Genomic DNA, 72,089 nt, shown 5'->3' with positions numbered 1-72,089 from the left:
CATATTTCTCATACCTGTTGGCCAGGTCCTGGGCTTTTTCTGGTTTGGATCACGTAGTAATGTGGTACCACACCGAAACAGTTGCTTAAACCTGGTTTCGATCAATATTTTAAATGATAACGCATGTTAGGTCTGGGTTAGGTCTAGGATTTTCCATCATCTGGCTCATACTTTCGCATTCTTCACATACTTGTTGGCCAGATCCTGGGTTATTTCTGGTTTGGATCAGGTAGTAATGTGATACCACACTGAAACAGTCGATTAAACCTGGTCACGATCAACATTTTAGAGGATAACCCCGAATAGGACTCGGTTGGGTGTGGGATGTGCCCTCATGAGGCTCATACTTTCGCATATTTCTCATACTTGTTGGCCAGATCCTGGGCTTCTTCTGGTCTGGATCACGTAGTAATGTGGTACCACACTGAAACAGTCGATTAAACCTGGTTTCGATGAATATTTTAGATGATAACGCATGTTAGGTCTGGGTTAGGTCTAGGATTTGCCATCATCTATCTCACACTTTCGCATTCTTCACATACTTGTTGAACAGATCCTGGGTTATTTCTGGCTTGAATCACGTGGTAATGTGGTATCACACTGAAACAGTCAATGAAACCTGGTTTCGATCAATATTTTAGAGGATAACGCATGTTAGGTTTAGGTTAGGCCTGGGATTTGCCCTCATCAGATTCAAACTTTCGCATATTTCTCATACTTGTTGGGCAGATCCTTGGATTTTACTGGATTGGATCACGTAGTAATGTGGTACCACACTGAAACGGTTAATTAAACCAGGACACGACTAATATTTTAGAGGATACACCAAGTTAGGCCTAGGTTAGGTCTGGGATTTGCCCTCATCAGACTCATACTTTCGCATTTTTCACATACTTGTTGTACAGATCCTGGGTTTTTTCTGGCTTGAATCACGTGGTAATGTGGTATCACACTGAAACAGTCCATGAAACCTGGTTTCGATCAATATTTTAGAGGATAACGCATGTTAGGTCTAGGTTAGGTCTGGGATTTGCCCTCATGAGACTCATACTTTCGCATATTTCCCAAACTTGTTGGCCAGATCCTGGCCTTTTTCTGGTTTGGGTCACGTAGTAATGTGGTACAACACTGAAACAGTCGATTAAACCTGGTTTCGATCAATATTTTAGATGATAACGCAGGTTAGGTTTACGTTAGGCCTGGGATTTGCCCTCATCAGACTCAAACTTTCGCATATTTCTCATACTCGTTGGGCAGAGCCTTGGATTTTTCTGGATTGGATCACGTAGTAATGTGGTACCACACGGAAGCAGTCAACTAAACCTGGATAGGACCAATATTTTAGACGTTACACCATGTTAGGTCTAGGTTAGGCCTGGGATTTGCCCTCATGAGACTCATACTTTCGCATATTTCCCAAACTTGTTGGCCAGATCCTGGCCTTTTTCTGGCTTGGACCACGTAGTAATCTGGTACCACACTGAAACAGTCAATTAAACCTGGTTCCCATTAATATTTTAGAGGATAACGCCGGTTATGTGTGGGTTAGTTCTGGTATTTGCAATCATCTGGCTCATACTTTCGCATTCTTCACATACTTGTTGAACAGATCCTGGGTTTTTTCTGGTTTGCATCACGTAGTAATGTGGTATCACACTGACACAGTCCATGAAACCTGGTTTCGATCAATATTTTAGATGATAACGCATGTTAGGTCTGGGTTAGGTCTAGGATTTTCCATCATCTGTCTCATACTTTCGCACTCTTCACATACTTGTTGAACAGATCCTGAGTTCTTTCCGGTTTGGATCACGTAGTGATGTGGTACCACACTGAATCAGTCAATTAAACCTGGTTTCGATCAATATTTTAGATGATAACGCAGGTTAGGTTTACGTTAGGCCTGGGATTTGCCCTCATCAGACTCATACTTTCGCATTCTTCACATATTTGTTGAATAGATCCTTGGTTTTTTTCCAGTTAGGATCACGTAGTAATGTGGTACCAATCTGAAACATTCGATTAAACCTAGTTTCGATCAATATTTTAGATGATAACGCATGTTAGGTCTAGGTAAGGCCTGGGATTTGCCCTCATCAGGTTCATACAATCGCATATTTCTCATACAAGTTGGCCAGATCCTGGGCTTTTTCTGGTTTGGACTACGTAGTAATGTGGTACCACACTGAAACAGTTAACTAAGCCTGGATACGACCAATATTTTAGATGTTACACCATGTTAGGTCTAGGTTAGGCCTGGGATTTGCCATCAGCAGAACCATACTTTCGCATTCTTCACATACTTGTTGAACAGATCCTGGGTGTTTTCTGGTTTGGATCACGTAGTAATGTGGTATCACACTGACACAGTCCATGAAACCTGGTTTCGATGTTAGGCCTAGTTTTGGCCTGTGATTTGCCCTCATCAGACTCATACTTTCGCATTCTTCACATACTTGTTGGCCAGATCCTGGGTTTTTTCTGGTTTCGGTCACGTAGTAATGTGGTACCTCACTGAAACAGTCGTTTAAACCTTGTTGCGATCAATATTCTAGATGATAACGCATGTTAGGTCTGGGTTAGGTCAAGGATTTGCCATGATCTGTCTCATACTTTTTTTTTTTTTTTTTTTTTTTTTTGTCGTGGGGAAAATCTTCGAAAGACTCCCTCCCACCTCCTTGGGGAGAGGTGGGAGGGGTGTGTGGGATTCCCCGCGCCCGTACAACGACAGGCGCGGGACCTACCCACTAAAAACCCCACGGTGACCCTTCGGCACGCTCTGGGAGGATACCGGGAATCGCTCGAAGCATTCTTCCGGAATCCTCCCCGTGCCCGCGCTTTCGCGCCCATCCCCCGGGGGGACAATCGGTCCCCCCAGTAGACACACTGCCTCATAGCGGCGGGACGGGGCCACTCCATCCCGCCGCTATCCGTCCCGGGGCCGCGTTTAGTGGCGGCTGCGAGCCCCAACTCGCAACCGCCCGCGACCCCGTTTCCACCCCTCGGCGGCCGGGCGTTCATGGCCGCACCAGACCGCCGAGGGTGCCTCCCCTTGCGTCGGTCCGGTAGAGGGAGGCACTCCTACCCCCAACCGGTCCGATCCGGCGCCGCCTGGCGGGAGGAGGGTCCCCTCAGGACCCCCCTCCCAGCCTAGGTCATCCGCCACGCCGAGGCGGCCGCCCGCGACGCCTCGCGACCGGGCGACGACCTCGGGCCACCGCACGAGCGCGAGCTTCAGCGCGCCGCTGAAGCTCGCGCTCCCTCCCCGCGGCCTCCTTCTGCAACATTACGTTCTCGCAGAAGGAGGCCACGGCCCTCCACTGCTCCTCGCTGCCGAGCATGGCGCGCACCACGCCCGGCAGCGAGACATCCCGCCCGACGACGCCGACCAGGACACGGCGCTCCCCCTCCCACGCGGGGCATACCTCCAGGGTATGATCCGCCGTGTCCTGCTCAGCGTCGCAGTGGCAGCAACGCGCCGTCGGCTCCTTCCCTATCCGGCACAGGTATCTTCCGAAGCTGCCATGCCCGGAGAATACCTGTGCCAGCCGGTAGGTGAGGCTGCCATGGCCTCTGTCCAGCCACTCCTTCAGGAGTGGCCGAACAGCCCCGACAGTCCGGTGCCCCGCGGTTGGCAGAGCCAGCCGCTCCTGCCACGCGAGCAACACGGACTGCCGGGCCTGGCGCTTCAAATCGCCCCAAGCAGGTTCCTGCCCGCCCGGGACCGCCCCCACCCCCGCGCGACGGTCGACGCGGTGCCGGTACATCACCGCATGCGACCGCGCGAGCAGGTCCATGGGCGGCATCCCCGCTAGAACCGTCGCCGCCTCATGTGACATGGTCCGATACCCGCGGACGACCCTGAGCGCCATGCGCCTCTGCACCCGACGCAGCATAGTCATGCTGCGCCGGGAGGCTGCCAGGTCGTCCGCCCAGACGGGGGCCCCGTATAGGGCCACCGACTGGACCATTGCCACATAGAGGCGACGAACTCGGCCCGCCGGGCCCCCCAGGTTGGGCAGGATCCGGCCCAGAGCCGCAACCATCCTTTCCAACCGGGGGACCAGGCAGCGGAAATGCTTCTCGAAACGCCAGTGGCTATCGAGGATCAGCCCTAGATACCTGATCTGGGGCTTCACCTCGATGTCAGCCCCACCCACCCGAATCAGAAGGGGTGGCGGATCCTGCCGAGGTGAATGAAACGCAATCACCTCGGTCTTATGGACCGCCACCGTCATCCCCATCCCCCTGATCCGGTCGACGACGCGTTGCGACCCCTCCTCCGCGCGACGCATGGCCCTCCCCCAGTGCGCCCCGACGGCCAGCACCAGTGTGTCATCCGCATAACACACCGTGCTGACGCCGTCGGGGAGGCCGGCCCGCAACACCGAGTCGTACGCGATGTTCCACAGGAGTGGCCCGAGGACCGACCCCTGCGGAACACCGCAGTACACCTCCCTCTGCATATCACCATCCCGGCCCGGATACTCGATCCACCTGCCGCGGAGATAATCCCCGACGACCGCCCTGAGACAAGAGGGGACTCGATGATATTCGAGCCCCCTCCTTATCCCTTCCCAGGGGAGGGTGTTAAAGGCATTGGCAATATCCAAGGATATTGCCAATGCCACCCCTCCCCGGGAGACGGCCGCCTCCGAGAGGGCCCTCACACGACCTATCGCGTCGATAGTCGATCGGCCCCCCCGGAAACCGAACTGGCAGTCGGCCAGACCGGGATCACCCCGCGACAGGTGCTCGACGAGGCGGGCAGCAATCACACGCTCGAAGAGCTTGCCCACCTCGTCGAGGAGACAAATGGGCCGGTATGCGGAGGGAGACTCCGCGGGCCGACCCTCCTTCCGGAGGAGGACCATCCTCGCCACCTTCCAACTGGGGGGGAATCGCCCGTCCCTCAGGCAGCGGTCGAACAACCGCCTGAGGTCGGCCCCAAGGACGCCCTGGGTCAAGACCCAAACCCGGCCGGGCACACCATCCGGACCCGGGGCCGTGTTACGAACCCCGAGCCGTCTGATGGCCGCTGCCAGCTCCTCCTGCGTGACCCCCAGCTCGGCCGTCCACTCCACTGGGACAGCCGCCGCCGCCGGAGGACGCGGTCCCCTCTCCCCAATTGGGAAGAGTGTATTGACCACGTCCTCCAGCAGCCGGGGGTCAAGACCCTCGGTGACGGGTGGCGCCCACGGGCGGAGCTTATTCAGCACCACCTTATATGGGCGCCCCCATGGATCGTCATCAAGGGTCTGGAGGAGCTCCTTCCATGCCTGGGTCTTGGCCCGTTTGATGGCGACCTGCAGAGCAACCCGCGCCACGCGGTATGCTCCATACAGGTCATCAGCTGCCCTCGCTCGCGCCACGCCGTCGCCTGTACGTTGACGACGGCGCGCGCGGGTGTACTGGCGTCGGGCGCGGACAGTCGCGATCTCAACTCCGCGATCGCGTCCGACCACCAGTACACCGCCCGGCGAGGAGAAGCCCGCCCGACCCGAGGCATCGCCGCGTCGCAAATACCCGCGACCAATGCTCCGAGCCGGGCGACCTCCTCCTCTATGCTCGGCAACTCGGCCGCTCCCTGCGGCCAAGTTGCAGCGAGGGCAGCTGCCATCAGGGCGTCCTTGTCCAGGCGCCGAAGCGCCCAGCGGCGTGGTGGGGTGCCACGCAGGCGGCCGTGTCGGGATGCACTCGCGGCGGCAGAGACCTCCATCCGGATGTACCGGTGATCGGAGAGTGTCTCTGCCCCTGCGACCACGTGCCAACCCGACACCATGCGCACGGCGTTGGGGGTCGCGAATCCAACATCCACGATGGACCCCCCATATCGCCGCACGCATGTGTGCTCCGACCCCCGGTTCAATACCCGGAGGTCGAGCCCCGCCGCCCAATCGCCCAGGATCCCGCCGCGAACGGAGGTCCTGGGGGATCCCCAAGCCACCGACTTGGCATTAAAATCCCCCAGGACCAGCACCGGCCGGGCCGCGTAGCGCTGCACGCATGCCGCGACCTCGGCCAGGTACAGCTCGAACGCAGCGTGACCGCTACGGGGCGAAATGTAGCACCCCACCACAGCGACTCCCCCCCAGTCCACGGCGACGAATCCCCGACCGCGCTCCAACAAGGAGAACGGTGGGGACCCGTCGCCCCCTCCCCATACCGTCGCCCACCTAATGAGGGTGATCAGGGACGCGGTACGGCTCGGCGGCGACCGCCAGGCCAACCCCCCACTCCGCGAGGACTTGGTACATCAAGTCCTGTGCCGCGCGGCAGTGGTTGAGGTTGGCCTGGAGGAGGAGGCGGGGCGGCATTAATTAATGGCCGCGCCAGCCTCCTCCCGGCCGTCCGTCCCCGTAGCACCGTCCACCTCCATGGAGGACGATGCCACCGCCCTCGGCACCGGAGCCGGTGCAGCCCGCCTCTTCCTCTCCTTCCGGGAGGGGGGGGGGGAGCACTTCTTGCTCCCCACCCTGTGATCGGCTGGCCTCCCCATGTCCGCACACAGCGGGCAGTGGGGGGCCGCCGAGCACTGGCTCGCACGGTGCTCTTTGGCACCGCAGCGGTAACACTGACCGCTGCGGTCCACCGGCGAGGTGCACCACTGCCTCACGTGCCCCAATTCGAGGCAGCGGTGACACTGGAGCGGGCGCGGCGCGAGGATTTCCACTCGCGCCGAAACCCACCCCACCAACACCCTCCCGGATTCCGCCACCTTACGGGCGGCGGAGAGGGGGCACCGGGCCCACACCGACCCGAGGCCGGAGGGCGACCTGCGGATCTCTCCGATCCGCAGGTCCTCCACAGGACAGTCCCCCGCCCTCGCAAGGGCACGGGACACATCCTGTGCGCTGACCGAGTCGTCCAGCCCACAAACGCGCATCTCCGTGCGCTTCGTGGGCCGGGCGACCCGGACACCTCGCTCGCCCAGCTGCTCCCGGAGCCTCTGGGCAAGACGATCCGCCTTCGCGCCGCCTTCTGCACCGGGGATCTCCAGCAAGAGACCCCCGGTCACGGCCCTCTTCGCCCTCACGGAGGCGATGCCCAGCTCTTCCAGGGAGATATTCTCCCTGGCGAGCCGCATCGCCTCCGCGAGGGTCAGGTCGCCCCCCTGCGCAACGGTCAGCGTCACCGCTGCCGTTTTTGGGGGACGACCTGGTCGTGCCTTCCCGACCTTCGCGGCCTTTACCTTGGGCGCCGGCGGCGGAGGCGGAGGCTGCGGTTGCGAGGCCTTCCTCGCCGCCCGCTTCGCCTTCCGCCCCACCACCTCACTCCACGCCACCCCGCCTTGGGAGGGTGCTGTGGAGGACGCGACCACCGCGACCACGGGTACACCACCCCCCTTGGGGGTCGCGACCCGGGGCCCTGGTGCCGCTACGCTGGGCGGAGCCTTCACTCCGCCCTTCTTTGCCTTCCCCGACTGTACCGGAACAGGTCGGGGAGGCACCGCCTTCCTGCTGACCGCTCTTCCGGCGAGGAGCTCCTCCCGGAAGGCGGCCAGCTTGCCATCAATCATGTCCCCAATCCTCCTCAGAAGATCGTCTTCTGAGGAGGACGGGGACTTCTTCACGGGCGGAGTGCGGGTGGAGGGGCCCGCGGTGCCCCGCACCACTGCCGCTGCACTCCGCTTATTTACCTCCGCCGAGGGACGCGGCGGTGGAGGAGGAGGGAGGATGGGAGGGAGGGCCGCGCTGTTCCACAGCGCCTCTGCCCTCCTCCTCCCCTGTCGCTCCTCCTCCAACAGGAGCTGCAGACGGGCGTTCCGCCCTCTGAGCTCCCGCGCCGCCTCCCTCATTTCCTCCGCCGCGGCCTTCAGGGCCTCCGCGCCACCGCTTTTCTGCCCCTTAAAGGCGCAGGCAGCGGCGACTTTCTCCACCCGCCTCAGGGACGAGGAGATCCTCTCCGATATCTCCTCGGTCACCTCGTCCCTGAGGCAACTCAGCCTCACCGACGGGCTCATCGCCCCGCCCACCTCGACGACGGCCTGCCCCGTCCTCTTCCTCTTAGAGACTATGTGGCTCGTGCTGGAGGAGAAGGACGAGACCGACGCCGTCTCGTCGTCCTCCTCCACCCTCCACGAAGCTGGACCTGGCGCTGAGTGGGGCGCGAGCGCCGCCACCCTAACCCCAACCCCGTCTCCGTCCTCCCCAACCGACAAAACCCGCCCCATCCCCATTTTATATTCTGTGTCCATAAAAATCCCACGAGATGGTCGGAAATAAAGGTCCACCCGGGCAGAGCCGCCTTACCCGGGTAAGCCTAATACTCCGAGGGTTCGGCAGGTTCCCCGGAGGTGGTCGCTTGGGATTGGGCCTTCTCCCCCAACCATGCATCCCATCGCCGCGCACCATAGCTTAGGATTGGAGGGCGATTTTATAGAGTCGCCATACTCGTGGCCCAGGCGGTTAAGCCAAGACCCCCGTTCCTCCTGCCGCCACGTACCATTCACAAAACCAATAGGGAATTGTGAATGGGTCGTTGTGACGACCAACAGGAGGCTTACGGTGTGTGTATGACTCGGGTACCCCGGGTTCGTTAAGCCCGTACTGCAGCTGAAAGGCTGGCAGCCCCTGAGGGAATCTGGCCCATACTTTCGCATTTTTCGCATACTCGTTGGCCAGATCCTTGGTTTTTTCCGGTTTGGATCACGTAGTGATGTGGTACCACACTGAATCAGTCAATTGAACCTGGTTTCGATCAATATTTTAGATGATAACGCAGGTTAGGTTTACGCTAGGCCTGGGATTTGCCCTCATCAGACTCATACTTTCGCATTCTTCACATATTTGTTGAACAGATCCTTGGTTTTTTTCCAGTTAGGATCAGGTAGTAATGTGGTACCAATCTGAAACATTCGATTAAACCTGGTTTCGATCAATATTTTTGATGATAACGCATGTTAGGTCTAGGTAAGGCCTGGGATTTGCCCTCATCAGGCTCATACTATCGCATTCTTCGCATACTTGTAGAGCAGATCCTGAGTTATTTCTGGTTTGGATCACGTAGTAAAGTGGTACCACACTGACACAGTCAATTAAACCTGGTTTCGATCAATATTTTAGAGGATAACGCATGTTAGGTCTAGGTTAGGTCTGGGGATTTGCTCTCATCAGGCTCGTACTTCCCCATATTTATCACACTTGATGGCCAGATTCTGGGCATTTTCTGGTTTAGATCACGTAGTAATGTGGTGCCACACGGAAACAGTCCATGAAACCTAGTCTCGGTCAATATTTTAAAGGATATCGCATGTTAGGTCTGGGTTAGGTCCAGGATTTTCCCGCATCAGGCTCATACTTCCGCATATTTATCACACTTGATGGCCAGATCCTGGGGTTTTTCCGGTTTGGATCACGTAGTAATGTGGTATCATACTGAAACAGTCCATGAAACCTGGTTTCGATCAATACTTTAGAGGATAACGCATGTTAGGTCTAGGTTAGGCCTGGGACTTGCCATCAGCAGAACCATACTTTCGCATTCTTCACATACTTGTTGAACAGATCCTGGGTTTTTTCTGGTTTGGATCACGTAGTAATGTGGTATCACACTGACACAGTCCATGAAACCTGGTTTCGATGTTAGGCCTAGTTTTGGCCTGTGATTTGCCCTCATCAGACTCATACTTTCGCATTCTTCACATACTTGTTGGCCAGATCCTGGGTTTTTTCTGGTTTCGGTCACGTAGTAATGTGGTACCTCACTGAAACAGTCGTTTAAACCTTGTTGCGATCAATATTCTAGATGATAACGCATGTTAGGTCTGGGTTAGGTCAAGGATTTGCCATGATCTGTCTCATACTTTTTTTTTTTTTTTTTTTTTTTTTTGTCGTGGGGAAAATCTTCGAAAGACTCCCTCCCACCTCCTTGGGGAGAGGTGGGAGGGGTGTGTGGGATTCCCCGCGCCCGTACAACGACAGGCGCGGGACCTACCCACTAAAAACCCCACGGTGACCCTTCGGCACGCTCTGGGAGGATACCGGGAATCGCTCGAAGCATTCTTCCGGAATCCTCCCCGTGCCCGCGCTTTCGCGCCCATCCCCCGGGGGGACAATCGGTCCCCCCAGTAGACACACTGCCTCATAGCGGCGGGACGGGGCCACTCCATCCCGCCGCTATCCGTCCCGGGGCCGCGTTTAGTGGCGGCTGCGAGCCCCAACTCGCAACCGCCCGCGACCCCGTTTCCACCCCTCGGCGGCCGGGCGTTCATGGCCGCACCAGACCGCCGAGGGTGCCTCCCCTTGCGTCGGTCCGGTAGAGGGAGGCACTCCTACCCCCAACCGGTCCGATCCGGCGCCGCCTGGCGGGAGGAGGGTCCCCTCAGGACCCCCCTCCCAGCCTAGGTCATCCGCCACGCCGAGGCGGCCGCCCGCGACGCCTCGCGACCGGGCGACGACCTCGGGCCACCGCACGAGCGCGAGCTTCAGCGCGCCGCTGAAGCTCGCGCTCCCTCCCCGCGGCCTCCTTCTGCAACATTACGTTCTCGCAGAAGGAGGCCACGGCCCTCCACTGCTCCTCGCTGCCGAGCATGGCGCGCACCACGCCCGGCAGCGAGACATCCCGCCCGACGACGCCGACCAGGACACGGCGCTCCCCCTCCCACGCGGGGCATACCTCCAGGGTATGATCCGCCGTGTCCTGCTCAGCGTCGCAGTGGCAGCAACGCGCCGTCGGCTCCTTCCCTATCCGGCACAGGTATCTTCCGAAGCTGCCATGCCCGGAGAATACCTGTGCCAGCCGGTAGGTGAGGCTGCCATGGCCTCTGTCCAGCCACTCCTTCAGGAGTGGCCGAACAGCCCCGACAGTCCGGTGCCCCGCGGTTGGCAGAGCCAGCCGCTCCTGCCACGCGAGCAACACGGACTGCCGGGCCTGGCGCTTCAAATCGCCCCAAGCAGGTTCCTGCCCGCCCGGGACCGCCCCCACCCCCGCGCGACGGTCGACGCGGTGCCGGTACATCACCGCATGCGACCGCGCGAGCAGGTCCATGGGCGGCATCCCCGCTAGAACCGTCGCCGCCTCATGTGACATGGTCCGATACCCGCGGACGACCCTGAGCGCCATGCGCCTCTGCACCCGACGCAGCATAGTCATGCTGCGCCGGGAGGCTGCCAGGTCGTCCGCCCAGACGGGGGCCCCGTATAGGGCCACCGACTGGACCATTGCCACATAGAGGCGACGAACTCGGCCCGCCGGGCCCCCCAGGTTGGGCAGGATCCGGCCCAGAGCCGCAACCATCCTTTCCAACCGGGGGACCAAGCAGCGGAAATGCTTCTCGAAACGCCAGTGGCTATCGAGGATCAGCCCTAGATACCTGATCTGGGGCTTCACCTCGATGTCAGCCCCACCCACCCGAATCAGAAGGGGTGGCGGATCCTGCCGAGGTGAATGAAACGCAATCACCTCGGTCTTATGGACCGCCACCGTCATCCCCATCCCCCTGATCCGGTCGACGACGCGTTGCGACCCCTCCTCCGCGCGACGCATGGCCCTCCCCCAGTGCGCCCCGACGGCCAGCACCAGTGTGTCATCCGCATAACACACCGTGCTGACGCCGTCGGGGAGGCCGGCCCGCAACACCGAGTCGTACGCGATGTTCCACAGGAGTGGCCCGAGGACCGACCCCTGCGGAACACCGCAGTACACCTCCCTCTGCATATCACCATCCCGGCCCGGATACTCGATCCACCTGCCGCGGAGATAATCCCCGACGACCGCCCTGAGACAAGAGGGGACTCGATGATATTCGAGCCCCCTCCTTATCCCTTCCCAGGGGAGGGTGTTAAAGGCATTGGCAATATCCAAGGATATTGCCAATGCCACCCCTCCCCGGGAGACGGCCGCCTCCGAGAGGGCCCTCACACGACCTATCGCGTCGATAGTCGATCGGCCCCCCCGGAAACCGAACTGGCAGTCGGCCAGACCGGGATCACCCCGCGACAGGTGCTCGACGAGGCGGGCAGCAATCACACGCTCGAAGAGCTTGCCCACCTCGTCGAGGAGACAAATGGGCCGGTATGCGGAGGGAGACTCCGCGGGCCGACCCTCCTTCCGGAGGAGGACCATCCTCGCCACCTTCCAACTGGGGGGGAATCGCCCGTCCCTCAGGCAGCGGTCGAACAACCGCCTGAGGTCGGCCCCAAGGACGCCCTGGGTCAAGACCCAAACCCGGCCGGGCACACCATCCGGACCCGGGGCCGTGTTACGAACCCCGAGCCGTCTGATGGCCGCTGCCAGCTCCTCCTGCGTGACCCCCAGCTCGGCCGTCCACTCCACTGGGACAGCCGCCGCCGCCGGAGGACGCGGTCCCCTCTCCCCAATTGGGAAGAGTGTATTGACCACGTCCTCCAGCAGCCGGGGGTCAAGACCCTCGGTGACGGGTGGCGCCCACGGGCGGAGCTTATTCAGCACCACCTTATATGGGCGCCCCCATGGATCGTCATCAAGGGTCTGGAGGAGCTCCTTCCATGCCTGGGTCTTGGCCCGTTTGATGGCGACCTGCAGAGCAACCCGCGCCACGCGGTATGCTCCATACAGGTCATCAGCTGCCCTCGCTCGCGCCACGCCGTCGCCTGTACGTTGACGACGGCGCGCGCGGGTGTACTGGCGTCGGGCGCGGACAGTCGCGATCTCAACTCCGCGATCGCGTCCGACCACCAGTACACCGCCCGGCGAGGAGAAGCCCGCCCGACCCGAGGCATCGCCGCGTCGCAAATACCCGCGACCAATGCTCCGAGCCGGGCGACCTCCTCCTCTATGCTCGGCAACTCGGCCGCTCCCTGCGGCCAAGTTGCAGCGAGGGCAGCTGCCATCAGGGCGTCCTTGTCCAGGCGCCGAAGCGCCCAGCGGCGTGGTGGGGTGCCACGCAGGCGGCCGTGTCGGGATGCACTCGCGGCGGCAGAGACCTCCATCCGGATGTACCGGTGATCGGAGAGTGTCTCTGCCCCTGCGACCACGTGCCAACCCGACACCATGCGCACGGCGTTGGGGGTCGCGAATCCAACATCCACGATGGACCCCCCATATCGCCGCACGCATGTGTGCTCCGACCCCCGGTTCAATACCCGGAGGTCGAGCCCCGCCGCCCAATCGCCCAGGATCCCGCCGCGAACGGAGGTCCTGGGGGATCCCCAAGCCACCGACTTGGCATTAAAATCCCCCAGGACCAGCACCGGCCGGGCCGCGTAGCGCTGCACGCATGCCGCGACCTCGGCCAGGTACAGCTCGAACGCAGCGTGACCGCTACGGGGCGAAATGTAGCACCCCACCACAGCGACTCCCCCCCAGTCCACGGCGACGAATCCCCGACCGCGCTCCAACAAGGAGAACGGTGGGGACCCGTCGCCCCCTCCCCATACCGTCGCCCACCTAATGAGGGTGATCAGGGACGCGGTACGGCTCGGCGGCGACCGCCAGGCCAACCCCCCACTCCGCGAGGACTTGGTACATCAAGTCTTGTGCCGCGCGGCAGTGGTTGAGGTTGGCCTGGAGGAGGAGGCGGGGCGGCATTAATTAATGGCCGCGCCAGCCTCCTCCCGGCCGTCCGTCCCCGTAGCACCGTCCACCTCCATGGAGGACGATGCCACCGCCCTCGGCACCGGAGCCGGTGCAGCCCGCCTCTTCCTCTCCTTCCGGGAGGGGGGGGGGGAGCACTTCTTGCTCCCCACCCTGTGATCGGCTGGCCTCCCCATGTCCGCACACAGCGGGCAGTGGGGGGCCGCCGAGCACTGGCTCGCACGGTGCTCTTTGGCACCGCAGCGGTAACACTGACCGCTGCGGTCCACCGGCGAGGTGCACCACTGCCTCACGTGCCCCAATTCGAGGCAGCGGTGACACTGGAGCGGGCGCGGCGCGAGGATTTCCACTCGCGCCGAAACCCACCCCACCAACACCCTCCCGGATTCCGCCACCTTACGGGCGGCGGAGAGGGGGCACCGGGCCCACACCGACCCGAGGCCGGAGGGCGACCTGCGGATCTCTCCGATCCGCAGGTCCTCCACAGGACAGTCCCCCGCCCTCGCAAGGGCACGGGACACATCCTGTGCGCTGACCGAGTCGTCCAGCCCACAAACGCGCATCTCCGTGCGCTTCGTGGGCCGGGCGACCCGGACACCTCGCTCGCCCAGCTGCTCCCGGAGCCTCTGGGCAAGACGATCCGCCTTCGCGCCGCCTTCTGCACCGGAGATCTCCAGCAAGAGACCCCCGGTCACGGCCCTCTTCGCCCTCACGGAGGCGATGCCCAGCTCTTCCAGGGAGATATTCTCCCTGGCGAGCCGCATCGCCTCCGCGAGGGTCAGGTCGCCCCCCTGCGCAACGGTCAGCGTCACCGCTGCCGTTTTTGGGGGACGACCTGGTCGTGCCTTCCCGACCTTCGCGGCCTTTACCTTGGGCGCCGGCGGCGGAGGCGGAGGCTGCGGTTGCGAGGCCTTCCTCGCCGCCCGCTTCGCCTTCCGCCCCACCACCTCACTCCACGCCACCCCGCCTTGGGAGGGTGCTGTGGAGGACGCGACCACCGCGACCACGGGTACACCACCCCCCTTGGGGGTCGCGACCCGGGGCCCTGGTGCCGCTACGCTGGGCGGAGCCTTCACTCCGCCCTTCTTTGCCTTCCCCGACTGTACCGGAACAGGTCGGGGAGGCACCGCCTTCCTGCTGACCGCTCTTCCGGCGAGGAGCTCCTCCCGGAAGGCGGCCAGCTTGCCATCAATCATGTCCCCAATCCTCCTCAGAAGATCGTCTTCTGAGGAGGACGGGGACTTCTTCACGGGCGGAGTGCGGGTGGAGGGGCCCGCGGTGCCCCGCACCACTGCCGCTGCACTCCGCTTATTTACCTCCGCCGAGGGACGCGGCGGTGGAGGAGGAGGGAGGATGGGAGGGAGGGCCGCGCTGTTCCACAGCGCCTCTGCCCTCCTCCTCCCCTGTCGCTCCTCCTCCAACAGGAGCTGCAGACGGGCGTTCCGCCCTCTGAGCTCCCGCGCCGCCTCCCTCATTTCCTCCGCCGCGGCCTTCAGGGCCTCCGCGCCACCGCTTTTCTGCCCCTTAAAGGCGCAGGCAGCGGCGACTTTCTCCACCCGCCTCAGGGACGAGGAGATCCTCTCCGATATCTCCTCGGTCACCTCGTCCCTGAGGCAACTCAGCCTCACCGACGGGCTCATCGCCCCGCCCACCTCGACGACGGCCTGCCCCGTCCTCTTCCTCTTAGAGACTATGTGGCTCGTGCTGGAGGAGAAGGACGAGACCGACGCCGTCTCGTCGTCCTCCTCCACCCTCCACGAAGCTGGACCTGGCGCTGAGTGGGGCGCGAGCGCCGCCACCCTAACCCCAACCCCGTCTCCGTCCTCCCCAACCGACAAAACCCGCCCCATCCCCATTTTATATTCTGTGTCCATAAAAATCCCACGAGATGGTCGGAAATAAAGGTCCACCCGGGCAGAGCCGCCTTACCCGGGTAAGCCTAATACTCCGAGGGTTCGGCAGGTTCCCCGGAGGTGGTCGCTTGGGATTGGGCCTTCTCCCCCAACCATGCATCCCATCGCCGCGCACCATAGCTTAGGATTGGAGGGCGATTTTATAGAGTCGCCATACTCGTGGCCCAGGCGGTTAAGCCAAGACCCCCGTTCCTCCTGCCGCCACGTACCATTCACAAAACCAATAGGGAATTGTGAATGGGTCGTTGTGACGACCAACAGGAGGCTTACGGTGTGTGTATGACTCGGGTACCCCGGGTTCGTTAAGCCCGTACTGCAGCTGAAAGGCTGGCAGCCCCTGAGGGAATCTGGCCCATACTTTCGCATTTTTCGCATACTCGTTGGCCAGATCCTTGGTTTTTTCCGGTTTGGATCACGTAGTGATGTGGTACCACACTGAATCAGTCAATTGAACCTGGTTTCGATCAATATTTTAGATGATAACGCAGGTTAGGTTTACGCTAGGCCTGGGATTTGCCCTCATCAGACTCATACTTTCGCATTCTTCACATATTTGTTGAACAGATCCTTGGTTTTTTTCCAGTTAGGATCAGGTAGTAATGTGGTACCAATCTGAAACATTCGATTAAACCTGGTTTCGATCAATATTTTTGATGATAACGCATGTTAGGTCTAGGTAAGGCCTGGGATTTGCCCTCATCAGGCTCATACTATCGCATTCTTCGCATACTTGTAGAGCAGATCCTGAGTTATTTCTGGTTTGGATCACGTAGTAAAGTGGTACCACACTGACACAGTCAATTAAACCTGGTTTCGATCAATATTTTAGAGGATAACGCATGTTAGGTCTAGGTTAGGTCTGGGGATTTGCTCTCATCAGGCTCGTACTTCCCCATATTTATCACACTTGATGGCCAGATTCTGGGCATTTTCTGGTTTAGATCACGTAGTAATGTGGTGCCACACGGAAACAGTCCATGAAACCTAGTCTCGGTCAATATTTTAAAGGATATCGCATGTTAGGTCTGGGTTAGGTCCAGGATTTTCCCGCATCAGGCTCATACTTCCGCATATTTATCACACTTGATGGCCAGATCCTGGGGGTTTTCCGGTTTGGATCACGTAGTAATGTGGTATCATACTGAAACAGTCCATGAAACCTGGTTTCGATCAATACTTTAGAGGATAACGCATGTTAGGTCTAGGTTAGGCCTGGGACTTGCCATCAGCAGAACCATACTTTCGCATTCTTCACATACTTGTTGAACAGATCCTGGGTTTTTTCTGGTTTGGATCACGTAGTAATGTGGTATCACACTGACACATTCCATGAAACCTGGGTTCGATGTTAGGCCTAGTTTTGGCCTGTGATTTGCCCTCATCAGACTCATACTTTCGCATTCTTCACATACTTGTTGGCCAGATCCTGGGTTTTTTCTGGTTTCGGTCACGTAGTAATGTGGTACCTCACTGAAACAGTCGTTTAAACCTTGTTGCGATCAATATTCTAGATGATAACGCATGTTAGGTCTGGCTTAGGCCTGGAATTTGCCCTCATCAGACTCAAACTTTCACATATTTCTCATACCTGTTGTGCAGATCCTTGGATTTTTCTGGATTGGATCACGTAGTAATGTGGTACCACACTGAAGCAGTTAATTATACCTGGATAGGACCAATATTTTAGACGTTACACCATGTTAGGTCTAGGCTAGGCCTGGGATTTTCCCTCATGAGACTCATACTTTCGCATATTTCCCAAACTTGTTGGCCAGATCCTGGGTTTTTTCTGGTTTCGGTCACGTAGTAATGTGGTACCTCACTGAAACAGTCGTTTAAACCTTGTTGCGATCAATATTCTAGATGATAACGCATGTTAGGTCTGGGTTAGGTCAAGGATTTGCCATGATCTGTCTCATACTTTCGCATTCTTCACATACTTGTTGAACAGATCCTGGGTTTTTTCCGGTTTGGATCACGTAGTGATGTGGTACCACACTGAATCAGTCAATTAAACCTGGTTTCGATCAATATTTTAGATGATAACGCAGGTTAGGTTTACGTTAGGCCTGGGATTTGCCCTCATCAGACTCATACTTTCGCATTCTTCACATATTTGTTGAACAGATCCTTGGTCTTTTTCCAGTTAGGATCACGTAGTAATGTGGTACCAATCTGAAACATTCGATTAAACCTGGTTTCGATCAATATTTTTGATGATAACGCATGTTAGGTCTAGGTAAGGTCTGGGATTTGCCCTCATCAGGCTCATACTATCGCATTCTTCACATACTTGTAGAGCAGATCCTGAGTTATTTCTGGTTTGGATCACGTAGTAAAGTGGTACCACACTGACACAGTCAATTAAACCTGGTTTCGATCAATATTTTAGAGGATAACGCATGTTAGGTCTAGGTTAGGTCTGGGGATTTGCTCTCATCAGGCTCGTACTTCCCCATATTTATCACACTTGATGGCCAGATTCTGGGCTTTTTCTGGTTTAGATCACGTAGTAAAGTGGTGCCACACGGAAGCAGTCCATGAAACCTAGTCTCGGTCAATATTTTAAAGGATATCGCATGTTAGGTCTGGGTTAGGTCCAGGATTTTCCCGCATCAGGCTCATACTTCCGCATATTTATCACACTTGATGGCCAGATCCTGGGGTTTTTCCGGTTTGGATCACGTAGTAATGTGGTATCATACTGAAACAGTCCATGAAACCTGGTTTCGATCAATACTTTAGAGGATAACGCATGTTAGGTCTAGGTTAGGCCTGGGACTTGCCATCAGCAGAACCATACTTTCGCATTCTTCACATACTTGTTGAACAGATACTGGGTTTTTCTCCGGTTTGGATCACGTAGTAATGTGGTACCACACTGAAACAGTCGATTAAACCTGGTTTCGATCAATATTTTTGAGGGTAACGCATGGTAGGTCTGGGTTAGGTCTAGGATTTGCCCTCATCTGGCCCATACTTTTTTTTTTTTTTTTTTTTTTTTTTTTTTTTGTCGTGGGGAAAATCTTCGAAAGACTCCCTCCCACCTCCTTGGGGAGAGGTGGGAGGGGTGTGTGGGATTCCCCGCGCCCGTACAACGACAGGCGCGGGACCTACCCACTAAAAACCCCACGGTGACCCTTCGGCACGCTTTGGGAGGATACCGGGAATCGCTCGAAGCATTCTTCCGGTATCCTCCCCGTGTCCGCGCTTTCGCGCCCATCCCCCGGGGGGACAATCGGTCCCCCCAGTAGACACACTGCCTCATAGCGGCGGGACGGGGCCACTCCATCCCGCCGCTATCCGTCCCGGGGCCGCGTTTAGTGGCGGCTGCGAGCCCCAACTCGCAACCGCCCGCGACCCCGTTTCCACCCCTCGGCGGCCGGGCGTTCATGGCCGCACCAGACCGCCGAGGGTGCCTCCCCTTGCGTCGGACCGGTAGGGGGAGGCACTCCTACCCCCAACCGGTCCGACCCGGCGCCGCCTGACGGGAGGAGGGTCCCCTCAGGACCCCCCTCCCAGCCTAGGTCATCCGCCACGCCGAGGCGGCCGCCCGCGACGCCTCGCGACCGGGCGACGACCTCGGGCCACCGCACGAGCGCGAGCTTCACGGGCGCGCTGAAGCTCGCGCTCCCTCCCCGCGGCCTCCTTCTGCAACATTACGTTCTCGCAGAAGGAGGCCACGGCCCTCCACTTCTCCTCGCTGCCGAGCATGGCGCGCACCACGCCCGGCAGCGAGACATCCCGCCCGACGACGCCGACCAGGACACGGCGCTCCCCCTCCCACGCGGGGCATACCTCCAGGGTATGATCCGCCGTGTCCTGCTCAGCGTCGCAGTGGCAGCAACGCGCCGTCGGCTCCTTCCCTATCCGGCACAGGTATCTTCCGAAGCTGCCATGCCCGGAAAATACCTGTGCCAGCCGGTAGGTGAGGCTGCCATGGCCTCTGTCCAGCCACTCCTTCAGGAGTGGCCGAACAGCCCCGACAGTCCGGTGCCCCGCGGTTGGCAGAGCCAGCCGCTCCTGCCACGCGAGCAACACGGACTGCCGGGCCTGGCGCTTCAAATCGCCCCAAGCAGGTTCCTGCCCGCCCGGGACCGCCCCCACCCCCGCGCGACGGTCGACGCGGTGCCGGTACATCGCCGCGTGCGACCGCGCGAGCAGGTCCATGGGCGGCATCCCCGCTAGAACCGTCGCCGCCTCATGTGACATGGTCCGATACCCGCGGACGACCCTGAGCGCCATGCGCCTCTGCACCCGACGCAGCATAGTCATGCTGCGCCGGGAGGCAGCCAGGTCGTCCGCCCAGACGGGGGCCCCGTATAGGGCCACCGACTGGACCATTGCCACATAGAGGCGACGAACTCGGCCCGCCGGGCCCCCCAGGTTGGGCAGGATCCGGCCCAGAGCCGCAACCATCCTTTCCAACCGGGGGACCAGGCAGCGGAAATGCTTCTCGAAACGCCAGTGGCTATCGAGGATCAGCCCCAGATACCTGATCTGGGGCTTCACCTCGATGTCAGCCCCACCCACCCGAATCAGAGGGGGTGGCGGATCCTGCCGAGGTGAATGAAACGCAATCACCTCGGTCTTATGGACCGCCACCGTCATCCCCATCCCCCTGATCCGGTCGACGACGCGTTGCGACCCCTCCTCCGCGCGACGCATGGCCCTCCCCCAGTGCGCCCCGACGGCCAGCACCAGTGTGTCATCCGCATAACACACCGTGCTGACGCCGTCGGGGAGGCCGGCCCGCAACACCGAGTCGTACGCGATGTTCCACAGGAGTGGCCCAAGGACCGATCCCTGCGGAACACCGCAGTACACCTCCCTCCGCATATCACCATCCCGGCCCGGATACTCGATCCACCTGCCGCGGAGATAATCCCCGACGACCGCCCTGAGACAAGGGGGGACTCGATGATATTCGAGTCCCCTCCTTATCTCTTCCCAGGGGAGGGTGTTAAAGGCATTGGCAATATCCAAGGATATTGCCAATGCCACCCCTCCCCGGGAGACGGCCGCCTCCGAGAGGGCCCTCACACGACCTATCGCGTCGATAGTCGATCGGCCCCCCCGGAAACCGAACTGGCAGTCGGCCAGACCGGGATCACCCCGCGACAGGTGCTCGACGAGGCGGGCAGCAATCACACGCTCGAAGAGCTTGCCCACCTCGTCGAGGAGACAAATGGGCCGGTATGCGGAGGGAGACTCCGCGGGCCGACCCTCCTTCCGGAGGAGGACCATCCTCGCCACCTTCCAACTGGGGGGGAATCGCCCGTCCCTCAGGCAGCGGTCGAACAACCGCCTGAGGTCGGCCCCAAGGACGCCCTGGGTCAAGACCCAAACCCGGCCGGGCACACCATCCGGACCCGATCTGGCCCATACTTTCGCATTTTTCGCATACTCGTTGGCCTGATCCTGGGTTTTTTCTGATTTGTATCACGTAGTAATGTGGGATCACACTGAAACAGTCCATGAAACCTGGTTTCGATCAATAATTTAGAGGATAACTCACGTTAGGTCTAGGTTAGGCCTGGGAGTTGCCCTCATCAGACTCAAACTTTCGCATATTTCTCATACCTGTTGGGCAGATCCTTGGATTTTACTGGATTGGATCACGTAGTAATGTGGTACCACTCTGAAACAGTCGATTAAACCTGGTTTCGATCAATATTTTGGATGATAACGCATGTTAGGTCTGGTTTAGGTCTAGGATTTGCCCTCATCAGACACATTCTTTCGCATTCTTCAGAAACTTGTTCAACAGATCCTGGGTAATATCTGGTTTGGATCACGTAGTAAAGTGGTACCACACTGAAACAGTCGATTAATCCTGGTCTCGAACAATATTTTAGAGGATAACGCATGTTAGGTCTAGGTTAGGTCTGGGGATTTGCTCTCATCAGGCTCGTACTTCCGCATATTTCTCATATTTGTTTGCCTGATCCCTGGCTTTTTCTGGTTTGGATCACGTAGTAATGTGGTACCACACTGAAACAGTCGACTAATCCTGGTCTCAATCAATATTTTAGAGGATAACGCAAGTTTGGTCTGGGATAGGTGTGGGATCTGCCCCCATCGAGCCCATACCTTCGCATTTCTCACATACATGTTGGCCAGATCCTGGGTTATTTCTGGTTTGGATCATGTAGTAATGTGGTACCACACTGAAACAGTCGATTAAACCTGGTCACGATCAACATTTTAGCGGATAACGCATGTTAGTTCTAGGTTAGGCCTGGAATTTGCCCTCATCAGACTCAAACTTTCACATATTTCTCATACCTGTTGGGCAGATCCTTGGATTTTTCTGGATTGGATCACGTAGTAATGTGGTACCACACTGAAACAGTTAATTAAACCTGGTTTCGATCAATATTTTAGATGATGACGCAGGTTAGGTCTAGCTTAGGCCTGGCATATGCCCTCATCAGACTCATACTATCGCATTCTTCATATACTTGTTGAACAGATCCTGGGTTTTTTCTGGTTTGGATCACGTAGTAATGTGGTATCACACTGAAACAGTTCATGAAACCTGGTTTCGATCAATATTTTAGAGGATAACGCATGTTAGTTCTGGGTTAGGCCTGGTATTTGCCCTCATCAGACTCAAACTTTCGCATATTTCTCATACTCGTTGGGCAGAGCATTGGATTTTTCTGGATTGGATCACGTAGTAATGTGGTACCACACTGAAACAGTTAATTAAACCTGGATAGGACCAATATTTTAGACGTTACACCATGTTAGGTCTAGGTTAGGCCTGGGATTTGCCCTCATCAGACTCATACTTTCGCATTCTTCACATATTTGTTGAACAGATCCTTGGTTTTTTTCCAGTTAGGATCACGTAGTAATGTGGTACCACACTGAAACATTCGATTAAACCTGGTTTCGATCAATATTTTAGATGATAACGCATGTTAGGTCTAGGTAAGGCCTGGGATTTGCCCTCATCAGGCTCATACTATCGCATTCTTCACATACTTGTTGAACAGATCCTGGGTTATTTCTGGTTTGGATCACGTAGTAAAGTGGTACCACACTGAAACAGTCCATGAAACCTGGTTTCGATCAATATTTTAGCGGATAACGCATGTTAGGTCTATGTTAGGCCTGGGATTTGCCCTCATCAGACTCATACTTTCGCATTCTTCACATATTTGTTGAACAGATCCCGGGTTTTTTTCCAGTTAGGATCACGTAGTAATGTGGTACCACACTGAAACATTCGATTAAACCTGGTTTCGATCAATATTTTAGAGGATAACGCATGTTAGGTCCAGGTTAGGTCTGGGGATTTGCTCTCATCAGGCTCGTAGTTCCGCATATTTATGATACTTGATGGCCAGATTCTGGGCTTTTTCTGGTTTGGATCACGTAGTAATGTGGTACCACACTGAAACAGTCGACTTACCCTGGTCTCGACCATTATTTTAGAGGATAATGCAAGTTGGGTCTGGGTTAGGTCTTGGATTTGCCCTCATGAGACTCATACTATCGCATTCTTCACATACTTGTTGAACTGATCCTGGGTTTTTTCTGGTTTGGATCACGTAGTAATGTGGTATCACACTGAAACAGTCCATGAAACCTGGTTTCGATCAATATTTTAGCTGATAACGCATGTTAGGTCTATGTTAGGCCTGGGATTTGCCCTCATCAGACTCAAACTTTCGCATATTTCTCATACTTGTTGGGCATATCCTTGGATTTTTCTGGATTGGATCACGTAGTAATGTGGTACCACAATGAAACAGTTAGTTCAACCTGGATAAGACCAATATTTTAGACGTTACACCATGTTAGGTCTTGGTTAGGCCTGGGATTTGCCCTCATGATACTCGTACTTTCGCATATTTCTCATACTTGTTGAACAGATGCTGGGTTTTTTCTGGTTTGGATCACGTAGTAATGTGGAACCACACTGAAACAGTCAATTTAACCTGGTTTCGATCAATACTTTAGAGGATAACTCACGTTAGGTCTAGGTTAGGCCTGGGAGTTGCCCTCATCAGACTCAAACTTTCGCATATTTCTCATACTTGTTGGGCAGATCCTTGGATTTTACTGGATTGGATCACGTAGTAATGTGGTACCACTCTGAAACAGTCGATTAAACCTGGTTTCGATCAATATTTTGGATGATAACGCATGTTAGGTCTGGTTTAGGTCTAGGATTTGCCCTCATCAGACACATTCTTTCGCATTCTTCAGATACTTGTTCAACAGATCCTGGGTAATATCTGGTTTGGATCACGTAGTAAAGTGGTACCACACTGAAACAGTCGATTAATCCTGCTCTCGATCAATATTTTAGAGGATAACGCAAGTTAGGTCTGGGATAGGTGTTGGATCTGACATCATCAGTCTCACACATTCGCATTTCTCACACACTCGTTGGCCAGATCCTGGGCTTTCACTGGTCTGGATCACGTAGTGATGTGGTACCACACTGAATCAGTCAATTAAACCTGGTTTCGATCAATATTTTAGATGATAATGCAGGTTAGGTTTACGTTAGGCCTGGGATTTGCCCTCATCAGACTCATACTTTCGCATTCTTCACATACTTGTTGAACAGATCCTGGGTTTTTTCTGGTTTGGATCACGTAGTAATGTGGTATCACACTGACACAGTCCATGAAACCTGGTTTCGATGTTAGGCCTAGTTTAGGCCTGTGATTTGCCCTCATCAGACTCATACTTTCGCATTCTTCACATACTTGTTGAACAGATACTGGGTTTTTCTCCGGTTTGGATCACGTACTAATGTGGTACCACTCTGAAACAGTCGATTAAACCTGGTTTCGATCAATATTTTTGAGGGTAACGCATGGTAGGTCTGGGTTAGGTCTAGGATTTGCCCTCATCTGGCCCATACTTTCGCATTTTTCGCATACTCGTTGGCCTGATCCTGGGTTTTTTCTGATTTGTATCACGTAGTAATGTGGGATCACACTGAAACAGTCCATGAAACCTGGTTTCGATCAATACTTTAGAGGATAACTCACGTTAGGTCTAGGTTAGGCCTGGGAGTTGCCCTCATCAGACTCAAACTTTCGCATATTTCTCATACTTGTTGGGCAGATCCTTGGATTTTACTGGATTGGATCACGTAGTAATGTGGTACCACTCTGAAACAGTCGATTAAACCTGGTTTCGATCAATATTTTGGATGATAACGCATGTTAGGTCTGGTTTAGGTCTAGGATTTGCCCTCATCAGACACATTCTTTCGCATTCTTCAGATACTTGTTCAACAGATCCTGGGTAATATCTGGTTTGGATCACGTAGTAAAGTGGTACCACACTGAAACAGTCGATTAATCCTGGTCTCGAACAATATTTTAGAGGATAACGCATGTTAGGTCTAGGTTAGGTCTGGGGATTTGCTCTCATCAGGCTCGTACTTCCGCATATTTCTCATATTTGTTTGCCTGATCCCTGGCTTTTTCTGGTTTGGATCACGTAGTAATGTGGTACCACACCGAAACAGTCGACTAATCCTGGTCTCAATCAATATTTTAGAGGATAACGCAAGTTTGGTCTGGGATAGGTGTGGGATCTGCCCCCATCGAGCCCATACCTTCGCATTTCTCACATACATGTTGGCCAGATCCTGGGTTATTTCTGGTTTGGATCATGTAGTAATGTGGTACCACACTGAAACAGTCGATTAAACCTGGTCACGATCAACATTTTAGCGGATAACGCATGTTAGTTCTAGGTTAGGCCTGGAATTTGCCCTCATCAGACTCAAACTTTCACATATTTCTCATACCTGTTGGGCAGATCCTTGGATTTTTCTGGATTGGATCACGTAGTAATGTGGTACCACACTGAAACAGTTCATTAAACCTGGTTTCGATCAATATTTTAGATGATGACGCAGGTTAGGTCTAGCTTAGGCCTGGCATATGCCCTCATCAGACTCATACTATCGCATTCTTCATATACTTCTTGAACAGATCCTGGGTTTTTTCTGGTTTGGATCACGTAGTAATGTGGTATCACACTGAAACAGTTCATGAAACCTGGTTTCGATCAATATTTTAGAGGATAACGCATGTTAGTTCTGGGTTAGGCCTGGTATTTGCCCTCATCAGACTCAAACTTTCGCATATTTCTCATACTCGTTGGGCAGAGCATTGGATTTTTCTGGATTGGATCGCGTAGTAATGTGGTACCACACTGAAACAGTTAATTAAACCTGGATAGGACCAATATTTTAGACGTTACACCATGTTAGGTCTAGGTTAGGCCTGGGATTTGCCCTCATGAGACTCATACTTTCGCATATTTCCCATACTTGTTGGCCAGATCCTGGGCTTTTTCTGGTTTGGGTCACGTAGTAATGTGGTACCACACTGAAACAGTCGATTAAACCTGGTTTCGATCAATATTTTAGATGATAACGCATGTTAGGTCTGGGTTAGGTCTAGGATTTGCCATCATCTGTCTCATACTTTCGCATTCTTCACATACTTGTTGAACAGATCCTGGGGTTTTTCTGGTTTGGATCACGTAGTAATGTGGTACCACACTGAATCAATCAATTAAACCTGGTTTCGATCAATATTTTAGATGATAACGCAGGTTAGGTTTACGTTAGGCCTGGGATTTGCCCTCATCAGACTCATACTTTCGCATTCTTCACATATTTGTTGAACAGATCCCGGGTTTTTTTCCAGTTAGGATCACGTAGTAATGTGGTACCACACTGAAACATTCGATTAAACCTGGTTTCGATCAATATTTTAGAGGATAACGCATGTTAGGTCCAGGTTAGGTCTGGGGATTTGCTCTCATCAGGCTCGTAGTTCCGCATATTTATGATACTTGATGGCCAGATTCTGGGCTTTTTCTGGTTTGGATCACGTAGTAATGTGGTACCACACTGAAACAGTCGACTTACCCTGGTCTCGACCATTATTTTAGAGGATAATGCAAGTTGGGTCTGGGTTAGGTCTTGGATTTGCCCTCATGAGACTCATACTATCGCATTCTTCACATACTTGTTGAACTGATCCTGGGTTTTTTCTGGTTTGGATCACGTAGTAATGTGGTATCACACTGAAACAGTCCATGAAACCTGGTTTCGATCAATATTTTAGCGGATAACGCATGTTAGGTCTATGTTAGGCCTGGGATTTGCCCTCATCAGACTCAAACTTTCGCATATTTCTCATACTTGTTGGGCATATCCTTGGATTTTTCTGGATTGGATCACGTAGTAATGTGGTACCACAATGAAACAGTTAGTTCAACCTGGATAAGAACAATATTTTAGACGTTACACCATGTTAGGTCTTGGTTAGGCCTGGGATTTGCCCTCATGATACTCGTACTTTCGCATATTTCTCATACTTGTTGAACAGATGCTGGGTTTTTTCTGGTTTGGATCACGTAGTAATGTGGAACCACACTGAAACAGTCAATTTAACCTGGTTTCGATCAATACTTTAGAGGATAACTCACGTTAGGTCTAGGTTAGGCCTGGGAGTTGCCCTCATCAGACTCAAACTTTCGCATATTTCTCATACTTGTTGGGCAGATCCTTGGATTTTACTGGATTGGATCACGTAGTAATGTGGTACCACTCTGAAACAGTCGATTAAACCTGGTTTCGATCAATATTTTGGATGATAACGCATGTTAGGTCTGGTTTAGGTCTAGGATTTGCCCTCATCAGACACATTCTTTCGCATTCTTCAGATACTTGTTCAACAGATCCTGGGTAATATCTGGTTTGGATCACGTAGTAAAGTGGTACCACACTGAAACAGTCGATTAATCCTGGTCTCGATCAATATTTTAGAGGATAACGCAAGTTAGGTCTGGGATAGGTGTTGGATCTGACATCATCAGTCTCACACATTCGCATTTCTCACACACTCGTTGGCCAGATCCTGGGCTTTCACTGGTCTGGATCACGTAGTGATGTGGTACCACACTGAATCAGTCAATTAAACCTGGTTTCGATCAATATTTTAGATGATAACGCAGGTTAGGTTTACGTTAGGCCTGGGATTTGCCCTCATCAGACTCATACTTTCGCATTCTTCACATACTTGTTGAACAGATCCTGGGTTTTTTCTGGTTTGGATCACGTAGTAATGTGGTATCACACTGACACAGTCCATGAAACCTGGTTTCGATGTTAGGCCTAGTTTAGGCCTGTGATTTGCCCTCATCAGACTCATACTTTCGCATTCTTCACATACTTGTTGAACAGATACTGGGTTTTTCTCCGGTTTGGATCACGTACTAATGTGGTACCACACTGAAACAGTCGATTAAACCTGGTTTCGATCAATATTTTTGAGGGTAACGCATGGTAGGTCTGGGTTAGGTCTAGGATTTGCCCTCATCTGGCCCATACTTTCGCATTTTTCGCATACTCGTTGGCCAGATCCTGGGTTTTTTCTGATTTGTATCACGTAGTAATGTGGGATCACACTGAAACAGTCCATGAAACCTGGCTTCGATCAATACTTTAGAGGATAACTCACGTTAGGTCTAGGTTAGGCCAGGGAGTTGCCCTCATCAGACTCAAACTTTCGCATATTTCTCATACTTGTTGGGCAGATCCTTGGATTTTACTGGATTGGATCACGTAGTAATGTGGTACCACTCTGAAACAGTCGATTAAACCTGGTTTCGATCAATATTTTGGATGATAACGCATGTTAGGTCTGGTTTAGGTCTAGGATTTGCCCTCATCAGACACATTCCTTCGCATTCTTCAGATACTTGCTCAACAGATCCTGGGTAATATCTGGTTTGGATCACGTAGTAAAGTGGTACCACACTGAAACAGTCGATTAATCCTGGTCTCGAACAATATTTTAGAGGATAACGCATGTTAGGTCTAGGTTAGGTCTGGGGATTTGCTCTCATCAGGCTCGTACTTCCGCATATTTCTCATATTTGTTTGCCTGATCCCTGGCTTTTTCTGGTTTGGATCACGTAGTAATGTGGTACCACACTGAAACAGTCGACTAATCCTGGTCTCAATCAATATTTTAGAGGATAACGCAAGTTTGGTCTGGGATAGGTGTGGGATCTGCCCCCATCGAGCCCATACCTTCGCATTTCTCACATACATGTTGGCCAGATCCTGGGTTATTTCTGGTTTGGATCATGTAGTAATGTGGTACCACACTGAAACAGTCGATTAAACCTGGTCACGATCAACATTTTAGCGGATAACGCATGTTAGTTCTAGGTTAGGCCTGGAATTTGCCCTCATCAGACTCAAACTTTCACATATTTCACATACCTGTTGGGCAGATCCTTGGATTTTTCGGGATTGGATCACGTAGTAATGTGGTACCACACTGAAGCAGTTAATTAAACCTGGATAGGACCAATATTTTAGACGTTACACCATGTTAGGTCTAGGTTAGGCCTGGGATTTTCCCTCATGAGACTCATACTTTCGCATATTTCCCAAACTTGTTGGCCAGATCCTGGGTTTTTTCTGGTTTCGGTCACGTAGTAATGTGGTACCTCACTGAAACAGTCGTTTAAACCTTGTTGCGATCAATATTCTAGATGATAACGCATGTTAGGTCTGGGTTAGGTCAAGGATTTGCCATGATCTGTCTCATACTTTCGCATTCTTCACATACTTGTTGAACAGATCCTGGGTTTTTTCCGGTTTGGATCACGTAGTGATGTGGTACCACACTGAATCAGTCAATTAAACCTGGTTTCGATCAATATTTTAGATGATAACGCAGGTTAGGTTTACGTTAGGCCTGGGATTTGCCCTCATCAGACTCATACTTTCGCATTCTTCACATATTTGTTGAACAGTTCCTTGGTTTTTTTCCAGTTAGGATCACGTAGTAATGTGGTACCAATCTGAAACATTCGATTAAACCTGGTTTCGATCAATATTTTTGATGATAACGCATGTTAGGTCTAGGTAAGGCCTGGGATTTGCCCTCATCAGGCTCATACTATCGCATTCTTCACATACTTGTAGAGCAGATCCTGAGTTATTTCTGGTTTGGATCACGTAGTAAAGTGGTACCACGCTGACACAGTCAATTAAACCTGGTTTCGATCAATATTTTAGAGGATAGCGCATGTTAGGTCTACGTTAGGTCTGGGGATTTGCTCTCATCAGGCTCGTACTTCCCCATATTTATCACACATGATGGCCAGATTCTGGGCTTTTTCTGGTTTGGATCACGTAGTAATGTGGTGCCACACGGAAACAGTCCATGAAACCTAGTCTCGGTCAATATTTTAAAGGATATCGCATGTTAGGTCTGGGTTAGGTCCAGGATTTTCCAGCATCAGGCTCATACTTCCGCATGTTTATCACACTTGATGGCCAGATCCTGGGGTTTTTCCGGTTTGGATCACGTAGTAATGTGGTATCATACTGAAACAGTCCATGAAACCTGGTTTCGATCAATACTTTAGAGGATAACGCATGTTAGGTCTAGGTTAGGCCTGGGTCTTGCCATCAGCAGAACCATACTTTCGCATTCTTCACATACTTGTTGAACAGATCCTGGGTTTTTTCTGGTTTGGATCACGTAGTAATGTGGTATCACACTGACACAGTCCATGAAACCTGGTTTCGATGTTAGGCCTAGTTTAGGCCTGTGATTTGCCCTCATCAGACTCATACTTTCGCATTCTTCACATACTTGTTGAACAGATACTGGGTTTTTCTCCGGTTTGGATCACGTAGTAATGTGGTACCACACTGAAACAGTCGATTAAACCTGGTTTCGATCAATATTTTTGAGGGTAACGCATGGTAGGTCTGGGTTAGGTCTAGGATTTGCCCTCATCTGGCCCATACTTTCGCATTTTTCGCATACTCGTTGGCCAGATCCTGGGTTTTTTCTGATTTGTATCACGTAGTAATGTGGGATCACACTGAAACAGTCCATGAAACCTGGTTTCGATCAATATTTTAGATGATATCGCAGGTTAGGTTTACGTTAGGCCTGGGATTTGCCCTCATCAGGCTCATACTATCGCATTCTTCACATACTTGTAGAGCAGATCCTGAGTTATTTCTGGTTTGGATCACGTAGTAAAGTGGTACCACACTGACACAGTCAATTAAACCTGGTTTCGATCAATATTTTAGAGGATAACGCATGTTAGGTCTAGGTTAGGTCTGGGGATTTGCTCTCATCAGGCTCGTACTTCCCCATATTTATCACACATGATGGCCAGATTCTGGGCTTTTTCTGGTTTGGATCACGTAGTAATGTGGTGCCACACGGAAACAGTCCATGAAACCTAGTCTCGGTCAATATTTTAAAGGATATCGCATGTTAGGTCTGGGTTAGGTCCAGGATTTTCCAGCATCAGGCTCATACTTCCGCATGTTTATCACACTTGATGGCCAGATCCTGGGGTTTTTCCGGTTTGGATCACGTAGTAATGTGGTATCATACTGAAACAGTCCATGAAACCTGGTTTCGATCAATACTTTAGAGGATAACGCATGTTAGGTCTAGGTTAGGCCTGGGTCTTGCCATCAGCAGAACCATACTTTCGCATTCTTCACATACTTGTTGAACAGATCCTGGGTTTTTTCTGGTTTGGATCACGTAGTAATGTGGTATCACACTGACACAGTCCATGAAACCCGGTTTCGATGTTAGGCCTAGTTTAGGCCTGTGATTTGCCCTCATCAGACTCATACTTTCGCATTCTTCACATACTTGTTGAACAGATACTGGGTTTTTCTCCGGTTTGGATCACGTAGTAATGTGGTACCACACTGAAACAGTCGATTAAACCTGGTTTCGATCAATATTTTTGAGGGTAACGCATGGTAGGTCTGGGTTAGGTCTAGGATTTGCCCTCATCTGGCCCATACTTTCGCATTTTTCGCATACTCGTTGGCCAGATCCTGGGTTTTTTCTGATTTGTATCACGTAGTAATGTGGGATCACACTGAAACAGTCCATGAAACCTGGTTTCGATCAATACTTTAGAGGATAACTCACGTTAGATCTAGGTTAGGCCTGGGAGTTGCCCTCATCAGACTCAAACTTTCGCATATTTCTCATACTTGTTGGGCAGATCCTTGGATTTTACTGGATTGGATCACGTAGTAATGTGGTACCACTCTGAAACAGTCGATTAAACCTGGTTTCGATCAATATTTTGGATGATAACGCATGTTAGGTCTGGTTTAGGTCTAGGATTTGCCCTCATCAGACACATTCTTTCGCATTCTTCAGATACTTGTTCAACAGATCCTGGGTAATATCTGGTTTGGATCTCGTAGTAAAGTGGTACCACACTGAAACAGTCGATTAATCCTGGTCTCGATCAATATTTTAGAGGATAACGCAAGTTAGGTCCGGGATAGGTGTTGGATCTGACATCATCAGTCTCACACCTTCGCATTTCTCACACACTCGTTGGCCAGATCCTGGGCTTTCACTGGTCTGGATCACGTAGTGATGTGGTACCACACTGAATCAGTCAATTAAACCTGGTTTCGATCAATATTTTAGATGATAACGCATGTTAGGTCTAGGTAAGGCCTGGGATTTGCCCTCATCAGGCTCATACTATCGCATTCTTCACATACTTGTTGAACAGATCCTGGGTTATTTCTGGTTTGGATCACGTAGTAAAGTGGTGCCACACGGAAACAGTCCATGAAACCTAGTCTCTGTCAATATTTTAAAGGATATCGCATGTTAGGTCTGGGTTAGATCTGGGATTTGCCCACATGGGGCTCATACTTTCGCATATTTCTCATACTTGTTGGCCAGATCCTGGGCTTTTTCTGGTTTGGATCACGTAGTAAAGTGGTACCACACTGAAACAGTCGATTAATCCTGGTCTCGATCAATATTTTAGAGGATAACGCAAGTTAGGTCTGGGATAGGTGTTGGATCTGACATCATCAGTCTCACACCTTCGCATTTCTCACACACTCGTTGGCCAGATCCTGGGCTTTCACTGGTCTGGATCACGTAGTGATGTGGTACCACACTGAATCAGTCAATTAAACCTGGTTTCGATCAATATTTTAGATGATAACGCAGGTTAGGTTTACGTTAGGCCTGGGATTTGCCCTCATCAGACTCATACTTTCGCATTCTTCACATATTTGTTGAACAGATCCTTGGTTTTTTTCCAGTTAGGATCACGTAGTAATGTGGTACCAATCTGAAACATTCGATTAAACCTGGTTTCGATCAATATTTTTGATGATAACGCATGTTAGGTCTAGGTAAGGCCTGGGATTTGCCCTCATCAGGCTCATACTATCGCATTCTTCACATACTTGTAGAGCAGATCCTGAGTTATTTCTGGTTTGGATCACGTAGTAAAGTGGTACCACACTGACACAGTCAATTAAACCTGGTTTCGATCAATATTTTAGAGGATAACGCATGTTAGGTCTAGGTTAGGTCTGGGGATTTGCTCTCATCAGGCTCGTACTTCCCCATATTTATCACACTTGATGGCCAGATTCTGGGCTTTTTCTGGTTTGGATCACGTAGTAAAGTGGTGCCACACGGAAACAGTCCATGAAACCTAGTCTCGGTCAATATTTTAAAGGATATCGCATGTTAGGTCTGGGTTAGGTCCAGGATTTTCCAGCATCAGGCTCATACTTCCGCATGTTTATCACACTTGATGGCCAGATCCTGGGTTTTTTCTGGTTTGGATCACGTAGTAATGTGGTATCACACTGACACAGTCCATGAAACCTGGTTTCGATGTTAGGCCTAGTTTAGGCCTGGGATTTGCCCTCATCAGACTCATACTTTCGCATTCTTCACATACTTGTTGAACAGATACTGGGTTTTTCTCCGGTTCGGATCACGTAGTAATGTGGTACCACACTGAAACAGTCGATTAAACCTGGTTTCGATCAATATTTTTGAGGGTAACGCATGGTAGGTCTGGGTTAGGTCTAGGATTTGCCCTCATCTGGCCCATACTCTCGCATTTTTCGCATACTCGTTGGCCAGATCCTGGGTTTTTTCTGATTTGTATCACGTAGTAATGTGGGATCACACTGAAACAGTCCATGAAACCTGGTTTCGATCAATACTTTAGAGGATAACTCACGTTAGGTCTAGGTTAGGCCTGGGAGTTGCCCTCATCAGACTCAAACTTTCGCATATTTCTCATACTTGTTGGGCAGATCCTTGGATTTTACTGGATTGGATCACGTAGTAATGTGGTGCCACACGGAAACAGTCCATGAAACCTAGTCTCTGTCAATATTTTAAAGGATATCGCATGTTAGGTCTGGGTTAGGTCTGGGATTTGCCCACATGGGGCTCATACTTTCGCATATTTCTCATACTTGTTGGCCAGATCCTGGGCTTTTTCTGGTTTGGATCACGTAGTAAAGTGGTACCACACTGAAACAGTCGATTAATCCTGGTCTCGAACAATATTTTAGAGGATAACGCATGTTAGGTCTAGGTTAGGTCTGGGGATTTGCTCTCATCAGGCTCGTACTTCCGCTTATATCTCATATTTGTTTGCCTGATCCCTGGCTTTTTCTGGTTTGGATCACGTAGTAATGTGGTACCACACTGAAACAGTCGACTAATCCTCGTCTCAATCAATATTTTAGAGGATAACGCAAGTTTGGTCTGGGATAGGTGTGGGATCTGCCCCCATCGAGCCCATACCTTCGCATTTCTCACATACATGTTGGCCAGATCCTGGGTTATTTCTGGTTTGGATCATGTAGTAATGTGGTACCACACTGAAACAATCGATTAAACCTGGTCACGATCAACATTTTAGCGGATAACGCATGTTAGTTCTAGGTTAGGCCTGGAATTTGCCCTCATCAGACTCAAACTTTCACATATTTCTCATACTTGTCCAACAGATCCTGGGTTTTTTCTGGTTTCGATCACGTAGTAATGTGGTACCACACTGAAACAGTCAATGAAACCTGGTTGCGATCAATATCTTAGATGATAACGCATGTTAGGTCTAGGTTAGGTCTGGGATTTGCCCTCATGAGACTCATACTTTCGCATATTTCCCAAACTTGTTGGCCAGATCCTGGGCTTTTTCTGGTTTGGGTCACGTAGTAATGTGGTACCACACTGAAACAGTCGATTAAACCTGGTTTCGATCAATTTTTCAGATGATAACGCATGTTAGGTCTGGGTTAGGTCTAGGATTTGCCATCATCTGTCTCATACTTTCGCACTCTTCACATACTTGTTAAACAGATCCTGGGTTTTTTCCGGTTTGGATCACGTAGTGATGTGGTACCACACTGAATCAGTCAATTAAACCTGGTTTCGATCAATATTTTAGATGATAACGCAGGTTAGGTTTACGTTAGGCCTGGGATTTGCCCTCATCAGACTCATACTTTCGCATTCTTCACATATTTGTTGAACAGATCCTTGGTTTTTTTCCAGTTAGGATCACGTAGTAATGTGGTACCAATCTGAAACATTCGATTAAACCTGGTTTCGATCAATATTTTTGATGATAACGCATGTTATGTCTAGGTTAGGCCTGGAATTTGCCCTCATCAGAACCATACTTTCGCATATTTCCCAAACTTGTTGGCCAGATCCTGGGCTTTTTCTGGTTTGAATCACGTGGTAATGTGGTACCGCACTGAAACAGTCGATTAAACCTGGTTTCGATCAATATTTTAGATGATAACGCATGTTAGGTTTGGGTTAGGCCTGGGATTTGCCCTCATCAGACTCATACTTTCGCACTCTTCACATACTTGTTGAACAGATCCCGGGTTTTTTCCGGTTTGTATCACGTAGTGATGCGGTACCACACTGAATCAGTCAATTAAACCTGGGATCGATCAATATTTTAGATGATAACGCATGTTAGGTATAGGTAAGGCCTGGGATTTGCCCTCATCAGGCTCATACAATCGCATTCTTCACATACTTGTTGAACAGATCCTGGGTTATTTCTGGTTTGGATCACGTAGTAAAGTGGTACCACACTGACACAGTCAATTAAACCTGGTTTCGATCATTATTTTAGAGGATTACGCATGTTAGGTCTAGGTTAGTTCTGGGGATTTGCTCTCATCAGGCTCGTACTTCCCCATATTTATCACACTTGATGGCCAGATTCTGGGCTTTTTCTGGATTGGATCATGTAGTAATGTGGTGCCACACGGAAACAGTCCATGAAACCTAGTCTCGGTCAATATTTTAAAGGATATCGCATGTTAGGTCTGGGTTAGGTCTGGGATTTGCCCACATGGGGCTCATACTTTCGCATATTTCTCATACTTGTTGGCCAGATCCTGGGCTTTTTCTGGTTTGGATCACGTAGTAAAGTGGTACCACACTGAAACAGTCGATTAATCCTGGTTTCGATCAATATTTTAGATGATAACGCATGCTAGGTCTGGGTTAGGTCTAGGATTTGCCATCATCTGTCTCATACTTTCGCATTCTTCACATACTTGTTGAACAGATCCTGGGTTTTTTCTGGTTTGGATCACGTAGTAATGTGGTACCACACTGAAACAGCCGACTAACCCTGGTCTCGACCATTATTTTAGAGGTAGACGCAAGTTGGTTCTGGGTTAGGTCTTGGATTTGCCCTCATCTGGGTCATACTTTCGCATTCTTCACATACTCGCTGAACAGATCCTGCGTTTTTTCTGGTTTGGATCACGTAGTAATGTGGTACCATTCTGAAACAGTCGATTAAACATGGTTTCGATCAATATTTTAGATGATAACGCATGTTAGGTTTGGGTTAGGTCTTGGATTTGCCCTCATCTGGCTCACACTTTCGCATTCTTCACATACTTGTTGAACAGATCCTACGTGTTTTCTGGTTTGGATCACGTAGTAATGTGGTACCATTCTGAAACAGTCGATTATACCTGGTTTCGATCAATATTTTAGATGACAACGCATGTTAGGTTTGGGTTAGGTCTTGGATATGCCCTCATCTGGCTCATACTTTCGCATTCTTCACATATTTGTTGAATAGATCCTTGGTTTTTTTCCAGTTAGGATCACGTAGTAATGTGGTACCAATCTGAAACATTCGATTAAACCTGGTTTCGATCAATATTTTTGAGGGTAACGCATGGTAGGTCTGGGTTAGGTCTGGGATTTGCCCTCATCAGACTCATACTATCGCATTCTTCACATACTTGTTGAACAGATCCTGGGTTTTTTCTGGTTTGGATCACGTAGTAGTGTGGTATCACATTATAACAGTTCATGAAACCTGGTTTCGATCAATATTTTAGATGATAACGCATGTTAGGTCTGGGTTAGGTCTAGGATTTGCCATCATCTGTCTCATACTTTCGCATTCTTCACATACTTGTTGAACAGATCCTGGGTTTTTCCTGGTTTCGATCACGTAGTAATGTGGTACCACACTGAAACGGTTAATTAAACCAGGATACGACTAATATTTTAGAGGATACACCAAGTTAGGTCTAGGTTAGGCCTGGGATTTGCCCTCATCAGACACATACTTTCGCATTTTTCACATACTTGTTGTACAGATCCTGGGTTTTTTCTGGCTTGAATCACGTGGTAATGTGGTATCACACTGAAACAGTCCATGAAACCTGGTTTCGATCAATATTTTAGAGGATAACGCATGTTAGGTCTAGGTTAGGTCTGGGATTTGCCCTCATGAGACTCATACTTTCGCATATTTCCCAAACTTGTTGGCCAGATCCTGGGCTTTTTCTGGTTTGGGTCACGTAGTAATGTGGTACCACACTGAAACAGTCGATTAAACCTGGTTTCGATCAATATTTTAGATGATAACGCATGTTAGGTCTGGGTTAGGTCTAGGATTTGCCATCATCTGTCTCATACTTTCGCACTCTTCACATACTTGTTAAACAGATCCTGGGTGTTTTCCGGTTTGGATCACGTAGTGATGTGGTACCACACTGAATCAGTCAATTAAACCTGGTTTCGATCAATATTTTAGTTGATAACGCAGGTTAGGTTTGCGTTAGGCCTGGGATTTGCCCTCATCAGACTCATACTTTCGCATTCTTCACATATTTGTTGAACAGGTCCTTGGTTTTTTTCCAGTTAGGATCACGTAGTAATGTGGTACCAATCTGAAACATTCGATTAAACCTGGTTTCGATCAATATTTTTGATGATAACGCATGTTAGGTCTAGGTAAGGCCTGGGATTTGCCCCCATCAGGCTCATATAATCGCGTTCTTCACATACTTGTTGAACAGATCCTGGGTTATTTCTGGTTTGGATCACGTAGTAAACTGGTTCCACACTGAAACTGTCAATTAAACCTGGTTTCGATCTATATTTTAGAGGATATCGCATGTTAGGTCTGTGTTAGGTCCAGGATTTTCCCGTATCAGGCTCATACTTTCGCATATTTCCCATACAAGTTTGCCAGATCCTGGGCTTGTTCTGGTTTGGACTACGTAGTAATGTGGTACCACACTGAAACAGTTAACTAAACCTGGATACGACCAATATTTTAGACGTTACACCATGTTAGGTCTGGGTTAGGTCTGGGATTTGCCCTCATCAGACTCATACTATCGCATTCTTCACATACTTGTTGAACAGATCCTGGGTTTTTTCTGGTTTGGATCACGTAGTAGTGTGGTATCACATTGAAACAGTTCATGAAACCTGGTTTCGATCAATATTTTAGATGATAACGCATGTTAGGTCTGGGTTAGGTCTAGGATTTGCCATCATCTGTCTCATACTTTTGCATTCTTCACATACTTGTTGAACAGATCCTGGGTTTTTCCTGGTTTCGATCACGTAGTAATGTGGTACCACACTGAAACGGTTAATTAAACCAGGATACGACTAATATTTTAGAGGATACACCAAGTTAGGTCTAGGTTAGGCCTGGGATTTGCCCTCATCAGACTCATACTTTCGCATTTTTCACATACTTGTTGTACAGATCCTGGGTTTTTTCTGGCTTGAATCACGTGGTAATGTGGTATCACACTGAAACAGTCCATGAAACCTGGTTTCGATCAATATTTTAGAGGATAACGCATGTTAGGTCTAGGTTAGGTCTGGGATTTGCCCTCATGAGACTCATACTTTCGCATGTTTCTCATACTTCTTGAACAGATCCTGGGTTTTTTCTGGTTTGGATCACGTAGTAATGTGGAACCACACTGAAACAGTCAATTAAACCTGGTTTCGATCAATATTTTAGATGATAACGCAGGTTAGGTCTAGGTTGGGCCTGGGATTTGCCCTCATCAGACTCATACTTTCGCATTGTTCACATACTTGTTGGACAGATCCTGGGTTTTTTTCCGGTTTGAATCACGTAGAAATGTGGTACCACTCTGAAACAGTCGATCAAACCTGGTTTCGATTAATATTTTTGATGGTAACGCATGGTAGATCTGGGTTAGTTCTAGGATTTGCACTCATCTGGCTCATACTTTCGCATTTTTCGCCTACTCATTGGCCATTTCCTGGGCTTTTTCTGGTTTGGATCACGTGGTAATGTGGTACCACACTGAAACTGTCGGTTAAACCTGGTTTCGGTCAATATTTTAGATGATAACGCATGTTAGGTCTAGGTTAGGCCTGGAATTTGCCCTCATCAGAACCATACTTTCGCATATTTCCCAAACTTGTTGGCCAGATCCTGGGCTTTTTCTGGTTTGGGTCACGTAGTAATGTGGTACCGCACTGAAACAGTCGATTAAACCTGGTTTCGATCAATATTTTAGATGATAACGCATGTTAGGTCTAGGTTAGGCCTGGAATTTGCCCTCATCAGAACCATACTTTCGCATATTTCCCAAACATGTTGGCCAGATCCTGGGCTTTTTCTGGTTTGAATCACGTAGTAATGTGGTACCGCACTGAAACAGTCGATTAAACCTGGTTTCGATCAATATTTTAGAGGATAACGCATGTTAGGTCTAGGTTAGGCCTGGAATTTGCCCTCATCAGAACCATACTTTCGCATATTTCCCAAACTTGTTGGCCAGATCCTGGGCTTTTTCTGGTTTGGGTCACGTAGTAATGTGGTACCGCACTGAAGCAGTCGATTAAACCTGGATTCGATCAATATTTTAGATGATAACGCATGTTAGGTGTATGTTAGGCCTGGAATTTGCCCTCATCAGAACCATACCTTCGCATATTTCCCAACCTTGTTGGCCAGATCCTGGGCTTTTTCTGGTTTGGGTCACGTAGTAATGTGGTACCGCACTGAAACAGTCGATTAAACCTGGTTTCGATCAATACTTTAGAGGATTACGCATGTTAGGTCTAGGTTAGGCCTGGGATTTGCCCTCATCAGACTGAAACTTTCGCATATTTCTCATACTTGTTGGCCAGATCCTGGGCTTTTTCTGGTTTGGGTCACGTAGTAATGTGGTACCACACTGAAACAGTCGATTAAACCTGGTTTCGATCAATATTTTAGATGATAACGCATGCTAGGTCTGGGTTAGGTCTAGGATTTTCCATCATCTGTCTCATACTTTCGCACTCTTCACATACTTGTTGAACAGATCCTGGGTTTTTTCCGGTTTGGATCACGTAGTGATGTGGTACCACACTGAATCAGTCAATTAAACCTGGTTTCGATCAATATTTTAGATGATAACGCATGTTAGGTCTAGGTAAGGCCTGGGATTTGCCCTCAACAGGCTCATACAATCGCATTCTTCACATACTTGTTGAACAGATCCTGGGTTATTTCTGGTTTGGATCACGTAGTAAAGTGGTACCACACTGACACAGTCAATTAAACCTGGTTTCGATCAATATTTTAGATGATAACGCATGTTAGGTCTAGGTAAGGCCTGGGATTTGCCCTCATCAGGCTCATACAATCGCATTCTTCACATACTTGTTGGCCAGATCCTGGGCTTTTTCTGGTATGGATCACGTAGTAATGTGGTACCACACTGAAACAATATATTAAACCTGGTTTCGATCAATATTTTAGATGACAACGCATGTTAGGTTTGGGTTAGGTCTTGGATTTGCCCTCATCTGGCTCATACTTTCGCATTCTTCACATATTTGTTGAATAGATCCTTGGTTTTTTTCCAGTTAGGATCACGTAGTAATGTGGTACCAATCTGAAACATTCGATTAAACCTGGTTTCCATCAATATTTTTGAGGGTAACGCATGGTAGGTCTGGGTTAGGTCTGGGATTTGCCCTCATCAGACTCATACTATCGCATTCTTCACATACTTGTTGAACAGATCCTGGGCTTTTTCTGGTTTGGGTCACGTAGTAATGTGGTACCACACTGAAACAGTCGATTAAACCTGGTTTCGATCAATTTTTCAGATGATAACGCATGTTAGGTCTGGGTTAGGTCTAGGATTTGCCATCATCTGTCTCATACTTTCGCACTCTTCACATACTTGTTAAACAGATCCTGGGTTTTTTCCGGTTTGGATCACGTAGTGATGTGGTACCACACTGAATCAGTCAATTAAACCTGGTTTCGATCAATATTTTAGATGATAACGCAGGTTAGGTTTACGTTAGGCCTGGGATTTGCCCTCATCAGACTCATACTTTCGCATTCTTCACATATTTGTTGAACAGATCCTTGGTTTTTTTCCAGTTAGGATCACGTAGTAATGTGGTACCAATCTGAAACATTCGATTAAACCTGGTTTCGATCAATATTTTTGATGATAACGCATGTTATGTCTAGGTTAGGCCTGGAATTTGCCCTCATCAGAACCATACTTTCGCATATTTCCCAAACTTGTTGGCCAGATCCTGGGCTTTTTCTGGTTTGAATCACGTGGTAATGTGGTACCGCACTGAAACAGTCGATTAAACCTGGTTTCGATCAATATTTTAGATGATAACGCATGTTAGGTCTGGGTTAGGTCTAGGATTTGCCATCATCTGTCTCATACTTTCGCACTCTTCACATACTTGTTAAACAGATCCTGGGTGTTTTCCGGTTTGGATCACGTAGTGATGTGGTACCACACTGAATCAGTCAATTAAACCTGGTTTCGATCAATATTTTAGATGATAACGCAGGTTAGGTTTACGTTAGGCCTGGGATTTGCCCCCATCAGACTCATACTTTCGCATTCTACACATATTTGTTGTACAGATCCTTGGTTTTTTTCCAGTTAGGATCACGTAGTAATGTGGTACCAATCTGAAACATTCGATTAAACCTGGTTTCGATCAATATTTTTGATGATAACGCATGTTAGGTCTAGGTAAGGCCTGGGATTTGCCCTCATCAGGCTCATATAATCGCATTCTTCACATACTTGTTGAACAGATCCTGGGTTATTTCTGGTTTGGATCACGTAGTAAACTGGTTCCACACTGAAACACTCAATTAAACCTGGTTTCGATCTATATTTTAGAGGATATCGCATGTTAGGTCTGTGTTAGGTCCAGGATTTTCCCGTATCAGGCTCATACTTTCGCATATTTCCCATACAAGTTGGCCAGATCCTGGGCTTTTTCTGGTTTGGACTACGTAGTAATGTGGTACCACACTGAAACAGTTAACTAAACCTGGATACGACCAATATTTTAGACGTTACACCATGTTAGGTCTAGGTTAGGCCTGGGATTTGCCCTCATGAGACTCGTACTTTCGCATGTTTCTCATACTTCTTGAACAGATCCTGGGTTTTTTCTGGTTTGGATGACGTAGTAATGTGGAACCACACTGAAACAGTCAATTAAACCTAGTTTCGATCAATATTTTAGATGATAACGCAGGTTAGGTCTAGGTTGCGCCTGGGATTTGCCCTCATCAGACTCATACTTTCGCATTGTTCACATACTTGTTGGAGAGATCCTGGGTTTTTTTCCGGTTTGAATCACGTAGAAATGTGGTACCACTCTGAAACAGTCGATCAAACCTGGTTTCGATTAATATTTTTGATGGTAACGCATGGTAGATCTGGGTTAGTTCTAGGATTTGCACTCATCTGGCTCATACTTTCGCATTTTTCGCCTACTCATTGGCCAGTTCCTGGGCTTTTTCTGGTTTGGATCACGTGGTAATGTGGTACCACACTGAAACTGTCGGTTAAACCTGGTTTCGGTCAATATTATAGATGATAACGCATGCTAGGTCTAGGTTAGGCCTGGAATTTGCCCTCATCAGAACCATACTTTCGCATATTTCCCAAACTTTTTGGCCAGATCCTGGGCTTTTTCTGGTTTGAATCACGTAGTAATGTGGTACCGCACTGAAACAGTCGATTAAACCTGGTTTCGATCAATATTTTAGAGGATAACGCATGTTAGGTCTAGGTTAGGCCTGGAATTTGACCTCATCAGAACCATACTTTCGCATATTTCCCAAACTTGTTGGCCAGATCCTGGGCTTTTTCTGGTTTGGGTCACGTAGTAATGTGGTACCGCACTGAAACAGTCGATTAAACCTGGTTTCGATCAATATTTTAGATGATAACGCATGTTAGGTCTAGGTTAGGCCTGGAATTTGCCCTCATCAGAACCATACTTTCGCATATTTCCCAAACTTGTTGGCCAGATCCTGGGCTTTTTCTGGTTTGGGTCACGTAGTAATGTGGTACCGCACTGAAACAGTCGATTAAACCTGGTTACGATCAATATTCTAGATGATAACGCATGTTAGGTCTGGGTTAGGTCTAGGATTTTCCATCATCTGTCTCATACTTTCGCACTCTTCACATACTTGTTGAACAGATCCTGGGTTTTTTCTGGTTTGGATCACGTAGTAATGTGGTATCACACTGAAACAGTTCATGAAACCTGGTTTCGATCAATATTTTAGATGATAACGCATGTTAGGTCTGGGTTAGGTCTAGGATTTGCCATCATCTGTCTCATACTTTCGCATTCTTCACATACTTGTTGAACAGATCCTGGGTTTTTTTCCGGTATGGATCACGTAGTAATGTGGTACCACACTGAAACAGTCAATGAAACCTGGTTGCGATCAATATAATAGATGATGACGCAGGTTAGGTCTAGGTTAGGCCTGGGATTTGCCCTCATCAGACTCATACTATCGCATTCTTCACATACTTGTTCAACAGATCCTGGGTTATTTCTGGTTTGGATCACGTAGTAATGTGGTACCACACTGAAACAGTCGACTAACCCTGGTCTCGACCATTATTTTAGAGGTAGACGCAAGTTGGGTCTGGGTTAGGTCTGGGATTTGCCCTCATCTGGGTCATACTTTCGCATTCTTCACATACTCGTTGAACAGATCCTGCGTTTTTTCTGGTTTGGATCACGTAGTAATGTGGTACCATTCTGAAATAGTCGATTAAACCTGGTTTCGATCAATATTTTAGATGATAACGCATGTTAGGTTTGGGTTAGGTCTTGGATTTGCCCTCATCTGGCTCATACTTTCGCATTCTTCACATACTTGTTGAACAGATCCTGCGTTTTTTCTGGTTTGGATCACGTAGTAATGTGGTACCATTCTGAAACAGTCGATTAAACCTGGTTTCGATCAATATTATAGATGATAACGCATGTTAGGTTTGGGTTAGGTCTTGGATTTGCCCTCATCTGGCTCATACCTTCGCATTCTTCACATACTTGTTGAACAGATCCTGGGTTTTTTCTGGTTTGGATCACGTAGTAATGTGGTATCACACTGAAACAGTTCATGAAACCTGGTTTCGATCAATATTTTAGATGATAACGCATGTTAGGTCTGGGTTAGGTCTAGGATTTGCCATCATCTGTCTCATACTTTCGCATTCTTCACATACTTGTTGAACAGATCCTGGGTTTTTTCCGGTATGGATCACGTAGTAATGTGGTACCACACTGAAACAGTCAATGAAACCTCGTTGCGATCAATATTAAAGATGATGACGCAGGTTAGGTCTAGGTTAGGCCTGGGATTTGCCCTCATCAGACTCATACTATCGCATTCTTCACATACTTGTTCAACAGATCCTGGGTTATTTCTGGTTTGGATCACGTAGTAAAGTGGCACCACACTGAAACAGTCGACTAACCCTGGTCTCGACCAATATTTTAGAGGATAACGCAAGTTGGGTCTGGGATAGGTCTGGGACTTGCCATCATCTGGGTAATACTTTTGCATTTTTCGCAAACTCGTTGGCCAGATCCTGGGCTTTTTCTGGTTTGGATCACGTGGTAATGTGGTATCACACTGAATCAGTCGATTAAACCTGGTTTCGATCAATATTCTAGATGATAACGCATGTTAGGTCTAGGTTAGGCCTGGGATTTGCCCTCATCAGACTCATACTATCGCATTCTTCACATACTTGTTCAACAGATCCTGGGTTATTTCTGGTTTGGATCACGTAGTAAAGTGGCACCACACTGAAACAGTCGACTAACCCTGGTCTCGACCAATATTTTAGAGGATAACGCAAGTTGGGTCTGGGATAGGCCTGGGATTTGCCCTCATCAGACCCATACTTTCGCATTCTTCACATACTTGTTGAACAGATCCTGAGTTATTTCTGGTTTGGATCATGTAGTAATATGTTACCACCCTGAAACAGGCGATTAATCCTGGTCTCGATCAATATTTTAGAGGATAACGCAAGTTATGTCTGGGATAGGTGTCGGATCTGCCCTCATCAGGCCCATATCTTCGCATTTCTCACATACTTGTTGGCCAGATCCTGGGCTTTCACTGGTCTGGATCTCGTAGTAATATGGTACCACACTGAAACAGCCCATTAAACCTGGTTTCGATCAATATTTTAGAGGATAACTGATGCTCGGCCTAGGTTACGCCGTGGATTTGCCCCCATCAGACCCATACTTTCGCATTCTTCACATACTTGTTGAACAGATCCTGGGTATTTCCTGGTTTCGATCACGTAGTAATGTGGTACGACACTGAAACGGTTAATTAAACCAGGATACGACTAATATTTTAGAGGATACACCAAGTTAGGTCTAGGTTAGGCCTGGGATTTGCCCTCATCAGACTCATACTTTCGCATTTTCCACATACTTGTTGTACAGATCCTGGGTTTTTTCTGGCTTGAATCACGTGGTAATGTGGTATCACACTGAAACAGTCCATGAAACCTGGTTTCGGTCAATATTTTAGAGGATAACGCATGTTAGGTCTAGGTTAGGTCTGGGATTTGCCCTCATGAGACTCATCCTTTCGCATATTTCCCAAACTTGTTGGCCAGATCCTGGGCTTTTTCTGGTTTGGGTCACGTAGTAATGTGGTACCACACTGAAACAGTCGATTAAACCTGGCTTCGATCAATATTTTAGATGATAACGCATGTTAGGTCTGGGTTAGGTCTAGGATTTGCCATCATCTGTCTCATACTTTCGCACTCTTCACATACTTGTTGAACAGATCCTGGGTTATTTCTGGTTTGGGTCACGTAGTAATGTGGTACCGCACTGAAACAGTCGATTAAACCTGGTTTCGATCAATATTTTAGAGGATAACGCATGTTAGGTCTAGGTTAGGCCTGGAATTTGCCCTCATCAGAACCATACTTTCGCATATTTCCCAAACTTGTTGGCCAGATTCTGGGCTTTTTCTGGTTTGAATCACGTGGTAATGTGGTACCGCACTGAAACAGTCGATTAAACCTGGCTTCGATCAATATTTTAGATGATAACGCATGTTAGGTCTAGGTTAGGCCTGGGATTTGCCCTCATCAGACTCATACTACCACATTCTTCACATACTTGTTGAACAGATCCTGGGTTTTTTCTGGTTTGGATCACGTAGTAATGTGGTATCACACTGAAACAGTCCATGAAACCTGGTTTCGGTCAATACTTTAGAGGATTACGCATGTTAGGTCTAGGTTAGGCCTGGGATATGCCCTCATCAGACTCATACTTTCGCATTCTTCACATACTTGTTGAACAGATCCTGGGTTTTTTCTGGTTTGGATCACGTAGTAATGTGGTATCACACTGACACAGTCCATGAAACCTGGTTTTGATGAATATTTTAGAGGATAACGCATGTTAGGTCTAGGTTGGGCCTGGGATTTGCCCTCATCAGACTCAAACTTTCGCATATTTCTCATACTTGTTGGCCAGATCCTGGGCTTTTTCTGGTTTGGGTCACGTAGTAATGTGGTACCACACTGAAACAGTCGATTAAACCTGGTTTCGATCAATATTTTAGACGATAACGCATGTTAGGTCTGGGTTAGGTCTAGGATTTTCCATCATCTGTCTCATACTTTCGCACTCTTCACATACTTGTTGAACAGATCCTGGGTTTTTTCCGGTTTGGATCACGTAGTGATGTGGTACCACACTGAATCAGTCAATTAAACCTGGTTTCGATCAATATTTTAGATGATAACGCAGGTTAGGTTTACGTTAGGCCTGGGATTTGCCCTCATCAGACACATACTTTCGCATTCTTCACATATTTGTTGAATAGATCCTTGGTTTTTTTCCAGTTAGGATCACGTAGTAATGTGGTACCACACTGAAACAGTCGATTAAACCTGGCTCCGATCAATATTTTAGATGATAACGCATGTTAGGTCTGGGTTAGGTCTAGGATTTTCCATCATCTGTCTCATACTTTCGCACTCTTCACATACTTGTTGAACAGATCCTGGGTTTTTTCCGGTTTGGATCACGTAGTGATGTGGTACCACACTGAATCAGTCAATTAAACCTGGTTTCGATCAATATTTTAGATGATAACGCAGGTTAGGTTTACGTTAGGCCTGGGATTTGCCCTCATCAGACTCATACTACCACATTCCTCACATACTTGTTGAACAGATCCTGGGATTTCACTGGTCTGGATCATGTAGTAATGTGGTACTACACTGGAACAGTCCATTAAACCTGGTTTCGATCAATATTTTAGAGGATAACTCATGTTAGGTCTAGGTTAGGCCAGGGATTGTCCATCATGAGACCCATACTTTCGCATTCTTCACATACTTGTTGATCAGATCCTGGGTTTTTTCTGGTTTGGATCACGTAGTAATGTGATATCACACTGAAACAGTCAATTAAACCTGGATACGACCAATATTTTAGAGGTTACACCATGTTAGGTCTAGGTTAGGCCTGGGATTTGCCCTCATGAGACTCATACTTTCGCATATTTCTCATACTTGTTGGCCAGATCCTGGGCTTTTTCTGGTATGGATCAGGTAGTAATGTGGTACCACACTGAAACAGTCAATGAAACCTGGTTGCGATCAATATTATAGATGATGACGCAGGTTAGGTCTAGGTTAGGCCTGGGATTTGCCCTCATCAGACTCATACTTTCGCATTCTTCACATATTTGTTGAATAGATCCTTGGTTTTTTTCCAGTTAGGATCACGTAGTAATGTGGTACCACACTGAATCAGTCAATTAAACCTGGGATCGATCAATATTTTAGATGATAACGCATGTTAGGTATAGGTAAGGCCTGGGATTTGCCCTCATCAGGCTCATACAATCGCATTCTTCACATACTTGTTGAACAGATCCTGGGTTATTTCTGGTTTGGATCACGTAGTAAAGTGGTACCACACTGACACAGTCAATTAAACCTGGTTTCGATCAATATTTTAGAGGATTACGCATGTTAGGTCTAGGTTAGTTCTGGGGATTTGCTCTCATCAGGCTCGTACTTCCCCATATTTATCACACTTGATGGCCAGATTCTGGGCTTTTTCTGGATTGGATCATGTAGTAATGTGGTGCCACACGGAAACAGTCCATGAAACCTAGTCTCGGTCAATATTTTAAAGGATATCGCATGTTAGGTCTGGGTTAGGTCTGGGATTTGCCCACATGGGGCTCATACTTTCGCATATTTCTCATACTTGTTGGCCAGATCCTGGGCTTTTTCTGGTTTGGATCACGTAGTAAAGTGGTACCACACTGAAACAGTCGATTAATCCTGGTTTCGATCAATATTTTAGATGATAACGCATGCTAGGTCTGGGTTAGGTCTAGGATTTGCCATCATCTGTCTCATACTTTCGCATTCTTCACATACTTGTTGAACAGATCCTGGGTTTTTTCTGGTTTGGATCACGTAGTAATGTGGTACCACACTGAAACAGCCGACTAACCCTGGTCTCGACCATTATTTTAGAGGTAGACGCAAGTTGGTTCTGGGTTAGGTCTTGGATTTGCCCTCATCTGGGTCATACTTTCGCATTCTTCACATACTCGCTGAACAGATCCTGCGTTTTTTCTGGTTTGGATCACGTAGTAATGTGGTACCATTCTGAAACAGTCGATTAAACATGGTTTCGATCAATATTTTAGATGATAACGCATGTTAGGTTTGGGTTAGGTCTTGGATTTGCCCTCATCTGGCTCACACTTTCGCATTCTTCACATACTTGTTGAACAGATCCTACGTGTTTTCTGGTTTGGATCACGTAGTAATGTGGTACCATTCTGAAACAGTCGATTATACCTGGTTTCGATCAATATTTTAGATGACAACGCATGTTAGGTTTGGGTTAGGTCTTGGATATGCCCTCATCTGGCTCATACTTTCGCATTCTTCACATATTTGTTGAATAGATCCTTGGTTTTTTTCCAGTTAGGATCACGTAGTAATGTGGTACCAATCTGAAACATTCGATTAAACCTGGTTTCGATCAATATTTTTGAGGGTAACGCATGGTAGGTCTGGGTTAGGTCTGGGATTTGCCCTCATCAGACTCATACTATCGCATTCTTCACATACTTGTTGAACAGATCCTGGGTTTTTTCTGGTTTGGATCACGTAGTAGTGTGGTATCACATTATAACAGTTCATGAAACCTGGTTTCGATCAATATTTTAGATGATAACGCATGTTAGGTCTGGGTTAGGTCTAGGATTTGCCATCATCTGTCTCATACTTTCGCATTCTTCACATACTTGTTGAACAGATCCTGGGTTTTTCCTGGTTTCGATCACGTAGTAATGTGGTACCACACTGAAACGGTTAATTAAACCAGGATACGACTAATATTTTAGAGGATACACCAAGTTAGGTCTAGGTTAGGCCTGGGATTTGCCCTCATCAGACACATACTTTCGCATTTTTCACATACTTGTTGTACAGATCCTGGGTTTTTTCTGGCTTGAATCACGTGGTAATGTGGTATCACACTGAAACAGTCCATGAAACCTGGTTTCGATCAATATTTTAGAGGATAACGCATGTTAGGTCTAGGTTAGGTCTGGGATTTGCCCTCATGAGACTCATACTTTCGCATATTTCCCAAACTTGTTGGCCAGATCCTGGGCTTTTTCTGGTTTGGGTCACGTAGTAATGTGGTACCACACTGAAACAGTCGATTAAACCTGGTTTCGATCAATATTTTAGATGATAACGCATGTTAGGTCTGGGTTAGGTCTAGGATTTGCCATCATCTGTCTCATACTTTCGCACTCTTCACATACTTGTTAAACAGATCCTGGGTGTTTTCCGGTTTGGATCACGTAGTGATGTGGTACCACACTGAATCAGTCAATTAAACCTGGTTTCGATCAATATTTTAGTTGATAACGCAGGTTAGGTTTGCGTTAGGCCTGGGATTTGCCCTCATCAGACTCATACTTTCGCATTCTTCACATATTTGTTGAACAGGTCCTTGGTTTTTTTCCAGTTAGGATCACGTAGTAATGTGGTACCAATCTGAAACATTCGATTAAACCTGGTTTCGATCAATATTTTTGATGATAACGCATGTTAGGTCTAGGTAAGGCCTGGGATTTGCCCCCATCAGGCTCATATAATCGCGTTCTTCACATACTTGTTGAACAGATCCTGGGTTATTTCTGGTTTGGATCACGTAGTAAACTGGTTCCACACTGAAACTGTCAATTAAACCTGGTTTCGATCTATATTTTAGAGGATATCGCATGTTAGGTCTGTGTTAGGTCCAGGATTTTCCCGTATCAGGCTCATACTTTCGCATATTTCCCATACAAGTTTGCCAGATCCTGGGCTTGTTCTGGTTTGGACTACGTAGTAATGTGGTACCACACTGAAACAGTTAACTAAACCTGGATACGACCAATGTTTTAGACGTTACACCATGTTAGGTCTGGGTTAGGTCTGGGATTTGCCCTCATCAGACTCATACTATCGCATTCTTCACATACTTGTTGAACAGATCCTGGGTTTTTTCTGGTTTGGATCACGTAGTAGTGTGGTATCACATTGAAACAGTTCATGAAACCTGGTTTCGATCAATATTTTAGATGATAACGCATGTTAGGTCTGGGTTAGGTCTAGGATTTGCCATCGTCTGTCTCATACTTTTGCATTCTTCACATACTTGTTGAACAGATCCTGGGTTTTTCCTGGTTTCGATCACGTAGTAATGTGGTACCACACTGAAACGGTTAATTAAACCAGGATACGACTAATATTTTAGAGGATACACCAAGTTAGGTCTAGGTTAGGCCTGGGATTTGCCCTCATCAGACTCATACTTTCGCATTTTTCACATACTTGTTGTACAGATCCTGGGTTTTTTCTGGCTTGAATCACGTGGTAATGTGGTATCACACTGAAACAGTCCATGAAACCTGGTTTCGATCAATATTTTAGAGGATAACGCATGTTAGGTCTAGGTTAGGTCTGGGATTTGCCCTCATGAGACTCATACTTTCGCATGTTTCTCATACTTCTTGAACAGATCCTGGGTTTTTTCTGGTTTGGATCACGTAGTAATGTGGAACCACACTGAAACAGTCAATTAAACCTGGTTTCGATCAATATTTTAGATGATAACGCAGGTTAGGTCTAGGTTGGGCCTGGGATTTGCCCTCATCAGACTCATACTTTCGCATTGTTCACATACTTGTTGGACAGATCCTGGGTTTTTTTCCGGTTTGAATCACGTAGAAATGTGGTACCACTCTGAAACAGTCGATCAAACCTGGTTTCGATTAATATTTTTGATGGTAACGCATGGTAGATCTGGGTGAGTTCTAGGATTTGCACTCATCTGGCTCATACTTTCGCATTTTTCGCCTACTCATTGGCCATTTCCTGGGCTTTTTCTGGTTTGGATCACGTGGTAATGTGGTACCACACTGAAACTGTCGGTTAAACCTGGTTTCGGTCAATATTTTAGATGATAACGCATGTTAGGTCTAGGTTAGGCCTGGAATTTGCCCTCATCAGAACCATACTTTCGCATATTTCCCAAACTTGTTGGCCAGATCCTGGGCTTTTTCTGGTTTGGGTCACGTAGTAATGTGGTACCGCACTGAAACAGTCGATTAAACCTGGTTTCGATCAATATTTTAGATGATAACGCATGTTAGGTCTAGGTTAGGCCTGGAATTTGCCCTCATCAGAACCATACTTTCGCATATTTCCCAAACATGTTGGCCAGATCCTGGGCTTTTTCTGGTTTGAATCACGTAGTAATGTGGTACCGCACTGAAACAGTCGATTAAACCTGGTTTCGATCAATATTTTAGAGGATAACGCATGTTAGGTCTAGGTTAGGCCTGGAATTTGCCCTCATCAGAACCATACTTTCGCATATTTCCCAAACTTGTTGGCCAGATCCTGGGCTTTTTCTGGTTTGGGTCACGTAGTAATGTGGTACCGCACTGAAGCAGTCGATTAAACCTGGATTCGATCAATATTTTAGATGATAACGCATGTTAGGTCTAGGTTAGGCCTGGGATTTGCCCTCATCAGACTGAAACTTTCGCATATTTCTCATACTTGTTGGCCAGATCCTGGGCTTTTTCTGGTTTGGGTCACGTAGTAATGTGGTACCACACTGAAACAGTCGATTAAACCTGGTTTCGATCAATATTTTAGATGATGACGCATGCTAGGTCTGGGTTAGGTCTAGGATTTTCCATCATCTGTCTCATACTTTCGCACTCTTCACATACTTGTTGAACAGATCCTGGGTTTTTTCCGGTTTGGATCACGTAGTGATGTGGTACCACACTGAATCAGTCAATTAAACCTGGTTTCGATCAATATTTTAGATGATAACGCATGTTAGGTCTAGGTAAGGCCTGGGATTTGCCCTCAACAGGCTCATACAATCGCATTCTTCACATACTTGTTGAACAGATCCTGGGTTATTTCTGGTTTGGATCACGTAGTAAAGTGGTACCACACTGACACAGTCAATTAAACCTGGTTTCGATCAATATTTTAGATGATAACGCATGTTAGGTCTAGGTAAGGCCTGGGATTTGCCCTCATCAGGCTCATACAATCGCATTCTTCACATACTTGTTGGCCAGATCCTGGGCTTTTTCTGGTATGGATCACGTAGTAATGTGGTACCACACTGAAACAATATATTAAACCTGGTTTCGATCAATATTTTAGATGACAACGCATGTTAGGTTTGGGTTAGGTCTTGGATTTGCCCTCATCTGGCTCATACTTTCGCATTCTTCACATATTTGTTGAATAGATCCTTGGTTTTTTTCCAGTTAGGATCACGTAGTAATGTGGTACCAATCTGAAACATTCGATTAAACCTGGTTTCCATCAATATTTTTGAGGGTAACGCATGGTAGGTCTGGGTTAGGTCTGGGATTTGCCCTCATCAGACTCATACTATCGCATTCTTCACATACTTGTTGAACAGATCCTGGGTTTTTTCTGGTTTGGATCACGTAGTAGTGTGGTATCACATTGAAACACTCAATTAAACCTGGTTTCGATCTATATTTTAGAGGATATCGCATGTTAGATCTGTGTTAGGTCCAGGATTTTCCCGTATCAGGCTCATACTTTCGCATATTTCCCATACAAGTTGGCCAGATCCTGGGCTTTTTCTGGTTTGGACTACGTAGTAATGTGGTACCACACTGACACAGTTAACTAAACCTGGATACGACCAATATTTTAGACGTTACACCATGTTAGGTCTGGGTTAGGTCTGGGATTTGCCCTCATCAGACTCATACTATCGCATTCTTCACATACTTGTTGAACAGATCCTGGGTTTTTTCTGGTTTGGATCACGTAGTAGTGTGGTATCACATTGAAACAGTTCATGAAACCTGGTTTCGATCAATATTTTTGATGATAACGCATGTTAGGTCTGGGTTAGGTCTAGGATTTGCCATCATCTGTCTCATACTTTCGCATTCTTCACATACTTGTTGAACTGATCCTGGGTTTTTCCTGGTTTCGATCACGTAGTAATGTGGTACCACACTGAAACGGTTAATTAAACCAGGATACGACCAATATTTTAGACGTTACACCAAGTTAGGTCTAGGTTAGGCCTGGGATTTGCCCTCATCAGACTCATACTTTCGCATTTTTCACATACTTGTTGTACAGATCCTGGGTTTTTTCTGGCTTGAATCACGTGGTAATGTGGTATCACACTGAAACAGTCCATGAAACCTGGTTTCGATCAATATTTTAGAGGATAACGCATGTTAGGTCTAGGTTAGGTCTGGGATTTGCCCTCATGAGACTCATACTTTCGCATATTTCCCAAACTTGTAGGCCAGATCCTGGGCTTTTTCTGGTTTGGGTCACGTAGTAATGTGGTACCACACTGAAACAGTCGATTAAACCTGGTTTCGATCAATATTTTAGATGATAACGCATGTTAGGTCTGGGTTAGGTCTAGGATTTGCCATCATCTGTCTCATACTTTCGCACTCTTCACATACTTGTTAAACAGATCCTGGGTGTTTTCCGGTTTGGATCACGTAGTGATGTGGTACCACACTGAATCAGTCAATTAAACCTGTTTTCGATCAATATTTTAGATGATAACGCTGGTTAGGTTTACGTTAGGCCTGGGATTTGCCCTCATCAGACTCATACTTTCGCATTCTACACATATTTGTTGTACAGATCCTTGGTTTTTTTCCAGTTAGGATCACGTAGTAATGTGGTACCAATCTGAAACATTCGATTAAACCTGGTTTCGATCAATATTTTTGATGATAACGCATGTTAGGTCTAGGTAAGGCCTGGGATTTGCCCTCATCAGGCTCATATAATCGCATTCTTCACATACTTGTTGAACAGATCCTGGGTTATTTCTGGTTTGGATCATGTAGTAAACTGGTTCCACACTGAAACACTCAATTAAACCTGGTTTCGATCTATATTTTAGAGGATATCGCATGTTAGGTCTGTGTTAGGTCCAGGATTTTCCCGTATCAGGCTCATACTTTCGCATATTTCCCATACAAGTTGGCCAGATCCTGGGCTTTTTCTGGTTTGGACTACGTAGTAATGTGGTACCACACTGAAACAGTTAACTAAACCTGGATACGACCAATATTTTAGACGTTACACCATGTTAGGTCTAGGTTAGGCCTGGGATTTGCCCTCATGAGACTCGTACTTTCGCATGTTTCTCATACTTCTTGAACAGATCCTGGGTTTTTTCTGGTTTGGATGACGTAGTAATGTGGAACCACACTGAAACAGTCAATTAAACCTAGTTTCGATCAATATTTTAGATGATAACGCAGGTTAGGTCTAGGTTGCGCCTGGGATTTGCCCTCATCAGACTCATACTTTCGCATTGTTCACATACTTGTTGGAGAGATCCTGGGTTTTTTTCCGGTTTGAATCACGTAGAAATGTGGTACCACTCTGAAACAGTCGATCAAACCTGGTTTCGATTAATATTTTTGATGGTAACGCATGGTAGATCTGGGTTAGTTCTAGGATTTGCACTCATCTGGCTCATACTTTCGCATTTTTCGCCTACTCATTGGCCAGTTCCTGGGCTTTTTCTGGTTTGGATCACGTGGTAATGTGGTACCACACTGAAACTGTCGGTTAAACCTGGTTTCGATCAATATTTTAGATGATAACGCTGGTTAGGTTTACGTTAGGCCTGGGATTTGCCCTCATCAGACTCATACTTTCGCATTCTACACATATTTGTTGTACAGATCCTTGGTTTTTTTCCAGTTAGGATCACGTAGTAATGTGGTACCAATCTGAAACATTCGATTAAACCTGGTTTCGATCAATATTTTTGATGATAACGCATGTTAGGTCTAGGTAAGGCCTGGGATTTGCCCTCATCAGGCTCATATAATCGCATTCTTCACATACTTGTTGAACAGATCCTGGGTTATTTCTGGTTTGGATCACGTAGTAAACTGGTTCCACACTGAAACACTCAATTAAACCTGGTTTCGATCTATATTTTAGAGGATATCGCATGTTAGGTCTGTGTTAGGTCCAGGATTTTCCCGTATCAGGCTCATACTTTCGCATATTTCCCATACAAGTTGGCCAGATCCTGGGCTTTTTCTGGTTTGGACTACGTAGTAATGTGGTACCACACTGAAACAGTTAACTAAACCTGGATACGACCAATATTTTAGACGTTACACCATGTTAGGTCTAGGTTAGGCCTGGGATTTGCCCTCATGAGACTCGTACTTTCGCATGTTTCTCATACTTCTTGAACAGATCCTGGGTTTTTTCTGGTTTGGATGACGTAGTAATGTGGAACCACACTGAAACAGTCAATTAAACCTAGTTTCGATCAATATTTTAGATGATAACGCAGGTTAGGTCTAGGTTGCGCCTGGGATTTGCCCTCATCAGACTCATACTTTCGCATTGTTCACATACTTGTTGGAGAGATCCTGGGTTTTTTTCCGGTTTGAATCACGTAGAAATGTGGTACCACTCTGAAACAGTCGATCAAACCTGGTTTCGATTAATATTTTTGATGGTAACGCATGGTAGATCTGGGTTAGTTCTAGGATTTGCACTCATCTGGCTCATACTTTCGCATTTTTCGCCTACTCATTGGCCAGTTCCTGGGCTTTTTCTGGTTTGGATCACGTGGTAATGTGGTACCACACTGAAACTGTCGGTTAAACCTGGTTTCGGTCAATATTATAGATGATAACGCATGCTAGGTCTAGGTTAGGCCTGGAATTTGCCCTCATCAGAACCATACTTTCGCATATTTCCCAAACTTTTTGGCCAGATCCTGGGCTTTTTCTGGTTTGAATCACGTAGTAATGTGGTACCGCACTGAAACAGTCGATTAAACCTGGTTTCGATCAATATTTTAGAGGATAACGCATGTTAGGTCTAGGTTAGGCCTGGAATTTGACCTCATCAGACTCATACTTTCGCATTCTTCACATACTTGTTGAACAGATCCTGGGTTTTTTCTGGTTTGGATCACGTAGTAATGTGGTATCACACTGACACAGTCCATGAAACCTGGTTTTGATCAATATTTTAGAGGATAACGCATGTTAGGTCTAGGTTAGGCCTGGGATTTGCCCTCATCAGACTCAAACTTTCGCATATTTCTCATACTTGTTGGCCAGATCCTGGGCTTTTTCTGGTTTGGGTCACGTAGTAATGTGGTACCACACTGAAACAGTCGATTAAACCTGGTTACGATCAATATTCTAGATGATAACGCATGTTAGGTCTGGGTTAGGTCTAGGATTTTCCATCATCTGTCTCATACTTTCGCACTCTTCACATACTTGTTGAACAGATCCTGGGTTTTTTCTGGTTTGGATCACGTAGTAATGTGGTATCACACTGAAACAGTTCATGAAACCTGGTTTCGATCAATATTTTAGATGATAACGCATGTTAGGTCTGGGTTAGGTCTAGGATTTGCCATCATCTGTCTCATACTTTCGCATTCTTCACATACTTGTTGAACAGATCCTGGGTTTTTTTCCGGTATGGATCACGTAGTAATGTGGTACCACACTGAAACAGTCAATGAAACCTGGTTGCGATCAATATAATAGATGATGACGCAGGTTAGGTCTAGGTTAGGCCTGGGATTTGCCCTCATCAGACTCATACTATCGCATTCTTCACATACTTGTTCAACAGATCCTGGGTTATTTCTGGTTTGGATCACGTAGTAATGTGGTACCACACTGAAACAGTCGACTAACCCTGGTCTCGACCATTATTTTAGAGGTAGACGCAAGTTGGGTCTGGGTTAGGTCTGGGATTTGCCCTCATCTGGGTCATACTTTCGCATTCTTCACATACTCGTTGAACAGATCCTGCGTTTTTTCTGGTTTGGATCACGTAGTAATGTGGTACCATTCTGAAATAGTCGATTAAACCTGGTTTCGATCAATATTTTAGATGATAACGCATGTTAGGTTTGGGTTAGGTCTTGGATTTGCCCTCATCTGGCTCATACTTTCGCATTCTTCACATACTTGTTGAACAGATCCTGCGTTTTTTCTGGTTTGGATCACGTAGTAATGTGGTACCATTCTGAAACAGTCGATTAAACCTGGTTTCGATCAATATTATAGATGATAACGCATGTTAGGTTTGGGTTAGGTCTTGGATTTGCCCTCATCTGGCTCATACCTTCGCATTCTTCACATACTTGTTGAACAGATCCTGGGTTTTTTCTGGTTTGGATCACGTAGTAATGTGGTATCACACTGAAACAGTTCATGAAACCTGGTTTCGATCAATATTTTAGATGATAACGCATGTTAGGTCTGGGTTAGGTCTAGGATTTGCCATCATCTGTCTCATACTTTCGCACTCTTCACATACTTGTTGAACAGATCCTGGGTTTTTTCCGGTATGGATCACGTAGTAATGTGGTACCACACTGAAACAGTCAATGAAACCTCGTTGCGATCAATATTAAAGATGATGACGCAGGTTAGGTCTAGGTTAGGCCTGGGATTTGCCCTCATCAGACTCATACTATCGCATTCTTCACATACTTGTTCAACAGATCCTGGGTTATTTCTGGTTTGGATCACGTAGTAAAGTGGCACCACACTGAAACAGTCGACTAACCCTGGTCTCGACCAATATTTTAGAGGATAACGCAAGTTGGGTCTGGGATAGGTCTGGGACTTGCCATCATCTGGGTAATACTTTTGCATTTTTCGCAAACTCGTTGGCCAGATCCTGGGCTTTTTCTGGTTTGGATCACGTGGTAATGTGGTATCACACTGAATCAGTCGATTAAACCTGGTTTCGATCAATATTCTAGATGATAACGCATGTTAGGTCTAGGTTAGGCCTGGGATTTGCCCTCATCAGACTCATACTATCGCATTCTTCACATACTTGTTCAACAGATCCTGGGTTATTTCTGGTTTGGATCACGTAGTAAAGTGGCACCACACTGAAACAGTCGACTAACCCTGGTCTCGACCAATATTTTAGAGGATAACGCAAGTTGGGTATGGGATAGGCCTGGGATTTGCCCTCATCAGACCCATACTTTCGCATTCTTCACATACTTGTTGAACAGATCCTGAGTTATTTCTGGTTTGGATCATGTAGTAATATGTTACCACCCTGAAACAGGCGATTAATCCTGGTCTCGATCAATATTTTAGAGGATAACGCAAGTTATGTCTGGGATAGGTGTCGGATCTGCCCTCATCAGGCCCATATCTCCCCATTTCTCACATACTTGTTGGCCAGATCCTGGGCTTTCACTGGTCTGGATCTCGTAGTAATATGGTACCACTCTGAAACAGCCCATTAAACCTGGTTTCGATCAATATTTTAGAGGATAACTGATGCTCGGCCTAGGTTACGCCTTGGATTTGCCCCCATCAGACCCATACTTTCGCATTCTTCACATACTTGTTGAACAGATCCTGGGTATTTCCTGGTTTCGATCACGTAGTAATGTGGTACGACACTGAAACGGTTAATTAAACCAGGATACGACTAATATTTTAGAGGATACACCAAGTTAGGTCTAGGTTAGGCCTGGGATTTGCCCTCATCAGACTCATACTTTCGCATTTTCCACATACTTGTTGTACAGATCCTGGGTTTTTTCTGGCTTGAATCACGTGGTAATGTGGTATCACACTGAAACAGTCCATGAAACCTGGTTTCGGTCAATATTTTAGAGGATAACGCATGTTAGGTCTAGGTTAGGTCTGGGATTTGCCCTCATGAGACTCATCCTTTCGCATATTTCCCAAACTTGTTGGCCAGATCCTGGGCTTTTTCTGGTTTGGGTCACGTAGTAATGTGGTACCACACTGAAACAGTCGATTAAACCTGGCTTCGATCAATATTTTAGATGATAACGCATGTTAGGTCTGGGTTAGGTCTAGGATTTGCCATCATCTGTCTCATACTTTCGCACTCTTCACATACTTGTTGAACAGATCCTGGGTTATTTCTGGTTTGGGTCACGTAGTAATGTGGTACCGCACTGAAACAGTCGATTAAACCTGGTTTCGATCAATATTTTAGAGGATAACGCATGTTAGGTCTAGGTTAGGCCTGGAATTTGCCCCCATCAGAACCATACTTTCGCATATTTCCCAAACTTGTTGGCCAGATTCTGGGCTTTTTCTGGTTTGAATCACGTGGTAATGTGGTACCGCACTGAAACAGTCGATTAAACCTGGCTTCGATCAATATTTTAGATGATAACGCATGTTAGGTCTAGGTTAGGCCTGGGATTTGCCCTCATCAGACTCATACTACCACATTCTTCACATACTTGTTGAACAGATCCTGGGTTTTTTCTGGTTTGGATCACGTAGTAATGTGGTATCACACTGAAACAGTCCATGAAACCTGGTTTCGGTCAATACTTTAGAGGATTACGCATGTTAGGTCTAGGTTAGGCCTGGGATATGCCCTCATCAGACTCATACTTTCGCATTCTTCACATACTTGTTGAACAGATCCTGGGTTTTTTCTGGTTTGGATCACGTAGTAATGTGGTATCACACTGACACAGTCCATGAAACCTGGTTTTGATGAATATTTTAGAGGATAACGCATGTTAGGTCTAGGTTAGGCCTGGGATTTGCCCTCATCAGACTCAAACTTTCGCATATTTCTCATACTTGTTGGCCAGATCCTGGGCTTTTTCTGGTTTGGGTCACGTAGTAATGTAGTACCACACTGAAACAGTCGATTAAACCTGGTTTCGATCAATATTTTAGACGATAACGCATGTTAGGTCTGGGTTAGGTCTAGGATTTTCCATCATCTGTCTCATACTTTCGCACTCTTCACATACTTGTTGAACAGATCCTGGGTTTTTTCCGGTTTGGATCACGTAGTGATGTGGTACCACACTGAATCAGTCAATTAAACCTGGTTTCGATCAATATTTTAGATGATAACGCAGGTTAGGTTTACGTTAGGCCTGGGATTTGCCCTCATCAGACACATACTTTCGCATTCTTCACATATTTGTTGAATAGATCCTTGGTTTTTTTCCAGTTAGGATCACGTAGTAATGTGGTACCACACTGAAACAGTCGATTAAACCTGGCTCCGATCAATATTTTAGATGATAACGCATGTTAGGTCTGGGTTAGGTCTAGGATTTTCCATCATCTGTCTCATACTTTCGCACTCTTCACATACTTGTTGAACAGATCCTGGGTTTTTTCCGGTTTGGATCACGTAGTGATGTGGTACCACACTGAATCAGTCAATTAAACCTGGTTTCGATCAATATTTTAGATGATAACGCAGGTTAGGTTTACGTTAGGCCTGGGATTTGCCCTCATCAGACTCATACTACCACATTCCTCACATACTTGTTGAACAGATCCTGGGATTTCACTGGTCTGGATCATGTAGTAATGTGGTACTACACTGGAACAGTCCATTAAACCTGGTTTCGATCAATATTTTAGAGGATAACTCATGTTAGGTCTAGGTTAGGCCAGGGATTGTCCATCATGAGACCCATACTTTCGCATTCTTCACATACTTGTTGATCAGATCCTGGGTTTTTTCTGGTTTGGATCACGTAGTAATGTGATATCACACTGAAACAGTCAATTAAACCTGGATACGACCAATATTTTAGAGGTTACACCATGTTAGGTCTAGGTTAGGCCTGGGATTTGCCCTCATGAGACTCATACTTTCGCATATTTCTCATACTTGTTGGCCAGATCCTGGGCTTTTTCTGGTATGGATCAGGTAGTAATGTGGTACCACACTGAAACAGTCAATGAAACCTGGTTGCGATCAATATTATAGATGATGACGCAGGTTAGGTCTAGGTTAGGCCTGGGATTTGCCCTCATCAGACTCATACTTTCGCATTCTTCACATACTTGTTGAACAGATCCTGGGTTTGTTCTGGTTTGGATCACGTAGTAATGTGGTATCACACTGAAACAGTCCATGAAACCTGGGTTCGATCAATATTTTAGATGATAACGCATGTTTGGTCTGGGTTAGGTCTAGGATTTGCCACCATCTGTCTCATACTATCGCATTCTTCACATACTTGTTGAACAGATCCTGGGTTTTTCCTGGTTTGGATCACGTAGTAATGTGGTACCACACTGAAACAGTCGACTAACCCTGGTCTCGACCAATATTTTAGGGGATAACGCAAGTTAGGTCTGGGATAGGCCTGGGATTTGCCCTCATATGGCTCATACTTTCGCATTCTTCACATACTTGTTGAACAGATCCTAGGTTTTTTCTGGTTTGGATCAGGTAGTAATGTGGTACCACACTGAAACAGTCGATTAAACCTGGTCTCGATCAATATTTTAGAGGATAACGCAAGTTAGGTCTGGGATAGGTGTCGGATCTGCCCTCATCAGGCCCATATCTTCGCATTTCTCACATACTTGTTGGCCAGATTCTGGGCTTTTTCTGGTTTGGATCACGTAGTAATGTGGTGCCACACGGAAACAGTCCATGAAACCTAGTCTCGGTCAATATTTTAAAGGATATCGCATGCTATGTCTGGGTTTGGTCTGGGATTTGCCCTCATGAGGCTCATACTTTCGCATATTTCTCATACTTGTTTGCCTGATCCCTGGCTTTTTCTGGTTTGGATCACGTAGTAATGTGGTACTACACTGAAACAGTCCATTAAACCTGGTTTCGATCAATATTTTAGAGGATAACTCATGTTAGGACTACGTTAGGCCTGGGATTTGCCCTCATCAGACCCATACTTTCGCATTCTTCACATACTTGTTGAACTGATCCTGGGTTATCTCTGGTTTGGATCAGGTAGTAATGTGGTACCACACAGAAACAGTCGATTAAACCTGGTCACGATCAACATTTTAGCGGATAACGCATGTTAGTTCTAGGTTAGGCCTGGAATTTGCCCTCATCAGACTCAAACTTTCGCATATTTCTCATACCTGTTGGGCAGATCCTTGGATTTTTCTGGATTGGATCACGTAGTAATGTGGTACCACACTGAAACAGTTAATTAAACCTGGTTTCGATCAATATTTTAGATGATAACGCATGTTAGGTCTAGGTTAGGCCTGGCATTTGCCCTCATCAGACTCAAACTTTCGCATATTTCTCATACTTGTTGGGCAAATCCTTGGATTTTTCTGGATCGGATCACGTATTAATGTGGTTCCACACTGAAACAGTTAATTAAACCTTGATACGACCAATATTTTAGACGTTACACCATGATAGGTCTAGGTTAGGCCTGGTATTTGCCCTCATGAGACTCGTACTTTCGCATATTTCTCATACTTGTTGAACAGATGCTGGGTTTTTTCTGGTTTGGATCACGTAGTAATGTGGTACCACACTGAAACAGTCAATGAAACCAGGTTGCGATCAATATTTTAGATGATAACGCAGGTTAGGTCTAGGTTAGACCTGGGATTTGCCCTCATCAGCCTCATACTTTCGCATTCTTCACATACTTGTTGAACAGATCCTGGGTTTTTTTCCTGTTTGGATCACGTAGTAATGTGGTACCACACTGAAACAGTCGATTAAACCTGGTTTCGATCAATATTTTTGCGGGTAACGCATGGTAGGTCTGGGTTAGGTCTAGGATTTGACCTCATCTGGCTCATACTTTCGCATTTTTCGCATACTCGTTGAACAGATCCTGAGTTTTTTCTGGTTTGGATCACGTCGTAATGTGATACCACACTGAAACAGTCAATTAAACCTGGTTTCGATCAATATTTTAGATAATGACGCAGGTTAGGTCTGGGTTAGGCCTGGGATTTGCCCACATCTGATTCATACTATCGCATTCTTCACATACTTGTTGAACAGATCCTGGGTTTGTTCTGGTTTGGATCACGTAGTAATGTGGTATCACACTGAAACAGTCCATGAAACCTGGGTTCGATCAATATTTTAGATGATAACGCATGTTTGGTCTGGGTTAGGTCTAGGATTTGCCACCATCTGTCTCATACTATCGCATTCTTCACATACTTGTTGAACAGATCCTGGGTTTTTCCTGGTTTGGATCACGTAGTAATGTGGTACCACACTGAAACAGTCGACTAACCCTGGTCTCGACCAATATTTTAGGGGATAACGCAAGTTAGGTCTGGGATAGGCCTGGGATTTGCCCTCATATGGCTCATACTTTCGCATTCTTCACATACTTGGTGAACAGATCCTAGGTTTTTTCTGGTTTGGATCAGGTAGTAATGTGGTACCACACTGAAACAGTCGATTAATCCTGGTCTCGATCAATATTTTAGAGGATAACGCAAGTTAGGTCTGGGATAGGTGTCGGATCTGCCCTCATCAGGCCCATATCTTCGCATTTCTCACATACTTGTTGGCCAGATTCTGGGCTTTTTCTGGTTTGGATCACGTAGTAATGTGGTGCCACACGGAAACAGTCCATGAAACCTAGTCTCGGTCAATATTTTAAAGGATATCGCATGCTATGTCTGGGTTTGGTCTGGGATTTGCCCTCATGAGGCTCATACTTTCGCATATTTCTCATACTTGTTTGCCTGATCCCTGGCTTTTTCTGGTTTGGATCACGTAGTAATGTGGTACTACACTGAAACAGTCCATTAAACCTGGTTTCGATCAATATTTTAGAGGATAACTCATGTTAGGACTACGTTAGGCCTGGGATTTGCCCTCATCAGACCCATACTTTCGCATTCTTCACATACTTGTTGAACTGATCCTGGGTTATCTCTGGTTTGGATCAGGTAGTAATGTGGTACCACACAGAAACAGTCGATTAAACCTGGTCACGATCAACATTTTAGCGGATAACGCATGTTAGTTCTAGGTTAGGCCTGGAATTTGCCCTCATCAGACTCAAACTTTCGCATATTTCTCATACCTGTTGGGCAGATCCTTGGATTTTTCTGGATTGGATCACGTAGTAATGTGGTACCACACTGAAACAGTTAATTAAACCTGGTTTCGATCAATATTTTAGATGATAACGCATGTTAGGTCTAGGTTAGGCCTGGCATTTGCCCTCATCAGACTCAAACTTTCGCATATTTCTCATACTTGTTGGGCAAATCCTTGGATTTTTCTGGATCGGATCACGTATTAATGTGGTTCCACACTGAAACAGTTAATTAAACCTTGATACGACCAATATTTTAGACGTTACACCATGATAGGTCTAGGTTAGGCCTGGTATTTGCCCTCATGAGACTCGTACTTTCGCATATTTCTCATACTTGTTGAACAGATGCTGGGTTTTTTCTGGTTTGGATCACGTAGTAATGTGGTACCACACTGAAACAGTCAATGAAACCAGGTTGCGATCAATATTTTAGATGATAACGCAGGTTAGGTGTAGGTTAGACCTGGGATTTGCCCCCATCAGCCTCATACTTTCGCATTCTTCACATACTTGTTGAACAGATCCTGGGTTTTTTTCCTGTTTGGATCACGTAGTAATGTGGTACCACACTGAAACAGTCGATTAAACCTGGTTTCGATCAATATTTTTGCGGGTAACGCATGGTAGGTCTGGGTTAGGTCTAGGATTTGACCTCATCTGGCTCATACTTTCGCATTTTTCGCATACTCGTTGAACAGATCCTGAGTTTTTTCTGGTTTGGATCACGTCGTAATGTGATACCACACTGAAACAGTCAATTAAACCTGGTTTCGATCAATATTTTAGATAATGACGCAGGTTAGGTCTGGGTTAGGCCTGGGATTTGCCCACATCTGATTCATACTATCGCATTCTTCACATACTTGTTGAACAGATCCTGCGTTTGTTCTGGTTTGGATCACGTAGTAATGTGGTATCACACTGAAACAGTCCATGAAACCTGGGTTCGATCAATATTTTAGATGATAACGCATGTTTGGTCTGGGTTAGGTCTAGGATTTGCCACCATCTGTCTCATACTATCGCATTCTTCACATACTTGTTGAACAGATCCTGGGTTTTTCCTGGTTTGGATCACGTAGTAATGTGGTACCACACTGAAACAGTCGACTAACCCTGGTCTCGACCAATATTTTAGGGGATAACGCAAGTTAGGTCTGGGATAGGCCTGGGATTTGCCCTCATCAGACCCATACTTTCGCATTCTTCACATACTTGTTGAACAGATCCTGGGTTATTGCTGGTTTGGATCACGTAGTAAAGTGGTACCACACTGAAACAGTCGACTAACCCTGGTCTCGACCAATATTTTAGAGGATAACGCAAGTTGGGTCTGGGATAGGTCTGGGATTTGCCCTCATATGGCTCATACTTTCGCATTCTTCACATACTTGTTGAACAGATCCTAGGTTTTTTCTGGTTTGGATCGGGTAGTAATGTGGTACCACACTGAATCAGTCGATTAATCCTGGTCTCGATCAATATTTTAGAGGATAACGCAAGTTAGGTCTGGGATAGGTGTCGGATCTGCCCTCATCAGGCCCATATCTTCGCATTTCTCACATACTTGTTGGCCAGATCCTGGGCTTTCACTGGTCTGGATCTCGTAGTAATGTGGTACTACACTGAAACAGTCCATTAAACCTGGTTTCGATCAATATTTTAGTGGATGACGCAGGTTAGGTCTAGGTTAGGCTTAGGATTTGCCCTCATCAGACTCATAATATCGCATTCTCCATATACCTGTTGAACAGATCCTGTGTTATTTCTGGTTTGGATCTTGTAGTAATGTGGTACCACACTGAAACAGTCAATTATACCTGGTCCCGATCAATATTTTAGAGGATAACCCATGTTAGGTATGGGTTAGGTCCAGGATTTTCCCTCATCAGGCTCATACTTTCGCATATTTCTCATACTTGTTGGCCAGATCCTGGGCCTTTTTCAGGTTTGGATCACGTAGTAGAGTGCTACCACACTGAAACAGTCGATTAATCCTGATCTCGATCAATATTTTAGAGGATAACGCAAGTTAGGTCTGGCATAGGTGTTGGATCTGCCCTCATCAGGCTCATACCTTCGCATTTCTCACATACTCGTTGGCCAGATCCTGGGCTTTCACTGGTCTGGATCACGTAGTAATGTGGTACTACACTGAAACAGTCCATTAAACGTGGTTTCGACCAATATTTTCGAGGATAACTCATGTTAGGTCTAGGTTAGGCCTGGGATTGGCCATCATCAGACCCATACTTTCGCATTCTTCACATACTTGTTGAACTGACCCTGGGTTTTCTCTGGTTTGGATCACGTAGTAATGTGGTATCACACTGAAAGAGTTAATTAAACCTGGATACGACCAATATTTTAGAGGATAACGCATGTTAGGTCTAGGTTAGGCCTGGGATTTGCCCTCATCAGACTTAAACTTTCGTATATTTCTCATACTTGTTGGGCAAATCCTTGGATTTTTCTGGATTGGATCACGTAGTAATGGTACCACACTGAAACAGTTAATTAAACCTGGATACGACCAATATTTTAGACGTTACACCATGTTAGGTCTAGGTCAGGCCTGGTATTTGCCCTCATGAGACTCGTACTTTCGCATATTCCTCATACTTGTTGAACAGATCCTGGGTTTTTTCTGGTTTGGATCACGTAGTACTGTGGTACCACACTGAAACAGTCCACGAAACCTGGTTTCGATCAATACTTTAGAGGATAACGCATGTTATGGTCTAGGTTAGGCCCGGGATTTGCCCTCATCAGACTCAAACTTTCGCATATTTCTCATGCTTGTTGGGCAGATCCTTGGATTTTACTGGCTTGGATCACTTAGTAATGTGGTACCACTCTGAAACAGTCGATTAAACCTGGTTTCGATCAATATTTTTGATGATAACGCATGTTAGGTCTGGGTTAGGTCTAGGATTTGCCCTCAACAGACACATACTTTCGCATTCTTCAGATACTTGTTGAACAGATCCTGGGTAATATCTGGTTTGGATCACGTAGTAAAGTGGTACCACACTGAAACAGTCGATTAATCCTGGTCTCGAAAAATATTTTAGAGGATAACGCATGTTAGGTCTAGGTTTGGTCTGGGGATTTGCTCTCGTCAGGCTCGTACTTCCGCAAATTTCTCATACTTGATGGCCAGATTCTGGGCTTTTTCTGGTTTGGATCACGTAGTAATGTGGTACCACACTGAAACAGTACATTAAACCTGGTTTCGATCAATAGTTTAGAGGAAAACTCATGCTCGGTCTAGGTTAGGCTTGGGATTTGCCCCCATCAGACCCATACTATCGCATTCTTCACATACTTGTTCAACAGATCCTGGGTTGTTTCTGGTTTGGATCACATAGTAAAGTGGCACCACACTGAAACAGTCGACTAACCCTGGTCTCGACCAATATTTTAGAGGATAACGCAAGTTGGGTCTGGGATAGGCCTGGGATTTGCCTTCATCAGACCCATACTTTCGCATTCTTCACATACTTGTTGAACAGATCCTGGGTTTTTTCTGGTTTGGATCACGTAGTAATGTGGTATCTCACTGAAACAGTCCATGAAACCTGGGTTCGATCAATATTTTAGATGATAACGCATGTTTGGTCTGGGTTAGGTCTAGGATTTGCCACCATCTATCTCATACTTTCGCATTCTTCACATACTTGTTGAACAGATCCTGGGTTATTTCTGGTTTGGATCACGTAGTATAGTGGTACCACACTGAAACAGTCGACTAACCCTGGTCTCGACCAATATTTTAGAGGATTAATCAAGTTGGGTCTGGGATAGGTCTGGGATTTGCCATCATCTGGGTCATACTTTTGCATTTTTCGCATACTCGTTGGCCAGATCCTGGGCTTTTTCTCGTTTGGATCACGTGCTAATGTGGTACTACACTGAATCAGTCGATTAAACCTGGTTTCGATCAATGTTCTAGATGATAACTCATGTTAGGTCTAGTTTAGGCCTGGGACTTGCCCTCATCAGACTCATACTATCGCATTCTTCACATACTTGTTCAACAGATCCTGGGTTATTTCTGGTTTGGATCACATAGTAAAGTGGCACCACACTGAAACAGTCGACTAACCCTGGTCTCGACCAATATTTTAGAGGATAACGCAAGTTGGGTCTGGGATAGGCCTGGGATTTGCCTTCATCAGACCCATACTTTCGCATTCTTCACATACTTGTTGAACAGATCCTGGGTTATTGCTGGTTTGGATCACGTTGTAAAGTGGTACCACACTGAAACAGTCGACTAACCCTGGTCTCGACCAATATTCTAGAGGATAACGCAAGTTGGGTCTGGGATAGGTCTGGGATTTGCCCTCATATGGCTCATACTTTCGCATTCTTCACATACTTGTTGAACAGATCCTAGGTTTTTTCTGGTTTGGATCAAGTAGTAATGTGGTACCACACTGAAACAGTCGATTAATCCTGGTCTCGATCAATATTTTAGAGGATAACGCAAGTTAGGTCTGGGATAGGTGTCGGATCTGCCCTCATCAGGCCCATATCTTCGCATTTCTCACATACTTGTTGGCCAGATCCTGGGCTTTCACTGGTCTGGATCTCGTAGTAATGTGGTACCACACTGAAACAGCCCATTAAACCTGGTTTCGATCAATATTTTAGAGGATAACTCATGCTCGGTCTAGGTTACGCCTGGGATTTGCCCCCATCAGACCCATACTTTCGCATTCTTCACATACTTTTTGAACAGATCCTGGGTTATTTCTGGTTTCAATCACGTAGTAATGTGGTACCACACTGAAACAGTCAATGAAACCTGGTTGCGATCAATATTTTAGATGATAACGCAGGTTAGGTCTAGGTTAGGCGTGGGATTTGCCCTCATCAGGCTCATACTTTCGCATTCTTCACATACTTGCTTGCCTTATCCTGGGCTTTTTCTGGTTTGGTTCACGTAGTAATGTGGTACCACACTGAAACAGACAACTAAACCTGGTTTCGATCAATGTTTTAGATGATAACGCAGGGTAGGTCTAGGTTAGGTCTGGGGATATGCTCTCATCAGGCTCGTACTTCGGCATATTTCTCATACTTGATGGCCAGATTCTGGGCTTTTTCTAGTTTGGATCACGTAGTAATGTGGTGCCACACGGAAACAGTCCATGAAACCTAGTCTCGGGCAATATTTTAATGGATATCGCATGTTAGGTCTGGGTTAGGTCTGGCATTTGCCCTCATGAGGCTCATTCTTTCGCATATTTCTCATACTTGTTTGCCTGATCCTGGGCTTTTTCTGGTTCGGATCAGGTAGTAATGTGGTACCACACTGAAACAGTCGATTAATCCTGGTCTCGATCAATATTTTAGAGGATAACTCATGCTCGGTCTAGGTTACGCCTGGGATTTGCCCCCATCAGACCCATACTTTCGCATTCTTCACATACTTGTTGGCCAGATCCTGGGCATTCACTGGTCTGGATCTCGTAGTAATGTGGTACCACACTGAAACAGCCCATTAAACCTGGTTTCGATCAATATTTTAGAGGATAACTCATGCTCGGTCTAGGTTGCGCCTGGGATTTCCCCCATCAGACCCATACTTTCGCATTCTTCACATACTTGTTGAACAGATCCTGGGTTATTTCTGGTTTCGATCACGTAGTAATGTGGTACCACACTGAAACAGTCAATGAAACCTGGTTGCGATCAATATTTTAGATGATAACGCAGGTTAGGTCTAGGTTAGGCGTGGGATTTGCCCTCATCTGGCTCATACTTTCGCATTCTTCACATACTTGTTGAACAGATCCTGGGTTTTTTTCCGGTATGGATCACGTAGTAATGTGGTATCACACTGAAACAGCCCATGAAACCTGGTTTCGATCAATATTTTAGATGATAACGCATGTTAGGTCTGGGTTAGGTCTAGGATTTGCCACCATCTGTCTCATACTTCGCATTCTTCACATACTTGTTGAACAGATCCTGGGCTTTTCCTGGTTTGGATCACGTAGTAATGTGGTACCACACTGAAGCAGTACATTAAACCTGGTCTCGATCAATATTTTAGAGGAAAAGTCATGCTCGGTCTAGGTTAGGCTTGGGATTTGCCCCCATCAGACCCATACTATCGCATTCTTCACATACTTGTACAACAGATCCTGGGTTATTACTGGTTTGGATCACGTAGTATAGTGGTACCACACTGAAACAGTCGACTAACCCTGGCCTCGGCCAATATTTTAGAGGATAAATCAAGTTGGGTCTGGGATAGGTCTGGGATTTGCCATCATCTGGGTCATACTTTTGCATTTTTCGCATACTCGTTGGCCAGATCCTGGGCTTTTTCTCGATTGGATCACGTGGTAATGTGGTACCACACTGAATCAGTCGATTAAACCTGGTTTCGATCAATATTCTAGATCATAACGCATGTTAGGTCTAGGTTAGGCCTGGGATTTGCACTCATCGGACTCATACTATCGCATTCTTCACATACTTGTTCAACAGATCCTGGGTTATTGCTGGTTTGGATCACGTAGTAAAGTGGTACCACACTGAAACAGTCGACTAACCCTGGTCTCGACCAATATTTTAGGGGATAACGCAAGTTGGGTCTGGGATAGGTCTGTGATTTGCCGTCATCTGGCTCATACTTTCGCATTCTTCACATACTTGTTGAACAGATCCTAGGTTTTTTCTGGTTTGGATCACGTAGTAATGTGGTACCACACTGAAACAGTCAATTAAACCTGGTTTCGATCAATATTTTAGATAATGACGCAGGTTAGGTCTGGGTTAGGCCTGGGATTTGCCCACATCAGATTCATACTATCGCATTCTTCACATACTTGTTGAACAGATCCTGGGTATTTCTGGTTTGGATCACGTAGTAATGTGGTATCACACTGAAACAGTCCATGAAACCTGGGTTCGATCAATATTTTAGATGATGACGCATGTTTGGTCTGGGTTAGGTCTAGGATTTGCCACCATCTATCTCATACTTTCGCATTCTTCACATACTTGTTCAACAGATCCTGGGTTATTGCTGGTTTGGATCACGTAGTATAGTGGTACCACACTGGAACAGTAGACTAACCCTGGTCTCGACCAATATTTTAGAGGATAACGCAAGTTGGGTCTGGGATAGGTCTGGGATTTGCCATCATCTGGTTCATACTTTTGCATTTTTCGCATACTCGTTCGCCAGATCCTGGGCTTTTTCTCGTTTGGATCACGTGGTAATGTGGTACTACACTGAATCAGTCGATTAAACCTGGTTTCGATTAATGTTCAAGATGATAACACATGTTAGGTCTAGTTTAGGCCTGGGATTTGCCCTCATCAGACTCATACTATCGCATTCTTCACGTACTTGTTCAACAGATCCTGGGTTATTTCTGGTTTGGATCACGTAGTAAAGTGGCACCACACTGAAACAGTCGACTAACCCTGGTCTCGACCAATATTTTAGAGGATAACGCAAGTTGGGTCTGGGATAGGTCTGGGATTTGCCCTCATATGGCTCATACTTTCGCATTCTTCACATACTTGTTGAACAGATCCTAGGTTTTTTCTGGTTTGGATCAGGTAGTAATGTGGTACCACACTGAAACAGTCGATTAATCCTGGTCTCGATCAATATTTTAGAGGATAACGC

Source organism: Colletes latitarsis, chromosome 1 (assembly GCF_051014445.1).
Source record: "Colletes latitarsis isolate SP2378_abdomen chromosome 1, iyColLati1, whole genome shotgun sequence".
NCBI classification, from domain to species: domain Eukaryota; kingdom Metazoa; phylum Arthropoda; class Insecta; order Hymenoptera; family Colletidae; genus Colletes; species Colletes latitarsis.
This window is presented reverse-complemented; position numbering follows the sequence as displayed.